General features: G+C 36.6%; 8 protein-coding genes across 12 annotated transcripts in view; 2 read left to right on the top strand and 6 right to left on the bottom strand.

Moving 5' to 3' along the window:
* The window catches only part of LOC133312047 (beta-galactosidase-like), a 3,915-nt gene extending 869 nt beyond the window's left edge, over positions 1-3,046 (bottom strand). The window contains exons 1-3 of one of the 4 annotated variants that reach the window (XR_009751634.1): positions 2,674-3,046; positions 1,143-1,239; positions 689-754 (exon numbers count right to left, since the gene is read on the bottom strand). Coding sequence is in view for 2 of the 4 variants with exons in the window: in XM_061513188.1 (XP_061369172.1) it covers positions 728-752 (25 nt within the window). In the remaining 2 variants the exon portion in view is untranslated. The remainder of the gene's footprint in view (positions 1-688; positions 755-1,142; positions 1,240-2,673) is intronic. The other 3 variants (XM_061513188.1, XM_061513196.1, XR_009751633.1) reach the window with 3 other exon arrangements.
* A 511-nt stretch (positions 3,047-3,557) lies between these two features.
* Positions 3,558-4,236, bottom strand: LOC133312023 (protein REDUCED CHLOROPLAST COVERAGE 3-like). Its single transcript, XM_061513159.1, has 4 exons — positions 4,167-4,236; positions 3,977-4,041; positions 3,760-3,852; positions 3,558-3,638 (listed from the first exon to the last, which is right to left on the bottom strand). The coding sequence occupies exons 1-4, from the start codon at positions 4,234-4,236 to the stop codon at positions 3,558-3,560; spliced, it is 309 nt and encodes a 102-aa protein (XP_061369143.1).
* Positions 4,237-16,144: 11,908 nt separating this feature from the next.
* On the bottom strand, positions 16,145-19,107 carry LOC133312104 (4-coumarate--CoA ligase-like 1). The gene is made up of 6 exons (XM_061513258.1): positions 18,662-19,107; positions 17,642-18,223; positions 17,244-17,436; positions 17,012-17,157; positions 16,510-16,577; positions 16,145-16,396 (listed from the first exon to the last, which is right to left on the bottom strand). The coding sequence occupies exons 1-6, from the start codon at positions 19,082-19,084 to the stop codon at positions 16,147-16,149; spliced, it is 1,662 nt and encodes a 553-aa protein (XP_061369242.1). The 5' UTR covers positions 19,085-19,107; the 3' UTR covers positions 16,145-16,146.
* A 2,442-nt stretch (positions 19,108-21,549) lies between these two features.
* LOC133312111 (gibberellin-regulated protein 14-like) lies at positions 21,550-22,287 on the bottom strand. The gene has a single exon (XM_061513267.1). It carries the CDS (start codon positions 22,216-22,218, stop codon positions 21,550-21,552), a length of 669 nt encoding a protein of 222 aa, XP_061369251.1. The 5' UTR covers positions 22,219-22,287.
* A 9,783-nt stretch (positions 22,288-32,070) lies between these two features.
* Positions 32,071-36,257, top strand: LOC133311976 (uncharacterized). Its single transcript, XM_061513119.1, has 2 exons — positions 32,071-34,588; positions 35,814-36,257. Exon 1 carries the CDS (start codon positions 32,272-32,274, stop codon positions 34,411-34,413), a length of 2,142 nt encoding a protein of 713 aa, XP_061369103.1. The 5' UTR covers positions 32,071-32,271; the 3' UTR covers positions 34,414-34,588; positions 35,814-36,257.
* A 1,816-nt stretch (positions 36,258-38,073) lies between these two features.
* LOC133312065 (uncharacterized) lies at positions 38,074-46,437 on the top strand. Its single transcript, XM_061513212.1, has 2 exons — positions 38,074-40,423; positions 45,987-46,437. The coding sequence occupies exon 1, from the start codon at positions 38,086-38,088 to the stop codon at positions 40,216-40,218; it is 2,133 nt and encodes a 710-aa protein (XP_061369196.1). The 5' UTR covers positions 38,074-38,085; the 3' UTR covers positions 40,219-40,423; positions 45,987-46,437.
* Positions 46,438-47,716: 1,279 nt separating this feature from the next.
* LOC133312095 (nuclear transcription factor Y subunit B-3-like) lies at positions 47,717-49,325 on the bottom strand. Its single transcript, XM_061513247.1, has one exon. The coding sequence runs from the start codon at positions 48,579-48,581 to the stop codon at positions 47,982-47,984; it is 600 nt and encodes a 199-aa protein (XP_061369231.1). The 5' UTR covers positions 48,582-49,325; the 3' UTR covers positions 47,717-47,981.
* Positions 49,326-51,416: 2,091 nt separating this feature from the next.
* LOC133312083 (DEK domain-containing chromatin-associated protein 3-like) lies at positions 51,417-61,230 on the bottom strand. Of its 2 annotated transcripts, none has more exons than XM_061513227.1 (12): positions 61,163-61,230; positions 59,299-60,324; positions 59,171-59,204; positions 58,470-58,549; positions 58,170-58,229; positions 57,871-57,981; positions 56,733-56,813; positions 56,492-56,575; positions 53,054-53,510; positions 52,678-52,787; positions 52,224-52,254; positions 51,417-51,881 (listed from the first exon to the last, which is right to left on the bottom strand). In XM_061513227.1, the coding sequence occupies exons 2-12, from the start codon at positions 60,235-60,237 to the stop codon at positions 51,718-51,720; spliced, it is 2,151 nt and encodes a 716-aa protein (XP_061369211.1). In that variant the 5' UTR covers positions 60,238-60,324; positions 61,163-61,230; the 3' UTR covers positions 51,417-51,717. The 2 variants fall into 2 exon arrangements, with proteins under 2 accessions (XP_061369211.1, XP_061369220.1); XM_061513236.1 differs by having other exon boundaries at positions 52,678-52,784.
* Between the last annotated feature and the right edge of the window lie 9,708 nt (positions 61,231-70,938).

The following is a 70,938-nucleotide window of genomic DNA, read 5'->3' as shown; positions in this document are numbered from 1 at the left end:
TAGTTATTCACTGAGATATAACAAAGTGATGCAATATTGACTAGGATTTTTGGTTAATGTAAAAGTATCAGAAGCAATGTTCAATTGTGCTATGTTTCACAGCAAACGGTAAGGTTGCACAAATCTTATAACTGGTTCTGAACCAGGGCTATCAACTACAGTTTAAAAGAAAGAGGAAGCACTGGATCAAAGTTACCTTCAAACTATCATCAAAGAGCAAGCTCTGCTGCATGTAGTGGTAAACGCAATTTATATAACTTTATTCACGTGATTTTTCTTAAATCATCTAACCTTCTAAGAAGTCACCAAGTGTTTCTAACTTTATTCACGAAATCCAGATACAAATATGCACAAACTTACCAACAGTGTACTAAAAAACTACCACTACAGTCATCACAGCCCACATTGCAGAGAGACCAAAATTCTCATGTAGTGGCTGATAATAGTAGAATAGTGACACATGCTACAATCAAGCTAAAATCAAGGAGTAGGCTTTCAGAATATCTTGTAGCTAGGATAAAATCAATAAACAAAAGGGTAGATTCTAAGTCACTTGCAGCCATAATTCAACTGAAAATACACAATAGTACTAACCAATCATAAAACCAACCATAGTAGCTTAACAAAATCATCAAAATAGAAACCGAAAGTACAACTAATTTTTGAAGCACAATTCAACTGAAAATACACAATAGTCAATCAATATTAAGGGCAACTGAGGTCGAACAGGTAGCATCTTGTTGGGAAACCATCTCTGCAAAAAAAAAAAAAAAAAATATGGGGATCAGGTGTTCAAGGTGTAGAGCACCATACAATTTTGATACCTTAATTAATTTTATTATCCAAAACAGCGCAGATTAAGCACTTACATTACGCAATCCAAATTAGACTATTAAGTAAGAAGATTACAGCAAGAGAAGCCTTAAACAGAATGATGAGCAAGAGAGCAGAAATTAATGAAAGAAATGCTTAAAATTACATAAAAGATTTCAGAGTGATTCGTTGCTCAGTACTCACTGACATAACATGCATGAAATTCGTTTAAAATCAGGATTAATACATGTTTCAGGTACATCAACAAACACAAAACAAACATCAAATTGTTCCGTTCCGAATTCAAAGCAAAAATAATGAGAATTTACCTCCTCTATTTGCAGAACTATAACTATCGCAAGTGAATGCCTTCTCTCCCCAAGGACAATTTGTAGGATTTGCTATTGGTGCAAAGGCAGAAGCTGACTAGAACAAGCATGTAAAGAAATACAACAGAAAAATAAGTTAGAATCCAAACAATAAATAAAGTTCTCTATTTGAGATCTGGAACTGAGTAACGTTTCTGTTAATAAAACAATAACCATTTACCCAAACGACCCACACAAAATAATTAAAATAAAATAAAATAGATCAGGATTTCTGAGATACAGATACCATAATTATTAATTTGTATGGCAGCTTCTTTAAGTAGGCAAAAAAGGATAATGCAGTTTGTATAAAATAAAAGCAAGCAGGATTTTTTCAAATAGGTCTGAATTTTAACATAAGCCTTAGAAACTCTGAAGGCACAAGTAGTAGAGGCAATATTTGAAACTGAAAAATGGAAGGGGGTTAGATGAATAAACGCCCCAATACCAATAATCGCTGAGGTTCACTACAGCAGCAAGCATGTTCATTACAAAATGTCAAAAACTATCCTATCAGTCTATCACCGCTTGAACCAGTAAAACTGCAGAAGCAACAACGAAACTAACAAGTTAGTTTTACATTACATCATGTAGCAGGTGAAGCTGGATTCTACTAACTATTTTCACCGAACTTCTAAAACACGAAGTCAATTTTGGATTAATAATTGTCATATTTCAAAAAAGTACAATAATCAAATCAAACAACAAATTAACACAACAAGTGGAAGCAAAATGAATTGACTCCACTTACGATTAAGTGCTAAATCTGGAGAAGTGATCAGAGCTGGTTTGTCATGATCCCCATAGACTATGACAGATACAGAACCACAGCCAGTCCGAATATGATGTTCCCGAAATAATAATCCAAAATAAGTGTAGGAGAAAAAAACACAAAAAGAACTCACAAATGTAGGACAAAGAAGCACAAAATTCAAATGTAGGACAAAGTGTAGGATATCCTTTGCTTTGTAGTACTCCATTTGAGTAATGGAAAACCATGTCAAACTTCTCCAAATTATTTATTACCTAACATGGCTACCCATGTGCCCTTGCCACTTTTTTGGACAACCCCAACTAACAAGAAAGTGCAACAGCATATTAATATAAGTTTCATAAAGATAAATGAAAAGGAAAAAAAATAAAATAAAATAAAAAATCGGATTCCAATCATTGTAAGTTTCATCTTGTTCCTTTGATAAGCTATAATAACGAGTTTCCACTGTTGGGCTAACCCCAAAATTTATGCAACCTTTGTGTAAGGTTAAGATACCACTTATAAATCCACATCATTAGAACTAGGAGAATACAACAGAAAGGAACATTCAGACCACAACTGATTCAGAAACTCTAAGGAATATCTGAATTATAAACAACATACCCTCATGCAACTTAAAACATTACAGAGTCCAACAAAATCACAAAATAAGGGGAAGAGAGTAAGACATAAAAACAAACATGATTTAACTGAAGAAGTTCTCAAAATAATTATTACCTACGGAACGTTTCTTCAAAAAATCACTGCCTCCTTCTATTCCTCAACTCAATCTCCGACCGTCGCTTTTCAAAACCGAACCCCTCTTCACTAGCCTAACTCGAAAAACCGAACCCCTCTTTCACAACACAAACATTTGAATTATTAATCGATGGTGAACTGAGTTCATGAGCTGAAGAGGAGAGAGGAGGAGGAGAAATGAAGAGTGAGACTGAAGAGAAATGATTTAGATGGTGAACTGTGAAATTAGGGTTCGATTGGGAACGATGAGCTATGAACAGTGAAGAAAAATATGATTCGATTAGGAACGATGGTCGATGAGTCGTGTCATGTAAACGGGTTGGTTTGGGTCGACCTGATTTAAAATCAGTTTTGAAATGGGTCTTAATTGGATTAATTTAAATAATAGAAGTGGTTCAATTTTCTCAACCAATTTAAAAAAACCGGTTATTTTTATTTAATGCGGGTCGGTTCCATAACTGGTTATAGTGCACCGGTTATGCACAAGCCTAATAAAAAAACATAAAAAAAACAAGTTTAACTAATTTATTCATTTATTTGCTACTTCAAATTTCTAAAGATACCAAATGATGAAACCCCATCACTACCCAGGACTAAAAACAAAATTTCATTATATATACACTCCCTTAGTTATTCAGTTAGACTTTTAAGTATAAACAAGGGCTTTACTTTTTTCAATGAATAATTTGCACTGCATCTACACCCCCCATAGGCCTATACGCTTATTGTCCTTTTTTCTAAAATATAATAATATAAAGTACATTGCAGTTGCGAAAATATACCTACAAATGGTAGATTCAACTAAATACACATGAAAACGTGACACAAATGGTAGTTGATGCTGGAAGATAAGTATGCAGGATTCACCTACCTTCAACCATTCTTAGAAGACATGGCTTTAGGGTAACAACTTCCACTCTGTCATTTAATCTCTGACCTTTGGCCTAAAGGAAGAAAAACATTGAAATCAGTTTGGGTAGCTGTAAGCGTAAAATAAAGAAAAGCTGCATAGGTTGGCATATATGAAATAAATTGATATCAAATAATTAATCAAAAAATGCAAACCTCATGAGACAAAGAATAATTTGTAAAATGGCATGTCTCTGCCTTCACAGCCAATAACCTTCTTACATCAAGTATCTTATCAGTAGAGGTACCCTTCAGGGAAATTCCAACAGAAACATAGTTAGTGATCTGAAACCACATTTTAGGAATGTGAAATACAAATATGTATGTACCTTCAAGACAATCAGTGATTCCAACAGTCACTGATTGTATGTACCTTCAAGACAATCAGTGAATCATACGGAGTGAACACAGTGATGTCTACAAGAGTCGGCGCTGATGCTAAAAACACATAAGAAATAAACGTAGGAGAAAAGGCATTTCAGTCATATTTTTTAGTGCAAAAAAGGGAAGACAAGTACATGAATATTTGATATTCTTTATCTGCAAGGAAAAAAAAAAGTGACCTTTCTCTTCCTTTTTCTTCTTCTCTGCCTTAGCTTTATTTGATTTCCTTTTCCCTGACCTTGGGGCCATTTCTTTTCCCTCTTGGCAGTACCACAGAACAAAAGGTAATTTTGGGCATAAAGTTTACAAAACCCACTTCAGAAAATCATCAACAATCCAAATCTTATTGCTGATAGAAGAACTAAAAGGATAAAGCATCATGTCATCACAAAACTATTACTAAACTCTTAATGAATAGCATCATGTCATAGGAAAATTTATAAAGCTAGAAAACAAAAAGACTAATCATGCAATAGGAAAATTTATAAAGAAAAGAAGATTTCAATTACCTATATGGAGAAAAACAAGTGTAAGTTAACTATGGTAGTGCTGATAAGGTAACCATTCGTACCCTGGCTTCTCTTCCTCACTCCTATTGTCAAGCTTCCTGCGTTATTGATGCAATACTCAACGAATATTGGTTTTTAACAAATCTTTCATTGGTGACATAGATAAGATATTTGACAGTACATAATCCGGCCAATGGCTAATTCGATACTCCATTTCTGTTAAAAAATAAAAATTTTAAAATTAGAATTGCATGGTATTGTATTGAAAAACTATGTCTTGCAATTAAAACCAGCAGAGGATAGTCACTTCTGAACCATGTTTCCTGCATTTCAGTTTGCCAGTGGGCAATACCAAGAATCTATAAACATTCCATTAGAGGGAGCATTTCCTAGCACAGTCAATGCTCTTAAGAGTTCTATCCTGAAGCCTGAAAATCAACTCATGCATCAAAGTGAAGTAATAAAATTGTTGTAATATCATGCAGTTAAGAACTCCATAGACCCCGTAAAAGCTTCAACCAAACTTCAGGATCCAAGTAACTTGTATTTCTCATTCCAATGTTTTCAAGGGCTATAAACAATTATTGACAGAGGCATGGCAAATAACAGACTGCATTCTGAAGGTGATTACAAACTAAGCAAAATCCCTTAAAACCCACCAAAAATAAATGCAGAAACAATTGAACAATAATTTAGGGAGTAATACAGTATTTTAAAGTTAGTCATCTCAGAGATACCAGAACAAATTGGTAGTAAATAAATTCAGAGATGAGTAGTAAATAATTGTTCCCACCATCGTCTGCAACAATAGCGCAGTGGACGACATGAGCCAGTACCCATTTGCCATCGTGGCATACTTCATTCCCGCCTTTCAAATTCTCAAATTTTCCGTGAATCAAGCAAGTTAAGAATTCAATAGTACAAGGAAACACAACGAATTAGTTAAATCAAGATGCTGAAATAAAAATCTAGCGAATGAAATCAGAATCGTAAAAATTAATATTCAACCAAAAAAAGTGGGTGCAAAAGAAAAAATCTAGAAATAAAATATCCATATTTTTGTACTTTAAAAATCCAGATTCGTATGAATAAAACCTAGGAGGATCAATATCGAGAAATAGAACCCAAACAAAACCCTAAAAAGAGATAAAAATGCAATGATGTGAGAGAGAAAGCATGAGACAAACCAACAATTAAGCCACCTCTTGACACCCATCACCACCGCGCGTGCTCCATCAGGTAGAGCCGTTAGAGCCGCGCCATTGTCGTCTTCAGTTTGAGTCTTGAAGCTTGAAGAGCGAAATAAGCAGAAAAAATGATCAGAGAAAATTATAAAATTTGGGATATGGAATTGAAATGTGAGAGATCGGAAAAGATAGAAGATGTGACTATGTACAGCTCAGGGTACATCGCTTGCAACAAGAGAACTTACCGGCGAGTATGTGTTAACTAAATAAAATATGATGAGCTATGAACGGTGAAGAAAAATATGATTCGATTAGGAACGATGGTCGATGAGTCGTGTCATCTAAACGGGTTGGTTTGGGTCGACCTGATTTAAAATTAGTTTTGAAATGGGTTTTAATTGGATCAATTTAAATAATAGAAGTGGTTCAATTTTCTGAACCAATTTAAAAAAACCGGTTATTTTTATTTAATGCGGGTCGGTTCCATAACCGGTTATGGTGCACCGGTTATTATGCACAAGCCTAATAAAAAAACATAAAAAAAACAAGTTTAACTAATTTATTCATTTATTTGCTACTTCAAATTTCTAAAGATACCAAATGATGAAACCCCATCACTACCCAGGACTAAAAACAAAATTTCATTATATATACACTCCCTTAGTTATTCAGTTAGACTTTTAAGTATAAACAAGGGCTTTACTTTTTTCAATGAATAATTTGCACTGCATCTACACCCCCCCCATAGACCTATACGCTTATTGTCCTTTTTTCTAAAATATAATAATATAAAGTACATTGCAATTGCGAAAATATACCTACAAATGGTAGATTCAACTAAATACACATGAAAACGTGACACAAATGGTAGTTGATGCTGGAAGATAAGTATGCAGGATTCACCTACCTTCAACCATTCGTAGAAGACATGGCTTTAGGGTAACAACTTCCACTCTGTCATTTAATCTCTGACCTTTGGCCTAAAGGAAGAAAAACATTGAAATCAGTTTGGGTAGCTGTAAGCGTAAAATAAAGAAAAGCTACATAGGTTGGCATATATGAAATAAATTGATATCAAATAATTAATCAAAAAATGCAAACCTCATGAGACAAAGAATAATTTGTAAAATGGCATGTCTCTGCCTTCACAGCCAATAACCTTCTTACATCAAGTATCTTATCAGTAGAGGTACCCTTCAGGGAAATTCCAACAGAAACATAGTTAGTGATCTGAAACCACATTTTAGGAATGTGAAATACAAATATGTATGTACCTTCAAGACAATCAGTGAATCATACGGAGTGAACACAGTGATGTCTACAAGAGTCGGCGCTGATGCTAAAAACACATAAGAAATAAACGTAGGAGAAAAGGCATTTCAGTCATATTTTTTACTGCAAAAAAGGGAAGACAAGTACATGAATATTTGATATTCTTTATTTGCAAGGGGAAAAAAAAGTGACCTTTCTCTTCCTTTTTCTTCTTCTCTGCCTTAGCTTTATTTGATTTCCCTTTCCCTGACCTTGGGGCCATTTCTTTTCCCTCTTGGCACTACCACAGAACAAAAGGTGATTTTGGGCATAAAGTTTACAAAACCCACTTCAGAAAATCATCAACAATCCAAATCTTATTGCTGATAGAAGAACTAAAAGGATAAAGCATCATGTCATCACAAAACTATTACTAAACTCTTAATGAATAGCATCATGTCATAGGAAAATTTATAAAGCTAGAAAACAAAAAGACTAATCATGAGATAGGAAAATTTATAAAGAAAAGAAGATTTCAATTACCTATATGGAGAAAAACAAGTGTAAGTTAACTATGGTAGTGCTGATAAGGTAACCATTCATACCCTGGCTTCTCTTCCTCACTCCTATTGTCAAGCACCCTGCGTTATTGATGCAATACTCAACGAATATTGGTTTTTAACAAATCTTTCATTGGTGACATAGATGAGATATTTGACAGTACATAATTCGGCCAATGGCTAATTCGATACTCCATTTCTGTTAAAAAATAAAAATTTTAAAATTAGAATTGCATGGTATTGTATTGAAAAACTATGTCTTGCAATTAAAACCAGCAGAGGATAGTCACTTATGAACCATGTTTCCTGCATTTCAGTTTTCCAGTGGGCATACCAAGAATCTATAAACATTCCATTAGAGGGAGCATTTCCTAGCACAGTCAATGCTCTTAAGAGTTCTATCCTGAAGCCTGAAAATCAACTCATGCATCAAAGTGAAGTAATAAAATTGTTGTAATATCATGCAGTTAAGAACTCCATAGACCCCGTAAAAGCTTCAACCAAACTTCAGGATCCAAGTAACTTGTATTTCTCATTCCAATGTTTTCAAGGGCTATAAACAATTATTGACAGAGGCATGGCAAATAACAGACTGCATTCTGAAGGTGATTACAAACTAAGCAAAATCCCTTAAAACCCACCAAAAATAAATGCAGAAACAATTGAACAATAATTTAGGGAGTAATACAGTATTTTAAAGTTAGTCATCTCAGAGATACCAGAACAAATTGGTCCTTTGAGATTATTCGAGGAAAGATCCCTGTAAAAAATAAAATAAAATAAAATAACAATGTACATAATAATAAACTCCTTATGAAAAGGGGAAGATAGAACAATAAGATCATGAAAGTAACGCTCTTGATTTATAAAAAATAAATAAAATGAACCTGCTAAAGAAATTTATTGGTTGATAAATGCAAGTGGCTGCATAACATAGTCATAATCTGAGTTCGATGTATTTGTGGCATCATTTTCAAAAGGATGGAATGACTTACAACTTAGAGATAAATTCAGAGCATAAGTAGTAAATAATTGTTCCCACCGTCGTCTGCAACAATAGCGCAGTGGACGACATGAGCCAGTACCCATTTGCCATCGTGGCATACTTCATTCCCGCCTTTCAAATTCTCAAATTTTCCGTGAATCAAGCAAGTTAAGAATTCAATAGCACAAGGAAACACAACGAATTAGTTAAATCAAGATGCTGAAATAAAAATCTAGCGAATGAAATCAGAATCGTAAAAATTAATATTCAACCAAAAAAAGTGGGAGCAAAAGAAAAAATCTAGAAATAAAATATCCATATTTTTGTACTTTAAAAATCCAGATTCGTATGAATAAAACCTAGGAGGATCAATATCGAGAAATAGAACCCAAACAAAACCCTAAAAAGAGATAAAAATGCAATGATGTGAGAGAGAAAGCATGAGACAAACCAACAATTAAGCCACCTCTTGACACCCATCACCACCGCGCGTGCTCCATCAGGTAGAGCCGTTAGAGCCGCGCCATTGTCGTCTTCAGTTTGCGTACTTTCGCGGAGTCTTGAAGCTTGAAGAGCGAAATAAGCAGAAAAAACGATCAGAGAAAATTTTAAAATTGGGGATATGGAATTGAAATGTGAGAGATCGGAAAAGATAGAAGATGTGACTATGTACAGCTCAGGGTACATCGCTTGCAACAAGAGGATGCTTAAGAAGGGAAAGATCACGTGACCATTCGACAGCATCTTTATTTTAAGCAGAAAAAGTAATAAGCATAAGAAGGGAAATTTCAGAAAATTCAGAAGGGCATGTCCAATGAAGATGGCTATAATTTCTCTTGGTCGTTGTCTCTCTTGAAGAAGACAAATATCCTTAGCTGTACATACAGAGCAGTAGTTCAGCTACTTCAACGTTTGACACAAGGAACAAATAAGAGCAGACAATTCTTCACACTAAAACACCCTTCCTCTTTTGGATACACGATGCAAAGGCTAAAAAACAAGATCAAAGGACGGTTGAGGAAGAGTGTAGCATGCTGAAAATGACTTTTCCCCCCACTGTTGAAGAAAAAACAAAGGAGTTTAATGCTCCCAAACAAAGTTATACCAAAGAGAGACAAGCATTTGAAACCTACAGAAAGCACCTTGAAGAACAAATACCAAAGAGGATGAGTCAATGCTATCTCTCTGCCCAAAGGAATAGCAGCATGCCTGACCACCAAAGGGATGGAGTAGAGGGGAATCAAACGTTAAGCAAACACAAAAAACTATGTTGATGAAGGGCTATATAAACAAGGGGGGCTATATAATCAAGTATAAGTGGGTATTGTGATCGTCCTAGTCCTAGTGTTAGTAGTGAGCAAATCTATACCACCGCAATTAAATGCTCTCCTTACTATCAGTATGCATCCAAATAGCCAAAAAAATGCGAAGCATCTTCCGGTTAGTGTTTCGAATGATAAATCTCCGTATCCAACTGTGGAGATAGATACCATGGTGAGATAGAAACTATCGACCCAATTCTTGTGCTCAAAATAATGCACTAGGACAAGAATTGGGTCGATAGTTTCTATCTCACCATGGTATCTATCTCCATAGTTGGATATGGAGATTTATCATTCGAAACACTAACGGGAAGATTTTTTTTGGCTATTTGGATGCATACTGATAGTAAGGAGAACATTTAATTACCTCGTTGGCGGTGGTATAGATTGGCTCACTACTACGACTAGGACGATCACAATACCAAGACAAGTATTGGAGGCATATGGACAAATCGATCTGGTATGATTTTCCTTTAACCTATGCTATTCATGTTTACTTTCTCTGCTGTCTATACACTATGTTTCCTCTGTGACAATCACAGGTACACAAAGCATGACAATATTTAAGGAAATATAAATACATTATAATACTTTTCCGACTGAGAAAGTAAACATGTATAGACAGCTGATATTTGTTCATAAATTTTAAGTTTTATCACAAAAACATTTTCCTTTTATTTCATGTTGATAACCTTTTCCTTTTATGTATGCAGTAAAGCTGAGTTTATCTTACAAATACTAAAGCAAAGGGGAAGTGTAACGGAGCAAAACATTCAAGAAATAAGCCAAATCTTCAATTCCTTAGACAGTCGCAATGGCAAACTCAGTTTAGAAGCTCTTGCTGCCTATCTTGCTGCCCAGCCAAGAGATGTCTAGTACAAGTATGTTAAGGTATCAACACACAGATGCAAGAGACAACCAAACGAATAATCTACGAAAGTTTTTCTTTATTATCAAACTCTCTTTTCTTGCTCTGTACTTTCTATGACGATTACATCTCCTTATATGGTAGCTTGCTAAAAATAACTTAAACACCTATTAAAAGCTATTAAACGCAATAAAACATAAACCGTAGAAAACTTACAGCCATTTAACAAATATCAAAACCAAACCCCCATAACACTTAACCAACATTAATTCCTAAACATAAAACTTCTAGAGACCCATTAATCTAAAAACCGTACATTTAAGTTTATCTAATAACACTCCTCCATAAACTTAAATGCTTCTTCCATCTTTCATCCCAAGCATCTTCTTGCAATTGTTGAGCAGCAACGTCGGCAGTGGCTTTGTGAAAATGTCCCCGACTTGCTCTTGACTGGTCACGTGTGTTAACTCCACATTTCCTTCCTTTACTTGATCCCGGATGAAGTGAAATCGGACGTCAATATGCTTGCTTCTCTCATGATTCACCGGGTTCTTGGCTAACTCTATAGCCGACTTGTTATCAACTCGAATCTCGGTTGGGCCGACTTGTTTTTCCTCCAACTTGCTTAGTAAATTCCTAAGTCATACTGCATGACAAACACACCAAGATGCTGCTACATATTCAGCTTCACAGGTAGACAAGGTTACAATGGGTTGCTTCTTCGAAATCCAAGTGAATGCCGTGTTGCCCATGAAAAACACATAACCAGCCGTGCTCTTTCGATCATCTACGTCTCCACACCAATCACTGTCAGAGTATCCAATCAACTTGTGTTTTGCTGAACTCGGGTAGTGTAACCCGTGTGAAATTGTACCTTGAACATACCTCAAAATTCTCTTTACCGCCTTCCAATGTGTGTATCTTGGCTCCTCCACGAACCGACTTACTATGCCGACACTCAACGAGATATCCGGCCTCGTGCATGTGAGATAGCGTAGGCTTCCCACCAAGCTTCTGTATTTGCTTGCATCAACTAGATCTCCACCATCATACTTTGAGAGTTTTGAACCGGGTTCCATAGGAGTTGAAACCGGCTTGCAATCTGCCATCTTAAATCTTTTGAGAATCTCCTTTGCATATGCCTCTTGAGAGACAAAGATACCCGAGTTGTCTTGTCTGACTTCCAGACCAAGAAAATATTTCATCAGACCAAGATCTGTCATTTCGAATTCTCTTGTCATTGTGCTCTTGAACTCTTGTATCATCTTGGCATTGTTTCCCATAAAAATGAGATCGTCAACATAAAGAGCTACAATTAACAAGTCTCCTCTATTTTTCTTAACATAAACAGCGTGTTCATATGGACATTGTTCAAGTCCATTCTCCTTGAAATATTTGTCAATACGAGCATTCCATGCCCGTGGTGCTTGCTTCAACCCGTAAAGTGCTTTCTTCAATCTCAGCACCTTCTTCTCTTCTCCTGCCTTCATGTAGCCCGGCGGTTGTTCCACATAGACTTCTTCTTCAAGAACACCATTCAGAAATGCCGACTTTACATCCATTTGATGTATTGGCCACCTGTATTGAGCAGCCTGTGAGATGAGTAGCCGAATTGTCTCCATCCTTGTAACAGGGGCAAACACCTCGTCATAGTCAATTCCAGCCTTCTTCTTATAACCTTTTGCAACTAGCCGAGCTTTATTTCGTTCTATCTCCCCTTTAGCATTCATCTTCTTCTTGAACACCCACTTCACTCCAATGGGCCGACTTCCGTTTGGTAGCTCGGCTAACTCCCATGTGTTATTTCGGTCAATGGCTTCTATCTCCTCATCCATGGCATCTTGCCATTTCTTATCTCGGATGGCTTCTTCAAAACTTATGTTTTCAGAGTCTGCAAGAAGACAAACAAAATGTACCTCACTTGTTGACTCATATATGTCCTGTATGCTCCGCATCCTGGGTTGTCGTACCTCGTCTTCATCATCAGAAACTTCAGGGCTTGCCGGGTTGATAATTTGTGTTGAGATTCTGCCTTCAAAATTCACCTCGGATGAATTGCTCCAGTCCCACTCATTTGCTTCATTAAACCTTACATCTCGGCTCACTACAACCTTCTCGTTGACGGGGTCAAACAGCTTATACCCCTTTGTTTTTCCATCATATCCCACCCACAAAAACATATTTCCTGCTTTTGTCCTCGAGCTTAGTTCTGAGCTGGTCTGGTACGTGTGCATAGGCCACACTACCAAATACTCTAAGATGTTCCACTGATGGCTTTTGACCGCTCCAAGCTTCTTGTGGTGTTTTGTCATCTAAACTCGAATGTGGACATCGGTTCTGCACATACACAGCACACTGCACAGCTTCCGCCCAAAACTCCTTCGGCATCTTCTTGTTTTTGAGCATTGACCGAACCATGTCAAGAATAGTTCGGTTCTTCCTTTCAGCCACACCGTTCTGTTGTGGTGAGTATGGTGCTGTTAGAAACCTCCTTATCCCCTGTTCCTCACAAAATGTCAGAAATTCTGTCGAGGTATATTCCCCACCTCGGTCAGAACGCACCGATTTGATATAGCTTCCTGTTGCCTTCTCAATCATCACCTTGAACTTTTTGAACACATCAAACACCTCGGACTTCTCCTTCAGAAAATAGACCCAAGTTTTCCGTGAGAAATCATCAATAAAAGAGAGAAAATACTTCTTACCGCTAAAAGAACCCGGATTGATGGGTCCACACAAGTCGGTATGTATTAATTCCAGAGGTTGCTTAGCCCGAAACCTTGCCGTCTTCTGAAACGTAGTCCTGGCATGCTTGCCAAGTACACAACTCTCACAAAATTTTCCTTCAAAGTTTATGTCAGGTAACCCGTCCACCATCTTCTTCTTTGCCAACTCGGTTAGACCACCATAATGTAGGTGACCAAACCGGAGATGCCACAGTGACGCCTTATCTTCTACCTCGGCTTGTAAACATTCAACCTGTACACATTTCAAATTCAGTTTATACATACGATTCTTACCCATTTGAACTCGGACTATCACCCGACCTCGCTCATCTTTCAAATACAATACCCGGTCTTTCATAATAACCGAGTAACCTTTCTCCATCAATTGACCCATGCTTAAAATATTGCTTTTTAGGTCGGGTACATAGTACACATCTCGAATTGAGCCAATTAACCCGTCCTTTTGTAAAAAACAGATCGTACCTCGGCCTTTTACCTCAACCTTCGAGGCATCCCCGAATGAAACATGTCCGGTTTCCACCTTTCTCATCTCCTTGAATAAGTGCTTATGTCCGCACATGTGGTTGCTCGCACCCGTGTCAAGATACCACTCCATGTCATCGTCTGACCTTCCTTCACTGTGTGTCATTAACAAGACACCATCCTTCATCTCGCCTTCTGTGGCTAGGTTAGATGTCTCCTCCACCCTTTTCTCTTCTCTGCATTCTCTTGCAAAATGTCCAACCTTGCCACAATTGTAACATTTGTCCGAGTTACAATCTTTTGAATAGTGACCATACTTGCCACACTTGTAGCATTCAATGTTTGAATAATGTGACCGACCTCCTCGACGACCCCGTCCTCTTCCACGCCAGTTCTGTTGACTTGATTGTCCTACCTCATCATTACAACCTTCTTGACTTCGGCCTCGGCCCCTACCACCACGGCTAGTACCTCGTCCACCGCGGCCACGTCCTCTACCTCGAAAGTTTTGAGAATAGAGAACCTTCTCATCTTTAATTGTTGCTTTGGTCTGAAGCGCTTGTTCAAGAGTCTCCTCCTTCTTCTTCTTTCTTTGTTCATGCGCTTCAAGAGAACCCGCCAACTCATCAATAGTGAGTGTAGACAGATCCTTGGACTCCTCTATCGCACAAACCACGTTTTCGAACTGGTCTGTCAAAGATCTCAGGATTTTCTCCACCACTCTGGTGTCAGGTATAACTTCTCCATTCCGTTTCAACTGGTTCACAACTCCCTGAACCCGGGCAACGAACCCGGATACTCCTTCCGTGTCCTTCATCTTTATTCCCTCCAACTCGGCACGAAGGGTTTGAAGCCGGACTTGTTTAACCCGGTCAGCTCCTCTATAGACATTTGCCAAGGTGTCCCAGGCTGCCTTTGAGGTCTCACAATTTGCTATCTTCTCGAACCCGGATTCGTCCACAGCTCGGAAGAGCATGAATAACGCCAGCTTGTCCTTTGCACGCGTCTCTTTCAACGTTTTAGTTTGAGCCGCCGAATAGCCTCCAGTGTCCTGTGGTTCTACAAAACCTGCTTGAACATTCTCCCAAGCGTCCTGGGATCCGAGAAGAGCCTTCATCTGGATGCACCAATTCTCGTAGTTCTCCTTCGTCAACTTAGGTAGTGCCATATCACTCCCCCTTTCCATAGCTCTGATACCAATTTGTTAAGGTATCAACACACAGATGCAAGAGACAACCAAACGAATAATCTACGAAAGTTTTTCTTTATTATCAAACTCTCTTTTCTTGCTCTGTACTTTCTATGACGATTACATCTCCTTATATGGTAGCTTGCTAAAAATAACTTAAACACCTATTAAAAGCTATTAAACGCAATAAAACATAAACCGTAGAAAACTTACAGCCATTTAACAAATATCAAAACCAAACCCCCATAACACTTAACCAACATTAATTCCTAAACATAAAACTTCTAGAGACCCATTAATCTAAAAACCGTACATTTAAGTTTATCTAATAACAAAGTACAGGAAAATGCATTTTCCTCTAGACGTTTTTATCTACTCTATCTACTGACCTTTTTTGTTTTCTGTTGTTTCCTCTGGAACCAAACCTATTGGGTGCTCAATTGATACAAACCATATTGCAGTTGAGCAGTAATAGTTATTAGGAGTTAGATAGCATTTCCTTTAGGCAGTTATTTATTTTAAATTGTATTTCTTTCAGTTATTTCCCACATTGAGCAGTTGTCTTCCACTTAGAGCAGTTAGGCAGTGGTAGTTATTATGTAATTTCTATTTAAGAAGTTTATGAGTTAATGGAAAGATGATCAGAATTGCCAAATCTCTGTTTTACGTTTTAGTTTTTCTAAGCTTATCCTTAGATTTTTTATCATAGCATCAAGGTGACCAAGAGGTCACAAGTTCAATCCTTAATCCGTTAGGTGAGATGGTCACTTAGCAATTTCGTTGCAGCAACAAAGTGAAGGGCATTTAAAAAGCTTACCTTGCAGCTTGAACAATAATTGGCGATATGGGGGTGAGTTTTGAACCAACAAGCAAGAAGAAGAATCACAAATCGAGCACACCAATAGAGACAAAAATAAAATTATTAAATTATTAAATTTTATTTTCAAATATAACTTTTAAAACGTAGTACAACAATAAGTCACACTTCAAATTAGTTATCACTTAACAACAATGCAACACTGATAAACTAAATGGAGACATATGAATGATCAAAGCAAAGTACAATATTTGCTAGTTATTTAGAAAGTGTTGGATTTTGTTATGGAATTTGTCTTCATCTTTTCCACCATCCTCTCTTTGATAACTCTTCTCATTATTTTTCCAGAAGGTGATTTTGGTATGGCTTCCACAAAGTGCACCACTCGCACTTTCTTGTAATGTGCAGCATTGGAGGCAACATAGTTCATAATATCCTCTTCACTCTCTCTTGCGCCTGGGCTCAAAACAACACTTGCGGCTGGGATTTCCCCTGCCTCTTCATCTGGCAATCTGAACAACCATTATAAAACAATAACATAAGATTGCAAGGACTATTAAAACTTAAAATCTTAATGTAAGTGTAAGATTAACATGAATAACAAAGATGATGATTGGTTACTTACGGCACAACAGCTGCATCTTCAACCGAGGAATGAGACAACAAAATAGCTTCTAACTCTGCAGGTGCAACCTGCACTCGTAAAAAAAAAAAAAAAACATAACTAGATTTGGCTTATACTTGGTTATCTGATACTATAAGCTCCATTGCTTTGTGCACTCAGTAGTTAGTAAGATATCCACACTATCATGACTAAAAAACTATAAGATACATTGTGACCAAGTCCTCAACCTTTATTTGAAAAATTATTAAAGCATGTATGTGTATATAATGTCCAAATTTATTCTTGATTTTCATTTTTCTTATGATTGTTTACTCTCTTTTTTGTTTTCTAAATAGATCACAATATATATTATGAATAAATTAAGCTCTCCCTTAAAAATAATTCTAAGTTGATTGTAAAAAAACATTTACCAAGTGCTTGCTATCATGTCTATGAATAATGTTGTATTCAAACCAAACCTTTCAAGCAATTTGTTTTTCCTGGTGCAACATTAAGAACTTACTTGGAAGCCTTTGTACTTAATCAACTCCTTGATACGATCAACAATAAAAACATTTTCTTCATCATCTATGAATCCAATGTCACCCGTGTGAAGCCATCCATTCTTGTCAATGGTCTGGGCAGTCTCATCCACCTGCTTATAGTAACCTGGAGAAGACAAAATTTTATTCATTCATGATGTAATTTTTCATAATTATACACATGATTTTTGCTGCAGATTGTGTCTCCATTACCTTGCATTACACATTGGCTTCTAACACATAGTTCCCCAGGTGTGTTCCTTGGGAGAGATCTACCAGTATCAGGATCAATAAACTTGACTTCCAAATTTGGGAGGACAAACCCCACTGAATTTTTATTTGGACTTCCCACTCCTTTTTGTGCATGGGTGAGTGTGATGCAACTGTGCTCAGTCAGTCCATAAGCCTGCCAAAAAAAAACTAGCACTTGAGAAACAAATACCATACCAAATGCACAATAATAATTCACCTTTCTCAGGATTTGCGACTCTCAGAATCGAACTCATTACACTTTGGGCAAGTAAAATGCACAGCATTATTTGTCACACAAGTTACACATTTTGTAAAAGATTTAAGTAAATTAGAAATACTATAGAAAGATTATGTGCAACCTCTTGGACAAGAACTCCAGGGAACTTGTGTTCAAAGGAAGAAAGAAGTTCTGGTGCAAGTGGTGCTGCTGCAGTCATAATGGCCTGAAGTTTAAGCTTGCTGAGATCAAATTCATCTACTATGGGATTTTTTACCAAGCTGAGAATGATTGGGGGCACAATTGGTGCAAACGTGACCTCGTGTGTGATCAAGGCATTGAGAAATGTTTTCAACTCAAACCTTCCCATCACCACAACTTTCCCTTTGTTCTTAAGAGTGGCACAACATATTCCAGTGATGCCATAAATGTGAAAGAAGGGAATTAAGCCTAGTGTGGTGACCTGACCCATCATTTCTGGCCCTACACCGAAGAGGGTAGAGCAAAGATTAGCAACTAGATTTCTGTGGGTAAGCATCACACCCTTTGACATTCCTGTGGTGCCTGATGAGAAAGGCATGGCACAAAGATCATTCTGCTGAATAGGTTCCTTTATCAAATCATCACCTGCCTTGTCTGCTGCTTCAAGCAGTTTGTTCCAATTCATAGCATCTCCAACAAGTTCATCATCCAGCACAATAATAGGTAGCTCTAGACCTTTCACCTGTGTTAATTTCAACTCAAGAAGTCTCAAATGCTATAGTTTACAATGCTTATTTAAGTCACCCAAAAAGCCAAGGAAAAGAAAGTGACCTTTTAACCCATTTAATGTGAAAAGCGAAACATTTTCCCCTATTAATTCAAAATTCAAATATTTTGTTAAATTAATATGGTGAAACATGTATAGGATGTGCGCGTTCAAGTCGCGCACAGAAAAAATATGCGACATATGCAAAAGCAAGTGTGGATCTGCCACATCGAAGGCACGCATTGCAAGTCACATGTCACCCCATGCACGACTTGAATGTGCAGAACCCATGTACGTCTTCCTACATTATTGTGGTGAAATATTTGAATTATGAATCAACAAGGGATATTTCCCTTTTCCATTCATCATGCACAAAAGGCCAAAGAAAATACAAGATCTATTTCAAGAAATTACCTTTTCATAGTTTATGCTATTTGTGACAACCAATTTGGCATCAGCAGACTCTGCCTGTTTCTTAATTTCTGATGCATGTGATGCTGGATTTGCCCCTGAAAACACCCCACCTGAAGCCATTATCCCCAAAGCAACAATTGCATACTCTGCTACATTTGGAAGTACAACAATCACAACATGCCCTTTTCTCAGACCAAGGGATCTTAAGGCCTTTGAAAACCTATGTGTGCCTCTCACCACCTCACTATAAGTGATCCTTTTTCCAGTCACGGCATCCACAAATGCAACCTTATCAGCATATAATTCGGCATTTTGGAGCACAAATTCTGGCAATGTTACATTGTCAGGAACTGGGACAGGTGAATATCGGCTACGAAAGATGTGTTCCTTTTCACCTGAGAGATTTTCCATGTAGGTTCCCATGTTTGGTGTGTGGATAAGCAATTGACAAGGCTGAACTCAACTCTTATGGGGTTGAAAATGTGAGATTATATGGATATTTCTACTCATACTTTTTGCATGGTATGAAGTTAGCCAAGTTGCAAGCGAAGTGACATTGCCAATTTGTCGTGCATGCACTTTGTGTTGGTGATAATTTGTTGAATCATGTCACTGACAAAGGCCAACTACAATATTTCTATAATCAACTGCGTTATTCTCATCCAATAATTCATCAGGTTCACACCTATCACCTATGAAAGTTTTCAAGTTTCAATCCTAAAACCATAATATAGAGATATTGGTAACACTCTGAACATCCTTTTGAGCAATAATCTATCTTCCGATTTCCAAATTATGCTAGCGTTCCTCTTAAAAGAATTTCGTGTCTCTATTTTGGTGAATGAGACAGTGCATGTTTCACCTAATGAACAAATAAACGTAGGTCAAACCTATTACGAAAAGTGACCATTGTGCCAAAATATCACGTGGCATATTTCGCTACACTGTGTAGCGAAATATGTTTGCAAGAAATTCGCTACACAGTGTAGCGAAATATGCTATGTCAGGCTGCACAGTCAGCAAAAAATGACATGTGTCAAGTAGACAGAAATTCGCTACACTGTGTAGCGAATTATGCTTGAATTCTGTCTGCTTGACACGTGTCATTTTTTATTGACTATGTAGCCTGACATAGCATATTTCGCTACACTGTGTAGCGAATTACTTGCAAAGCAAATATATTTCACTGCACAGTGTAGCGAAATATATGCCGCGTGACATTTTGACAAAATTTACTGTTGACGTGGCAGTCTGGTAATTTTTTTGCCAAGCGTGACAAAATGGTCACTCTTCCAAACCTATTAGCTATGGAGAGATATCGGTCACACTCATCCTTTTCAGTTTAAATTTCTATTGTAATCAGGATGGAATTTGATTGATTAATTTATATTGTAATTAGGATGGAATTTGATTGATTAATTTATATTGTAATTAGGATGGAATTTGATTGATAGGTTGTTTCTTATATAATAAACATTCCCTAATAAACTTCAACTAGCGAAGTGGAGTAAAGGAAATTTTCTTACTTTGCATATATACAAGAGACTATTTTCCTTATTCGAACACATAATTTTTTCATTACAAAAAAGTAACTTCATTATTATTTCAGGATCGCCCTCTTATATATTCTTCTTTTTAAGGTAATAAAATTTGGAAGCATGTATTTTTTCAAATTATGCTAGCGTTTCTTTTTTTTTTTCTTTTTTTGTGAAGATAATAGCGTTCCTTTCTCTAATCAAGAACTTGTGATTGGTTATGAATGCACTGATTTTGGAGTAGAATTTTTAATCCTATGTCCCTCCTTATAAGAACTTTTTACACTGTAACTCACAACCTGACTTTTAAAGTAATTATTGTGAGAATGAAATTGTTTTTTTAGTAGAAAAAATTCTTGGTGTTAGAGGGAATAGAGGCGAACGAAACTTTCTATTAAAATATTTGCATCCTAACATTTTAGAGAAATTAAGCTCAGAACCGTTACCATTTTCTTGTTCACAATTTGCGCTGATTCATTTAAAAACATTAATTATTGAAAAGGTTAGCCTACTCAGATTGTTGTTGCTTGTGAAATATCTTAATTTTTTGTTGCTGTGAACATAAAAGTGGCAAAGAGATGCTGTTTTATCATACGACCACAAATATTTTAACTATCAAAATTTTTCATTTTCTCTCTCTTTAAAATTATCTAATCATCATTAGATTAACATTAACATTTTCTCTTTCTTCAAATTTTTTTTAACATTATCCAACAATCATGTGATGGGTAGTAAATTAGTAGATAAATTTTTTGATAATTAAAATATGTTAACAGTGAAAGTTTTTAATAGTTAGAATATCCTCAATCTTATTATATTATCGAAACATCAATCAAAATCAGAAAACAAGAGAAATAGATTCTCAATTCTTCTAAAATTACAAATTTTTATTGAATGTTGAAATCTATACGAATCATATTGCAAAAAATAAATTAAAAAAAAATCATAAATGAATTACTTTTAAAATTTTAATAATTCCTAATAAGTTTTACATGGTAAATTATTATGCAAATAATTATTTTTGCAATTTCGAGTCAAAAATTACAATTAAGTAAAACCCTTTATAACTTGAACAAACAGAAAAAAAAAAAAAAAATTAATTTCGCTTTTACATGTAGCGACCCTTAAAAAGCTTGACCAACTTAATGAACATAATCCAAACAATCCAACCAAAAAAATTATTTATATAGAGCGACCCTGAAAAAATAACACAAAATAATGAATAGAATCCAACCAATCCAACTAAAAAAAATTGAAAAATAACTAAATTTTTATCCATCAATGAGGTAAATAAAACAAATAATTATTCAAAAAATGCCGACATATCACAAAAAATTACAAAATCCTTTCGCTTCAGATAGACAAAGCGACCCCAAGAGCGATGCCACACAAAATAACTGAAGCCCCGAAATTTGATCTTGAACCCGAATCATCTCCAACAGGCGGTGAAGACTCCGGCGAAGAACTCGCCGGTGCAGTTCCCGGAGGAGTACTGGTCGACGGAAGCGTCACCGGTGAATCTGCCGGAGTGGCTGAACTTGAAGGAATGCCTGCAGGAGCCTCTGGTGTAGGAGAAGTTGACGGACCCTCTGCTACCATCGGAGCCCCGACCGGACTACTCACCGGAGCCACCGTCGGCGATACCACTGGGGTCTTAGCCGTAGGCGGAGGACTCGCTGGGGATGGAACCGGTGGCGTAGACACATTATTTGATGGGCTGGAAGCCGGTGAAACTGAAGTCGGCGGCTGAACAGCCGGAGACTTCGCCGGAGGGGCGGACGCCGGCGTTGGGGCAGACCTAGATGGAGAAATTGCCGGAGTTTGTGAAGGCGGAGATAAAGTCGGAGACTTTGCAGGGGACGCCGCCGGAGAATGTGCCGGAGGAGTTGCCGAAGAAGGTGGGTTCGCCGGCGGCTGCGAAGCTGTTGATGTGGGTGAAGGAGCAGGAGCATTGTCTGCATTAATCAAAACTGAAGATGCGAAGAACAGAGCAAGCACGAAGAGTGGAAGGAATCTACTCATTTTCGGAGTTTCTGAGGATTCGGAAAGTACGAGGATGAATGAATATCCGGTAAGCGTGGAAGTTGGAAAGTTTGCACCAACAACGTTGGAAAGTGTTTGTGTTGTGGGAAAGTATGTTCGATGATTGTCCAATCGTTGCTTGGGGCCAAATATATAAAGATAAAAATTTGGGAGCGTGAGGAATCTAAAATGTGACCGTTGCGATGGTTCACTTGCTATAGCCAGTAAACTAGCCGTTGATAGGACCTGTTCTGTTTGTTTCGATTCCAGAGTTTGGATTAGATCCTTTTATGTTTTTCTGTTTCTTTGGCCTTTTGGGTTGGTGTGAAATATTTGTAATGTCATTATTATTTTTGGGAAGGATTCTGTCATATTCATGAGAAATTTTTGTACATATTTTTCTTTTCACATACATGTGCAGTTTAATTATTATTAATAAGGAAAGAAATACACACAAAAAATTTACATTACCACGTCATATGAAATGTTAATGTAAGAAAATACATTCCTCATTCTTTCTTTTTCTTTTTTTTTGGACTTCTTCTTTTGCGGTAACAATGTAACATTTACCACAGAAGTGTGCTTTCTCTCTCGAGTCGTGCCTGGTTGTTTTCCTAAGCACAAAGATGCTTAATAAAGAATAACGATTGGCCTATTTCTTTGCTACCGGAAATGAAAAGAAGATGGTATGTAATTTAAGCTATGAGAGAATACGGGAGGATAAAACGGTAATTCTAAAGGAAAAGGGAAGATAAAAATGTGATACTGGTATCTATTCAATAATTAACTCAAAATTGAGAACAAAATAATTCAATTTTGTACAGCCCAAAGAGAATAAGAGAAAGAAAATAGAGAATGAGATAAAAGTATTCAAAACTTGAAGAAGGAAAGAAAGCATTAATAAACCAATAACAACATTTGCTCTTGTGACAATACAAACCAACTCAGCTTACGTTTACATAGTGGAGTTGTTGGAAGTGTGAGAAATAAAAGTTTGGTAAGACAAGGTCGATGGGGTGGTGGTAGAAGAAGTGATATTAAGGTTGAATTAAGATAGAGTATAGGCATTTGGGAAATTGAGCGAAACCAAGGTAATCAAAGAGTACAATAATGATGATGATGATGATGATGGAGTGCCAAAGTTTGGGTAGCAACCTAAGAAATTGAATGAAATTGAGGAACACAGTATAATGATGGTGGTGGAGTGCAGGGGATTAAGCAACAACTAGAGTGAAGGCATTGGAAGTGTGAAAAGTGAGAGTTTTCTGACTGTTTCGGGCTTAACCCAATTATTCTTCTTGGGCTTATCCTTGAGCCCCATTTATGGTTTGGGCTTTTAAGTGAGTTCCCTCTTGCCGGCCGAATTTAACCAAGAGTGTGGATTGTGGGTTCAACCCCATAATCATCAACCTCTTATGCAACTACCTGCAACTTCCATGAGCATCTCTAGATAACCATTCTACTTCGCGATTCCCTCTATTAATCATTCATAATAGCTATTATAAATACACAAGTAGCACTAAATGAAGGACACATTACATTCAACCATCGATACTAAGACTACATAGAGTATTCATACAAGATCCATACCTTCATTCCTTAAACCTGGAGTGATACTTTATCCTCACCAGTTTATATACCACCTAAACAGATATCCAATTATCCTAGTTGGTGTTCACTCAGAACATCTGGCGCTGTCTGTGGGAATTGTAAAGTTCTAATCCCACCTTGAATCATGGCTAGCAACGGTAATCACCACCACCCACCCAAAAATGGACCACTTCATGCTGACGAGGAAGGAAATTCTTTTCGTTCTGTCACTAGGTGTAAGAACCCGAATCGTTAAATTAGGAATTTAAGTAATTAATTATGAGATAATTTCATAATTGACCCTAATGATTATAAGAAGACTTAAATAATTATAGTAAGTGTTAAATAACGTTGAAAGTCGTTTTTCTGACGAAAAGTGCAGATACCGGTTCTGCCTCACGGTATAAATGCGTACCGATGAAGTATCCCGAAAAATTATGAAAAATATGTTATGTCACTAGAATAATATATAGGACTAGCATAATAAGTTTCAGGTTAAAATCATGAGAACTGGTGTCAGAACTGATACTGGCTTTGTAAAAGCGCGTACCGGCAAAGTACTGCGAAAAATAATATAAAAATATGAAAAATCTTAGAAAAAATGACTAGGTTCTGAATCTTAAGTTTGAGATTAAAATGTTAAACGTAGCTATTAGCGCTAATACAGTGTGATTAAGACTTAAGTGGGCTATAAAAGGACCCTTGCACATGATCCTAGGTCAACCTCCCTCTCTTCTACGTGGGATTTTCTGAGTATTTTGTGCAGCCACCTTGTCACCTTCTCCTCTCCATTTTGGTGAACTAAGTGAGCACCTTTCTTCCTTTCCTCTTCACAAAAACACCATAGCTTATGGGAGTGAGTCTTATGAGGTTGTGGGTTGCCCATGGCTGAGTGGTAGCCTCTGTTTGGTGGTGTATAGATGTTGTCCACTTTGGTTGTGAGGGTGATAGCCATATTTTTTAGTTGTGGGAGCTTCAAGAAGCTACCTTTGGTGAGAAAGGACCTTGCTTGCTTGTCATTTTCGTGCTCCCTTTGTAGCAGACCCTAGGAGCTGAAGTGAGAGCTCCAAGAGCGCCTCCTTGTTCTGTTTTAAGATTGGGTAAGCTTCACCACCTTTGATCATGAGTTTTATTGGGTAAAAGTGGAGTCTTAGCATGTTTAATAAGTTGTTTAAGTAACTAATATGATCACTAAACCTAAAAGGGTTTAAAAATGCATGTTTGGACGTAGCAATGGGTTAAAAGTTGAACCTTTGAGTGATATCTTCGCGAAAATGCAGAACTGCATTCTGTCGCGAAATATCCGGATATGGCCCCGACAAATATTCAGATATTCTGAGAATTTCGGGACAGTGACTGTTCTGTCCATACATAACTGTATTTGGGGTTTGTGGACCCTAGATTGGTTAAGTTGAACCTCTGTAATAATTAACTAAGTCAGAATCTTAGTGATTAAGGGTTTACGGCTTTGTGAGAAGCCAAATGGCATGAAACGTACAAGGAAGGCTGTAACGCCCGGTCACTTGCAAGCATTAACGACTATCCCCACACACTAACACGAGACTTTTCAGCGTGCTTTGTCCTCACTCGCACACTTCCCGGGAAAACTTCCCAGGAGGTCACCCATCCCTGAATTGCTCCAATCAAGCACGCTTAACTGTGGAGTTCTTCCGATCCGGGCTACCGAAAAGTAGATGCATCTTGTTAGTATAGGTAGTACCAATTAATTCTTATAAGCTATCCTTAGCTCTGCTCTCCTATACCAGCACAATCTCTGGAATTCCTCTCTTTTCGGTGTTATTCGATTCATTCATGTACCCCTCCCGCTGATAGTGCGCTAGCTCTTCCACTAACCATACATTCAATTGTACGTTAGCTCTTCCACTAACCATACAATCGTCAGCACTCGGGATGTTACATGCCCACCAGCTTCCGCTTGGTTCATCCTCGAACCACCCTGTATTGGATGCGAGGCCCTGTTCTGATACCACTTGTAACGCCCGACCACTTGCAAGCATCAACGACTATCCCCACACACTAACACGAGACTTTTCAGCGTGCTTTGTCCTCACTCGCAGACTTCCCGGGAAAACTTCCCAGGAGGTCACAAATCCCTGAATTGCTCCAAGTCAAGCATGCTTAACTGTGAAGTTCTTCCGATCTGGGCTACCAAAAAGTAGATGCATCTTGTTAGTATAGGTAGTACCGATTAATTCTTATAAGTTATCATTAGCTGTGCTGTCCTATACTAGCACAATCTCTGGAATCCCTCTCTTTCTGGTGTTATTCGATTCATTCATGTACCTCTCCCACTGATAGTACGCTAGCTCTTCCACTAACCATACATTCAATTGTACGTTAGCTCTTCCACTAACCATACAATCGTCAGCACTCGGGATGTTATAAAGGCGTTGTCTTTGTGTCATATGCTTGTAGAGTATGAATATTGATATGATTATTGGTCCAAACAGATTGTGATTGTCTTGTGTGTGGACTTTGAGCTGGTGTGGACCTTGGATTGGATTGATTGCTTAGAGGTAAGCTTTCGTGTCCTCGGTTTAGCCATTGTTGGTTTCACCATACCCCATGGGGAGATGGTTTATATGCATGATGTGTTTCATGTATTGATTTATTGAAATGCTTTTGAGCTGTTAAGTGCAAATGCTCTATTATATGTATGTGATGTTTCGCCTAGACGGTAATCCTGAGTATGTAGCGTCATACAATATGGTGATCCTGTGGGCAGGTACGGCATGGGTGTGTACTATATGTGGTTGTAGACGTATGTAAATCCTGCATTTCTCTGGCCAGTAGAGTAGTTGACACACATGACATGATTATATGCTGCATTGCACTGATTTCGAAACTTATATTGTTAAACTGCTTTTAGAACTTATATTGCACATGTAAGTGAGCTTGGGGTGGAGAAATCCTTGAAGACCCCTTGTCTTACTGAGATTTCTGTTTAGAGATCTCACCCCACGTTTGGGGCTCATATTTCAGGTTCAGGTAACTCGGGGGTTGAGACCTCGGGCGGCAGGAGGCCGGAGCTGAGTTAGACATTGATGCTTACATGTTATGATTGGATGCTGACATGCTTTATGTTATTATTATGATTTTGTTGTTGAGACTCTGTTGGGCCTTGTTGCCTTATTTGGTGAGCATGAGGGTTGTTCATGCCACATTGATTGACTATGTCTTATTTTAGATTCGAGTTATATTAATGTATCAGGATTATGGTCCGGACTGCGTGTTGTAGTTCTGTGACTTAGATACTCACATATTTATATTATAAGGTTATTCAGTGTAGATAGTTGTTTTATTGCAATTACATACAAGCAATGTTTTATGAAAGATGATTAAGTAATCAACTTGGTTAATGTTAATGACGTCATAATTGAAAAGAAAAAGTTTATTCCGTATTTTAATTAAGCGTTGCTTAATACGATGACATGGTAACAAACCGGGTATACACGGGGTGTTACACTAGGAGTGGATCTGTCAACACCATTGGACGTACATTGCTCTAGTTGGTAGAAGATCAGCGATCGTTCTTTAGGAAACAGCATCACGATGGAAGAAGGAGGAGGATGCCTCGTTCTAAGGAGAGGCTGCAACGTATAAACACGCCTCTGCAGGGGAACCGAGCTAGAGCATCGCGATCCCCTACTCCAAGTTATATCCCTTTATCTCCACCTCAGAGACAAGATGGTACCCACTACAAAGAGAATCCAAGAACTTGCCAATATCATTCACGGGGATCTAGTAGTCAGTTAGAGGGACAAATTACCATAAGTAGATGTCATGACGCTTATAGGAGAAACCAAGAGTGAGTACATGCAAAATATACTTGTGAGTTAGAGCGAACGATTTATCATGAGGAGGAAATGAGGAACGATGGAAGGGTAAAAGGACCCCAAGAGCACGGGTATCATTTTGCCCGCCGGACAGAGAACTAGTACAATGAGCATGTGCATCATCATGCCCGTCAAATGAAGAACTAGTACTGTGAGTATAATAACCTACATGATTAAATGTCATTAATTGGGATTATATGAATAGTTAAAAGGGCAAAATAAGGATTTGAGTCAAAAAAGGAAAAACAACATCAGGTGCTGCTCGCTGGCTTTCTCGCTTCAGCAAGTAGCCTAGCGATCAAGCTCACTGCTTGCGGACATGCTCGCTTCAACGAGCATCCCGGCGAGCAGATGCGAAATGAGTGAAAGCACCACAAAATTTTCTCTCTCCTCATTTATCCCAAAATTAAACTGAAAATGGCTTTTTTGCTCTGGATTTTGGCCGAAAATTTCACCTTTATCCCCCTCCCCCTGGGTTAATGCTTTTTACCCCTTGAAGCTTGGAACCATCACACTCACATCATTCCACTTATCTTCTTCATTGAATCACCTTGAAACCACCAAGAATAAACCACCTTCCTCCCAAACACTTTCGATTTCCTCTTGGTGGGGGACAAAGGTAGGTGAATCTTCCATTGTTTTGGAGTTTGAAGCTTAGTATTCCTTTTCCGAAGAGTAGTATAAGGTGAGGGGACCCTTTTTCTTGAGTTATGTTGGATTTTATGAACTGTGGGTTAGGGCTTCTTGAGATTTTTGGGGAAATTTGAAAATGAGGCATTGATTTGATGATAGATGCTTCAATACATGTTGTTATGTATAAGTTTGTTGTTGATGATGATGATTATGAAGTGGAACCTCCATTGAGGTAGCTCTTGAATCTTCAAGAGAGAAGGTAAGCCTTTGAAGTTGTGGTTTTGGGTTGATTGATGTATATTGAAGTTGTTTATGTGTAGTTAATTTAGTATGTGCCTTGAAATAGGTGGTATTGTTGATTTTGGATGAGACACCATTGGTGGTTGCTTTGGAACAAGAGGAAAGCTTGAGGATTTAGCTCCAAAGAGATAAGCTCTTGGACCTTAGGGGCTTTGCCCCTTGATGTTCCACCACACTCTAGGAGGAGTTGTGGTTTGTATAACATGATTGTGTAGTGGTATTGAAATTGGGTGTTGTTGCTTGAGATTGAGAATATGTGTGCTATATGTGACTGCACTATTGAATAGATTCTCTGGCCAGTACAATTAATTGATACCAGCATTCCGAGGATGGCTTATGGACCTAAGGAATGGTGTGATTGGTGTTGATACACCTCTTGCATTGTTATATGCTTATTGCTTTGAGTTTTGATTGCAAAATATCATTTTGATGCCTGAATGTCATAGAAGTGAGCTCAGGGCTTAAGGAAGACCTTGAGATTATTGAGATTGTATCTCACCATGTGTGGGGATTATTTTTTAGGTATCCCGAGTGGCACAATTGATGTTTTCCTTGGCAAGAGGCCTGAATAGGGATATGATGTTTTAGTGGGGATTCTGCACCCTTTGACATGGGAGGATGCTAGGATTATATTTCGTGTTGGACTTTACATATGTGTATCTTATAGCATTTCATATTGGATCATGTATGTACATATATCAAAGTGGGAGAGACATTGATTTATATATTGATTTGGATGGATTAATGTATTTTGAGAACATCGTATTATGTACCCTTCATTTTGTAATAGCCTTTATGTATCTTTTGATTGGATGCAATGCAAGGGACTTGTGTAATATGAACATTTGTAATTTAATATTCCTTGATGTATGTTGAGATGTAAAAATAGTATGCTTGAGATGTAAGCAATATGATGCCAAGAAACTTGGAGTCTAAGAAATGGATTATATGTGATATATTGAGAAATGGTTACATCTATAGATATTGGAAATATGGTTGTTGATATATGGTTAATTTGGTACTCTAAAAATGAAGATGGTATGGACCAAAGTCCCAATTTAGAGCATGAAAATAAAAGGAACCATTTTTGTAAAACAGGGCATGCTCACTGACTTGCTGCTGAAGCGAGCAGTCCTGTAAGTAAGCCACTAATAAGGACAGTGGCTTCAGTTTGTGAAATTAATTGTTCACTGCCCTCCTTGCTTAACCGAGCAGCTCAGCGAAGAAGGGTATAGTTGATCAACGAGCAACGACAAGTTTTGATATTTAATTTTAATCACCTTGTAAGCTTATGGGAGCTACTTGGTGCATGATATAGAGCAAATGTAAAATGCTTTCGCATAATTTATGAGTTCTAATTATAGAATTGAATTATTGGAGTGCGGAACTTGTGTTCATTCAAATGAAATGAAACAAAGGAATTTATTTATAATGTTTATGTACTTATCTTTATTTTTGTATGTCTTTAATTACTCTGATTTTAATGAGATTAATATCATAAATAATGTTAACAAACCGATTCTAGAATGAGGTGTTATATTTTATGGTATCAGAGCTGTTTGTTTCCTTAGGGAAATTGCTTGATTGTGTGACTATATGATATGCTTATTGAGTGGTTTTAGTACTCATTTCTTTATGCAACATATGCAGAATTATGGTCACTACTCGAAACACTCTAGGGGCACCTAATGAACAACCTAATGAGTGGCCCAATGAACAACGAGATCCGCTTCTGGCTATTCTAGTTGGGATGCAACGAGAGTTTATGGAAGTGAATCAGCAAGCCAATTTAGAGATGATAAAGACTTTCATGAATGAGGAAAGGGCCATGAGGAATCAGGGCCAACCACCACCACCATTGTTACCAATCCTACTTACACCTCTTTACACTTAAGTGCATGAGGATATGCTAGTAATGGCGAGGGTAGAGGACTATCTCATGTTGAGAAGGTGATAGATATGGTGACCAATGAGAAGAGGTTGATTGTTTTCCTTAAGCGCTAACCATCATCCCTACAGATGATCGTATCACCATGGCACCATACCAGTATCCACTCTTCCCACCACAGTTTCAAGTAGGACCTGTAGTGCAAGGACCATTCGAAACCCCTTTCACATGGATCAGACATCTCGCCAAGGTATACAATTTGATGAAGGAATTTAAGGAGGTTCGAGTTGACCATATCAAAAGAAGTAAGCACATTCGAGCAGATGTCCTTTCGAAGTTAGAAAGTATTAAGTCCTTCGGCAATCTTAAGATGATGGTATGTCAGAATTCCAGGCTCCGAGTATAGTGTGCACAATTGAAAAAGGAACTTGGATGACCCAATTGCATCTTTTTTTGAAGAAAGGCCAGTTACCCGATGATAAGCAGGAAGCCAGAAAGTTTATATGGAAAACAACCTGGTTTGTCATCATAGAAGAGTAATTATACATACGAGGATTTAATTCACCATTACTGAAGTGTATAGCTCCTCCGGCCACCGAGTATATCTTCGAGGAGATCCATGAAGGAATAAATAGGCACCACCTTGGAGGGAAGTCGTTAGCTACGAAGGCAGGATACTATTGGCCCACTATGGGGAAGGACACCAAAAAACACGTACAGAAATGCAAACAATGTCAAAAAATTTCTGACATTTATAAGCCCCCCGAGAAGTTATTCATTATTTTCTCCCTCTGGCCATTTTACAAATGAGAGATGGATCTCTTAAGCCCATTACCGAAAGCAACAGGAGAAGTTAAATATCTTATCGTGGCAGTCAATTATTTTACCATGTGGATAAAGGCGGAGCTTATTGCCATTATCACAGCCTAAAAAGTACGTAAGTTCTTTTATCACAAGATTGTTTGCAAGTTTGGTATACCCGAAATAATCATCACAAATAATGGCAGCCAGTTTATAAATAACTCAAATTTGATAACAAAAGATATTCAAATTTTAAGACCAAGGTAGGAAGAATTAGATAAAAGAAGGGGTTCATTTTTTTGCGGTAAATGCAGATAAGTTATTTGCATTGAGCCCAAAATGGTGTCATTTTGGGCGAAAATCAAGATGTTTTTGTAATTTTAATTTATTTTAGGGTTGTAATAGTCTTTATAATTATAATTTTTTAATATTTCAACACCAAAACGACATCATTTTAAGAGTAAATGCGAATAACTTATGTGCATTAACTGCAGAAATATTTTTGAGATAAAAGAATTCAAAACTTTAAAAAGCAACAAAAGCATTAATAACATAAAAATACATGAATTAAAAAAATATATACAAAAACCAATATTGCCCATGACTAAATTGCCTTCAAATTCGAGCTGAAAAAATTGTTCCTACTTCCTATAACACCACCAACCTACTTAGCTTACTTTTATGCATAAAAGATTAGAAAATTTAAAATTTTAGAATAGTTTACTCTCAGCAGCAAAACAACATGACAAAAAGGATTAGATTAGTTGACAACTTGTTTCCACATTTAGGGTTTGTCTCTGTTTAACTCTTTCTCTTCTTCTACACACAACTCATGACCTCTGTTACTCTTCTATTTCCCTGGTAAGATCTCTCTCCCTTCTCTACGCTGCGTTTCAATCCTCAATGTTTCTTCTTCGATTTTGATCTCACCCTTCACTGCAAAACCTGAAAAAAAGAGAGTAGTATATTTTGGGAAATCCAAAAATGGATGAAGGTGAGGGAGGGTACGGTGAGAGTGGGGATCCCATGGATCAGTTCCACCGTAACGAAGCTATATCAGCTGTTGCCGACGATGGTTTTTTGGCTGAGGAAGACGATGATTACGAGGACCTTTACAACGATGTCAATGTCGGAGAAGGGTTTCTTCAATCGCTGCGCAAGAACGAGGATTCAGGGATTAGAAACGACGACGTTGACGACAAGAAGCTGCAGCCTGCTCCGGTGATGCAGGATGCTGGTGGAGTTTCTATACCGGGCGTCGGTGGTGGTGGAGCCAGTGAGGGTGTTGGTGGTGGTGGGGTTGTGGAATCGAGGGTTTCTGGTAGAGTTGATGGGTTTCAGAATCAGGGGTTTAGAGGGAGTAATCCTGTAAGTGGAGGTGGATCGGGGTCGTCGATGGGTGGTGGAGGCGGGATTAGGGTTGAATTAGGACAAGCATCTAAGAAATTGAGTGAGATTGAGGAGAAGGGTGGAAATGATACTGTTGGAGTGCAGGGGATTATTGGGCAACCACTGCTTGGTGGAGTTGTTGGGAGTGTCGGAAATGAGGGTTTAGTGAGACAAGGTGTTGGTGGTGGAGGTGGAGGAGGAGGGAATCTTAATAGGGCCGGTGGAAATGGGGTTGGGAACAGTGTGATTGCAGTTAGTAGTGTTAATACTGGAGGAGGTGGAGGTGGAACTGGTGTGGTTACAGGTGGTGGTGCTGGTGGTGGCCCTGCTGGGGGTACTATATTATTTGTGGGTGATTTGCATTGGTGGACTACTGATGCTGAGTTGGAAGCTGAACTTTGTAAATATGGGTCTGTGAAGGAGGTGAAGTTTTATGATGAGAAAGCTAGTGGGAAATCAAAAGGGTATTGCCAGGTTGAGTTTTATGAATCTTTTGCAGCAACTGCTTGTAAGGAAGGGATGAATGGTCATCTGTTTAATGGGAGGCCGTGTGTTGTTGCTTATGCATCCCCTTTTACTGTTAAGAAAATGGGAGAGGCTCAGATATCTAGGAATCAACAGATGACCCAATCTGGAGTTTCGCAGGGAAGGAGGGGGCCTGCTGATACAGGGGCTAAGCCTGGTGGTAGTAATATTGCGACGGGTGGTAACTACCAAGGTGGGGATGGAAATAGAGGTTATGGAAGAGGTAACTGGGGGAGAGGGAATAATCCTGGGATGGGGAATAGGGGGGCTGTTAATTCAATGAGGAATAGGGGCGGTGGGATGGGCGGTAGAGGTATAATGGGCAATGGTGGAAATGGATTTGGACAGGGTATTGGTGCTGCCCCGCCTTTGTTGCATCATCAGTCAATGATGAATCAGGGTTTTGACCCTGCATTTGGTGGTCCAATGGGTAGAATGGGCGGCTATGGAGGCTTTCCTGGTGGTCCGGCGCCTCCATTCTCTGGGATTTTGCCTTCATTTCCAGGTGTTGGTTTGCCTGGAGTTGCACCTCATGTTAATCCAGCCTTTTTTGGAAGAGGGATGCCTGTGAATGGTATGGGGATGATGCCTACATCAGGTATTGATGGTCCTAATATGGGAATGTGGTCTGATCCAAGTATGGGTGGATGGGGTGGTGAGGAGCATGGTGGTGGCAGGGCTGGAGAGTCAAGTTATGGGGAGGAAGCTGCATCAGATCATCAGTATGGTGAGGTGAGCCATGATAGAGCTGGGTGGCCTAATGCTATGAGGGATAAAGATAGAGGATCAGAAAGGGACTGGTCTGGTTCTTCTGAGCGAAGGTATAGGGATGATAGGGATCAAGGATATGAGAGAGATGCACCTAGAGAAAAAGATATGGGACGTGACCATGAATGGTCAGAAAGAAGGCCTCGCGATGAAAGAGAAATGGGTCGGGAACGAGACAGAGACCGTGAGCGTGATCGTGAGCGGTCTCGAGATCGTGACCGTGAAAGGGATCGGGACCGTGAGCGGGACAAGTACAAGGAAGATAGGGACAGATATGCAGAACATCATAGGTACAGAGATCGTGAGGCAGAGCCTGAGGATGAGTGGGATCAGGGACGGTCATCAAGGACTCACAACAAATCACGATTATCACAAGAGGAGGAACACCATTCTAGGCCAAAAGATGCTGATTATGGGAAGAGGAGGCGGCTTACCTCTGAGTAATACTTTCCATTGAGGAAGGAAAGAATTATAATTGAAAAATCAGGATTTGTCATGTTTGTTTGGATTTTCTGGTTGTGCTCCTCTGATCCAGAAGTTGTTGAGCAGCTGCTTTATTTCAATCACTTGTTCTGGTTGCTTCTTGTCAGGAGCATGGTTTTGTTCTCCTGTGAGAAAGGTTAGTTCATGACTTCAGTTCTTTGTCTTCTTGTGTTATGTATCTTTCTATCTTGGTTTGTTATATCTACTTGCCTTGCTTATTATGATTAATAACACTATAGCCAGCATATGAGAAACCTGTCAAAACCTAATTTACTGGTTTATTACGAAACAAGTATTAAATTTAATTGTAAATATTATGTTTAGAATATAAAATTTCCCTTCTTCCACTGCATAGTTAAAATTGCAGTCTAATATTTCTTTTGTTCATATCTCATCTTCTTTATTCTAGTTATCCTCCTTCCTTGAAATTCTGTTTGTTTCCTAACACAAAAATTCTGAATTTTTTTTTTTTTTTTATATTCAATAATATGCACAAGGCTTATGATCAAATTTCTCGTCTTTTCTTCATAGTTCTATTTTGCATGTATTCTCTGGTATGTGAGGCTTTATTGTTTTCCTACATCCCTCTGCTATTGATGCCATTGTTGACAGAGTGAGTGTGATTATTTTTCCTGATTTGTTTAAGGCCTTGCATGTTTCTCTTGTTAAGACCAGGTGACTGTGACTATAAATTTCTGGATGAAATGGGAATCTGTATGTCATCTGCTTAAAGCTTTGCAGTTGTCACTTGTCAAAAGTTCTCTTTTGTTAATTAAGCATAGTAAAGGAATTTATTATGTGGAGCCAACTGTGCATACAGTCATTCTGGTTATGTAGTTTCTACATGTGCATGCTGGTAACAAATTTGTCAGGCAATTCATTACAGTTGCTCCCTTTTCCCTTCCCCATTTGTTGATAGTGTAACTATTTAAACACAATACTCAAATATGTGGTAGATCTGCACTTATTAAAAAGTTGATCAAATCAACGTCCTACATTTGATAACAAGTTGGCCAGGCAATTCATTACAGTTGTTATATCTCCGATTTCCCCTTTTTATGATATTGTATTGTAACTGTGTGAACTTAATGCAATATTATGTGGTAGATATGCACTTATTGAACATATGATCATATCAAAGTCCTATATTCATGGTATCAGAAAATAAAAAAAGTGTAGTTTGCTCTTGGTGTTTATGTATTTGTTTTACTCCCTCAACCATAAATTTTCTGTTGTGCTGTTTAACTGAATTGAGATAGTATTCTTTTTCCTTTTATATGAATTAAACCTGCTATTGCTTCTTTTATATTAATACCTTCTGAATTGCAACTATTATTGTTATGGGCTTCTGTTTTACATAGGGACAATTGCTTTGAGAAAGGAAACTGTTCATTCAAACTCTGGGTTGCTTTGGGGATCAAGTGCCATCAATATTGGAGAGCTAAGTTATGACAATCCTCTTCTTACAATGAGAAGTAGAACATTCGCTATGAAGATATCGCTTTTGATTTGAATTTATGTTTTAAGCACACGATTAAACCAATGTTGTTGATGTAATGGGTTTACTTACTGAAGTCTGGAATGTGGCAGACTGTTTAGAACTTAATGTTTGAATGATGTACTAGGATTTAGCAGAGGATGTTGATAATGTGCCGTTTTTATTGGCTCGCTGTTGTATTGTTTTTTCCCACTTTTCTTTTTTGTTGTTTTCTTCTCCCTAACATTTTGTTAGTATAGCGGTTGAGCATGCAAATATTGTGTATGATGTAGAGAGCTAACCATTCAATTACTGTAATCATTCAAAGCTGGAGAATTGTATATCATGTTTTCTTGTATATATTGATATTTACTTTTCTGATAGAGGTGCAGTCTTTCTCCAGTTTTGTTTTATGGTCTTTTCTTGTTTAGAACTAGTCAAATGGAATCCAACTGTTCTTATTTTTTTTATTTTTTTTTCAAAAAAGAAAGTAGAATCGAACTGTTGAGAATTGGGGAGCTTTATGGTGTTGATGTCTCTGGTCACTTTTTTGTGCTATGTCTAAGAGTTCTTAATTTTTTGAGTATAGAGTAGGATGGCTAACTTCTTCACTCTTTACAGAATTTGCTTAATAAGAAAAGGAAAAAAAAAAACTTTTGTTTTTATTTGCTTCTGTTTCCTCACCTGTTTTTTAACTTCCAAAAATAGGGATTGAACTTGATCTATAATCCATTCAAATGAAATCATTGAAAGGATGCTCATACAGAGCTTGTATTATTTTATACTAATGGTATCATTGTGTGTTCCTGAGTATTGATCTCAATGCGTGGTAGTTTTCTTTGTTTGTGATTACCTTCAAGTATTAGCGTTGAATGAACTCTCTTGGGAGGCTACCTATTGAATAACAGCATTCGATTTGATTATACTTGCACGTGGAAATATTAGTAGTAATCCAGGATGATTAATTTTTAATTTTTGTTTTATTTATAATTGATACGTAGAACAAATGTATGTTCTCCAGGGTAATGGTGCTGCTCATTCTGTTGTTTTAAAAATTGTTTTTGTTAAATATCCTTAAATAAGAAAATGATTATTTATTTGAGATTCAACAAAATCCAATTCCCTAATATTTGCGAGTTGTGACCAATTGGCTGCATTACATTGAATTATTTTTGCTGAAAAAATAAATATGTTAAGGTGGCTGAGTGTATCCTCTCATGTGAAAAAGTGGTCATGTTATTTGATCATAACTATTCATTGATTCATTGATTATGAGATAAGAGATAAAAAATTGTATAATTTTTAAACGAGTAATTGTGATCAAATAACATGATCAGTTTTACACGTAAGAGAATCCACTCCTTGACAAAATTTGAACACTTCGGTTATTACAGTTCCTCGAATGCTGTGTGCTCGCTTGTAGTGGCTGCTCCGCATCATTTCATTATAGTAGATAATTAATGATTACATATGGTAATTAATTATGTCTGAAAAAATTATGATGATTAACAATTAAGTAATGATGCATTAATAATTTATTACTTAAGTATATTTTATTTGAGCACTAAATCTAATGCAAATATTTTCCGTAATGAAAGAGACGTTAATAGTACATCACGTGACCTATTGTAACCTAACGTGGGCATAAATCACAGTCCGAGAGCGTGACGCACCAGCAACAAGAGCTACTCCCTTGCTGTGAAAAATCCTAACTCACCTACTGTGAAAAATCAATCTATGATCTTACCAGTTGACTGGAAATGGTAATTATTTTGAGAATAAAGATAATTTTTTTTAATAAATTTCAATTGTATAAAAATCTTATCTATACAGTTCAGAATACATGAGAAGTAATTTTTTTTAATAAACAGTACTCTTTTCTTGTAAATTAATAAGAAACAAACACACCTTAACTTACATGCGGGTATTAATTACTAATTCAATAATGAAAAGGAGTAAAGAGCAAAATAAAAGAGAAAGAAAACCGTGCAATCTCAGCTTATACAGAGTTTGATTAGATTAGTTGTGAAATCTCTCTCTCTCTCTCTTCTTTACGCTGCGTTTTTATCTTCATATGCTTCTACTCCATTTTTATCTCACTGTTCTCTGCAAACCCTAATTTGAAGAGGGGAAGGTGGGGGGCAAGAAACCCGAGAATGGATGAAGGCGAGGGAGGGTACGGTGAGGGTGGGGATCCCATGGATCAGTTCCACCGTAACGAAGCTATATCCGCTGTTGCCGACGAGGGTTTCTTGGCCGAGGAAGACGACGATTACGAGGACCTTTACAACGATGTCAATGTTGGCGAAGGGTTCCTTCAATCTTTGCGCAAGAACGACGATTTAGGGCTTCGAAATGACGAAGTTGACGACAAGAAGCCGCAGCCAACTCAGGATCCCGGTGGGATTTCTATACCAGGTGTCGGTGGCAACAGTGGTGCCGGTGAGGGTAGTGGTACCGCCGGCGGGGTTGTAGAATCGAGGGTTCCTGGGAGAGTTGATGGGGTTCAGAATCAGGGGTTTAGAGGGGATGAGGTGGGTGTCAAAGTGGGGATTAGGGTTGAATTAGGGCATCAATCTGGGAAATTGAGTGAGATTGAGGAGCAGGGTGGAAATGATAATGTTGGAGTGCAGGGGACTGGGCAGCAACAGCATGGTGAAGTTATTGGGAGTGTTGGAAACGAGGGTTTGGTTAGGCAAGGTGGTGGTGGTGGAGGTGGAGGTGGAGGTGGAGGAGGGAATCTCAATAGGGCTGGTGGAAATGGGGTTGGGAACAGTGTAAATGCTGTTGGTAGTGTTAATACTGGAGGAGGTGGAGGTGGAGGTGGAATTGGTGTCGGTGCAGGTGTTGGTGCTGCTGTGGCTGCAGGTGGTGGTGCTGGTGGTGGCACTATATTATTTGTCGGTGATTTGCACTGGTGGACTACGGATGCTGAGCTGGAAGCTGAGCTTTGTAAGTACGGGACTGTGAAGGAGGTAAAGTTTTTTGATGAGAAAGCTAGTGGGAAATCGAAAGGGTACTGCCAGGTTGAGTTTTATGAACCTTCTGCTGCAACTGCTTGTAAGGAAGGGATGAATGGGCATCAGTTTAATGGGAGACCGTGTGTTGTTGCTTATGCATCCCCTTTTACTGTTAAGAAAATGGGAGAGGCTCAGATATCTAGGAATCAACAGGTTACCCAATCTGGAGTTTCCCAGGGAAGGAGGGGGCCTGCTGATGCAGGAGCTAAGCCTGGTGGTAGTAATGTTGCGACTGGTGGTAACTACCAAGGTGGGGATGGAAACAGAGGTTATGGAAGAGGTAGCTGGGGGCGAGGGAATAATCCTGGGATGGGGAATAGGGGGCCGGTTAATCCAATGAGGAATAGGGGCGGTGGGATGGGCGGTAGAGGTATTATGGGCAATGGTGGAAATGGATTTGGACAGGGTATTGGTGCTGCCCCGCCTTTGTTGCATCATCAGTCAATGATGAATCAGGGTTTTGACCCTGCATTTGGTGGTCCAATGGGTAGAATGGGCGGCTATGGAGGCTTTCCTGGGGGTCCGACACCTCCATTCTCTGGGATTTTGCCTTCATTTCCAGGTGTTGGTTTGCCTGGAGTTGCACCTCATGTTAATCCAGCCTTTTTTGGAAGAGGGATGCCTGTGAATGGTATGGGGATGATGCCAACATCAGGTATTGACGGTCCTAATATGGGAATGTGGTCGGATCCAAATATGGGTGGATGGGTTGGTGAAGAGCATGGTGGTGGCAAGGCTGGAGAGTCAAGTTATGGGGAGGAAGCTGCATCAGATCATCAGTATGGTGAGGTGAGCCATGATAGAGCTGGGTGGCCTAATGCTATGAGGGAAAAAGATAGAGGATCGGAAAGGGACTGGTCTGGTTCTTCGGAGCGAAGGTATAGGGATGATAGAGATCAAGGATATGAGAGAGAGGCACCTAGAGAAAAAGATATTGGCCATGACCATGAATGGTCAGAAAGAAGGCATCGAGATGATAGAGAAGTGGGCCGTGAACGATCTCGAGATCATGATCGTGAACGATCTCGTGACCGTGACCGCGAAAAGTCTCGGGATAGAGACCGTGAGCGTGACAGGTACAGGGAAGACAGGGACAGGTATGCAGATCATCATAGGCACAGAGACCGCGAAGCAGAGCACGAGGATGAGTGGGAGAGGGGAAGGTCTTCAAGGACTCACAGTAAATCACGATTATCACAAGAGGAGGAACGCCATTCAAGACCAAGAGATGCTGATTATGGGAAGAGGAGGCGGCTTACCTCGGAATAACTATATATGCTGCTTATTTGTTCTCTGAATACTTTCCATTGAGGAAGGAATGAACATTAACTGAGTAGTCAGGATTTGTCATGGTTGTTTGAATTCTCTCGTTGTTGCTCCTTTGGCCCAGAAGTTGATGAGCAGCTGTTTTATTTCAATCACTTGTTCTAGTTGCTTCTTGTTAGGAGCATGGTTTCTTTCTCCTGTGAAAAAGGTTAGTTTTAAGACTTCAATTCTTTTTCTGGTTATGTTATTGTTCTTGATTTGTGATACCTGCGTGCTGCCTTCTATGCTTATTCTAATGGATAATACTAAATGCTTCTGCTTTACTCTCTTGTGATGGTGAGCTGTTCCATTGATACAGAACTAATTCTTTGCTGAAACTTAATTTTAACCACAGATGACAACTAACTGTGAAGACTGCTGTTCACTGTTACTTAGAATTTTTAGCATGTAGATTTCTGTGGCCTTTAGAATATTATAACTTCTGACTTATGGGACAAATCAGCATGCTTGGGATCAAGTCTTCAAAATTTGGTAATATATAATTTAATCATAAAGCTCAACGGTTGGTGTTGTCATGACCTGGAGGTCATAGGTTCGACTCATGTAATCAATCTCTTGCAAATGTAAGACTGTCTACTGTAGACCCTTCACCCTTCCCTATCTCACCTCATAGGGGGGGCTTAATATCACTAGGCTGCCCTATTTATAATTAATCATAGGTGAACATAAAATTATAAGCTCAGGCTTCCTAGAAATAAACTATAGGATGCAAATGAGAAGCCTGTCAATATGTAATTTATGGTTCAATAAAAAATAATAGTTACTTTTGAGTATTATTATAATATCAGTTTTTTGGAGTCTCGTAGAAAAATTCATCAAATAAATGGGCAATTTTTTTAAGTAGGAGTTGCCCTGTGGGGAGAGAATTTAGGCGGAAGCTTTAAGTTATTCTGTCCCTCGAGAGTAGGTCTCTCTATCTTTTGCTTGGGTTCTTTGCCATCCACCGGAAGTTTCTGGGTGGACCACTGCCGTCCCATTCTTGAGTGAGCTGGAGCGCAGCCATCATATCCACTGAACTAGCTAGACTTTCACTTGGTTGCCTGGTATCTTTGAAACCTCTTTGCTTGCGGTGAGTGTAAAACATTCGATTTAAGTTGAAACAGAAAGAAAGAGTTCAGTGGCGTAATGAAAGAACTAGATGAAGAGAGGCCTCCGGTTTCAACATAAACTAATTATCTCATGATAGGCCAAAGCGTGGCCTTTTTTCTGTTTTCCTTTTGTTTTAGATGTTTTGTGGAGGTTTTATAGAGGGTTTTGGGGCAGGGGTGGTGGTCCCTTTTTCTCTTTTTCCATGGTTTTCTATGAGGTCATACTTTTTGTTTCCTTTGGGCTTTGTGGTCGAATCTTGGAGGATACCTTCTTCCATTGTCAAGTTAAAATTTCATTGTAGTATTTCTTTTGTTCATATGTGTAGTACTTTTGTACTTTAGTATTCTGTAATTATGCTTGCCTAAAATTCTGCTCCAGCTCAACCAAAAGCATTTGGATCTTTTTTACATTTCCATAGTTTGCACAAGGCTTATGATCAAGTTTCTCCTCCATTCTTCTTAGTATTGTATTGCATGTCATCCCAAGTATGAGGTAGTATTGCTTTCCTGCCTCCATCTGGTATTGATGTCATGGAGTGAATGTAATTAGCTTTCCTGATTTGTTAATGGCCAATTATGAGCCCGTTTGGATTGACTTTTAAAAAAAAGGACTTTTGATGGCTTTCTTTTTTTAGAATTTAATTTTTTTTTAAAGTTAGAGCTATTCTATGTTTGGATAGAATACATAAAATGTACTTTTAAATAAGTTAATAAGCTCTATTTATAACCCTATTTTATGTTTGGATGTTAAAATTAACAACCACTTTTTATATATAAAATTACTAAAAAAGATATGTGATGGTAGTGGGGTTGGGATAAAATTGATTTTTTAAAAAATTATTTGACTTTTGGCTGCTTTTTTTTTTTTTTTTTTTTTTTTTTAAATTCTGCTTTTTAAATGGTTGCTATCCAAAAGCATAAAATAGCTTAAAGGGATTTTTTAGCTGAAAAAAAGCCCATCCAAAGACCCACTATGTCATCTGGTTAAGACTAGGTGGCTGTTTGACTATGGATTTATGAATGAAATGGAAATCTGCATTTCTGCTAAACACTTGACAGTTTTGGTAAGCTTTTTTCTTTAACTAAGCAAACTAAAGGAGTTTATAATCTGGTGTCAGCTATGCGAATAGTCCATTCTGGTTACATAGCTACTATGTGCAAACTGGTAACAAGTTTGCCCGGCATTTCATTGCAGTTTTTTCCGCTCCCACTTCCCCTTCTGTTGATAGTGTAGATGTATAAACATTATGTTCTAATAAGGAGTAGATGGTAGATCTGCAATTTTTTAATCTATTGAGAATGGATGTATTTATCAGTGGTCCATATATTAAGAGCTTCATTTGTTTTTAGTGGAAGAAATTATTATGATTTTGTGGTATGCATATATTATATAAACACTCAAGCTTTAATTATCTGTAATTGCATAGCTTTCTGGAGTTGGTAAACCTGTTTTCCCTCAAATTTAAATTTCCCAAGAATATTGTGTATTACCTCCTACATGAAATATATTTTTGAATACTTTTGTTAAGGTATATGTTTGAGGAGGGAGGATATTCTTACTACCAAAATTTTCTACTACCAACTCACTACTTATCTCATCATCATTGGATCAAAGAGAGAGAATGCTCAAAAGTTTTTGAAAAAAGAGAAAATGTTGATCCAATGGTGATTAGATAGGTAGTGAGTTGATAGTAGAAAATTTTGGTAGTAAGAATATCCCTCCTCATGTTTGAGACATAGTTTTCGTAAGTTGATCCCTTAAGAAATGCATAAGCTATAATATGATCTTTGGACATGGATGTGAAAAAGGGTTAAGAAATATGGTTTTATATTTTAAAGTCACACTTGTGTAGAAACATTGGTGGATTATATGCTTAGGTTAGGGCCATTCTTGAATGATTTCCATGTTGAAATTATGGTGTTTAGGAAAGGAAGGTGGTCAAACTATCCCCTATTTATACAAGGAATTTGGTTAAGTACTAGACTTTTAATCCTATTTGAATAAGGGAACAAATATCTTACTAAAGATTAGATAAAATCCCTAATAATAAGATAACCCATTCTAATATATTATTCACTATGTTCTCCCTCTAAAACATATTGTAGATATTCTAATACTTCCCCTTAAGCTAAAGCTTACTAAGCTTTTAGCTTGTTACGAATGAATATTTAAAAAGAAAACAACATAAATATAAAGCGAGTTTCATAAAACATGGCTGTAAAAGCAACTCAGTGATGGTGGAGATGCTAGAGGGATGAAAGAAACTCTACAAGACGTTTGTAATGATCATAAGCGTGATGGAAATTTCTTAGCAAGCAATCAAGCACAAGAATTTTCAAACTTCTCCAAAATCATTTGGAAGCTTCCAATAACAAAAAAATTTAGGAGACCAAAAAAAAAACTTGAAAATTGAAACTATGGCTGGTATGAACACAGCAATGAAAATTATGATTGGGGTTGTTGTGAATGGCATTTGTGTTGGCACTCATATATGAGTCTTTGTTCAACTAGCCTCACCTTAGCAATTAGTCATTTCAGCTACTGCCCTCGTCAACCTGTGATGTCTTCCAACACCCTAATCCTATCAAATGTCTGACAAAGAGATATCGACGTGGCACAACAAAGGACTATACTTCCACTGTGACAAGAAGTTCGTTTGCGGGCATCAATGCAAAAGCTGCTTGTCCCTTTTATATTTGGAGGGTCTTTGCGACATGGAGGACAACTCATAGCCTATGACTATCAAACTGGATCCACCTAATCCATTCACAGGTTGCTCGCTATTCTGACCCAATGGGTTATCATGAGAGTTGATTCAATGGCAAGACCTTGCGCACAAGGACTTTAGTTGGGAAAGTGAGCCAACATTGGATATTACTCGACTTGAGGGCAAGTCTCCCGATGGGGAAAGGAATGTTACATCATAAAATAATTTATCTTATTTAGTTTAGTTTATCTCTCAATGGGGAAAGGAATATTACTCGACAAGAGGGCGAGCCTGGAATAGTGGTAAAACTATTCCTTTGTAACTAGGTCACGGGTTCAAACCGGAAAACAGCCTCTTTGCATTATTGCATATATGCAGGGGTAAGGCTGAGTACAAAGATTGTCTCACCCCACCCTCGCTAGTTGGGGTTTAACGTGGAGTGGTTTTTTTTTTTTAGTTTAGTTTATCTTAATCATAGTTCAGTTTATCTTATCAAAAGCTACATTTCAAATTAGTTATCTGTTATCTTTTGAGTAGTTTATCGTATCTGAAATTCTGTTACATTTCAAATTATATTACTTCTCTCAATCACTTCTTTCTCTCCCAGTCAATCTCTCATTCCTGCCTCTCTCTTCCTTCACCTTTGTCTTTCTTTGGCAATTCTGTCAACAAGAAATTCACTTAAAGAAATGGCAAACCAAGAAGAAAAATGCAAATCACATAATGGAAGCTGAAATGAAGGACAACATGGCATATTGACACTGAAACACACCCATATTGACCACTTTTATCTAAATTCTTCGATATAACAGCCATTTTGCTATCTGCTATCCTGCTATAGTATTTTTGGGGTCAGCCACTCCTTTCTGCAATCTGAGTTTGATAATTATGGATCCATGTAGCAGGGCCTGCCTTGTGGGAAAAGGCTTTGATTGTTGAAACAATGTACACCAAACTTGGGAGTCCAAAGTTATCTTTTTCTTGGAACTTGACAGAGGACAATTAATGGTTTTAGGTTACAGAGTACGGTACCACTTTGATACCATGTTGAAATTGTAAGGTTTAGGTAGGAATGGAGGAAAATAAAGAAAGGAAACTTCCAATTATATATTCTCTTAGATGGATATGGTGGACAATGATGTGATACAAAAGACAAGGCATTAACCCAAATTTTTACTAGGAATAAGATAAAGTACTAATGGAACAAATAACTTACTAAAGATAAAATCCCTGAGAATAAGATAGGTTTCTAACTAGATAAGATCCCTGAAAATGAAATAACACAATTATCCTAATCTTTTATGTATCATTTTCTCACTCAGATAAAAATATTTTGTAGATATACTAACATCAATATTTCCAAGCAATTCTGAAGTTATATCATAAGGATTCAAATCATAAATATAACTTCTTCTTTTTTGCCGGCTTGCTACACTTAACACTAACCCTCCTCCTTTATTGTATTTTATTCTTCTTTTGAATTTTTTATTGCTATATTTTTATTTCTAGTGTTATTTATATTTTTTTAAATTTTTTTCTTTTATCCTTTTTTTTCCCTTGATTTCTTCGTACTTTTCATTTGTATTCATATGTCAAAACCCCAACTATCAGCTAGTTTGGGATAAAGGTGATGTTGATGTTGAATTCTGAAGTTATATGCATTTCTATAGTGTAAAACTTCTTGTTTGCAGTCGTCCGAAGATAAATTGTGTTATTTGCTTCTGGGGGTAATATATATTCTCTTTCCAACTCCCTTTCTTACCCACAAAACTTATAAATTTTCCAGTGTGCTGTTTAACTGAATTGCGATAATAGTATTCTTTTTTCCTTTTATGTGAATTATACCTGCTATTTCTTCTTTAGGTTCATTCCTTCTTAATTGCAACTATTGTTGGTATGGGCTTCTGCTATGTAGGAACAATTGTTTTGAGAAAGCAAACTGTTCATTCAAACTCTGGGCTGCTTTGGGGACCAAATGCCTTCGATATTGGTGATTCAAGTCATGTCAATCATTTTCTTACGTTGAGAAGTGGAACTTCTGCTATGAAGTTATTAGCTTTTGATTTGCATTTATGTTTTTAGTTATTAGCACATGATTAAACCAACGATGTTGATGTAATGGGATTAACTTCCTGAAGTCTGAAATGTGGCAGACTGTTTAGAACTTACTGTTTGAATGATGTACTAGGATTTAGCAGAGGATGTTGGTAATGTGCCGTTTTTTATTGGCTCGCTGTTGTATCATTTTTTTTTCCCACTTTTGTTTTTTTGATGTTTTCTCCCTAACATTTTGTTAGTAGCGGTTGAGCATGCAAATATTGTGTACGAAGTAGAGAGCTAACCATTCAATCCCTGTAATTATTCAAATCTGGAGAATTGTATATCATGTTTTCTTGTATATATTGATATTTACTTTTCCAATAAAGGTCCAATCCATCTCCAGTTCTTTTCTTCTTTATAACTAGTCAAATGAAATCCAACAGTTGAAATTGGAGGGCTTCATTGTGTTGATGTCTGTTGTATCCCTATATTGTGTCTTGAATGCTTGGTCTTTTAATAGAGTATGCCTAACTTTTCCCTCTTCAAAGAAATGTTGGTTATTTTTTATAAATCCATTTATTATATTCATTTACTTCTTTTCCTTACCTTATTTTGGCTTCCAAAGTGAGGATTGAATTTACTCTAGAAACCATTGAAATGAGATCAGTTATTGCAATCCCTTATTTATTCTTCTCTCTTCAACTCTTCAAAATAGTTTATAAAGAAAATCCATTTGTTATTTTCGTTTATTTTTTTCCTCCTTTTTCTTTCAAAATATGGACCAAATTCGCTCTAGAAACCAATGAGAAGGGGTCGGTTCAAGCTTCTAGTTGCGATATCTGCTGTGTTTATGCTTCCTGTGTATGATGGTTTCTGTTGAAAAGCATGCTTATAGAGAGCTTATATTAGTTAATATGAAAATTTTGTTGTGTCGGAATCGTATCATTGTGTATTTGTATGAGTAATGAAATCAAATTACCTCAATACAAGCTAATTTGAGTGCCTTGACTAATTTGAAGTATTTTATAGTACCGTTCATATGTTCATAATGTTCTCCAGGATGGGGTTATCTATGACCTTACGGTTATTATTCTGTTTCCCGTGTTCCCAGTGAGATTGAATGTTCCCATTACTGGTTGACTGATTTTGTTATACATATTTTGCCTCTAACGCCATCTAGTCTTTTAAGGGAAGGGTTTAAATTTAAAAGATAACCTAGTGAATTCTGTTTAGATACATACACAAAGGTACATAAGAAAGGGCACTGAGGAAAAAATGAAAGAAGCCCTCAACATAAAGCCCAACGTCAAAGCGATGTATATATCCAATGCATCAGTCAATCCAATTTGCCGTGACCCCTAACCTCATTTATATGCAACAAGTTTCTTCATAGTGTTAGAAGTTCTTGGGCACTCGTTCTTCATATGCGTTCCTTAATTCCAGCTCTGAAAAATTCTACATTGGTGTTTTGTTCAAGATAATGTACCACCAAAGATGACTTTAGATGGCCACAAAAAAAAAATAAAAAAATACTGTCACTAGTAGTAAATTTTTTACCATTTCTCAGAAACTAAGAATTTAATTGGACTCCATAACCTGTAAATTAAAAATTAAAAAAAAAAAGACCGTTTGTGGCTCAAATAGTAAAGTTGTACAATACAAAGAAACACAATTTCTATGATACAACAGTCAAAAGTTACAGATTGTTGGGCTTAGGAGTGAATCTTACTTTTCTGAATGCCAGTCAATCGCTAATGATATCAGAATAAATTACAAATCCCCAAACTAGTCACTACTCACTACTCACTACTACAAATCTTGCATTTTTTATGATTATGAATAATAAATAAAACTCGGTCACACCATACACCTATCTGGGCCTACCTGCATTAGATCCAGGCCCATGATAACCAGGCCCATCCTTAACCATAAAAGCATCGCCACTACCACCAGTCATGTCCACTTGATGGAACCCACCAGAACCGTACACGTGTCCCTGATGCATCATGAACCCACCACCAGCACTACCATAACTACCACTCTCGAAAAGACTGTTGTTAGCATCAGGAGCAAGAGGCGCGTCCTTGTCACGCGCCACCATGGTCTTCTCCCCTTCCATCTCTCTGAAGCGCTGGAGGTAGACCTTGAGGGGATCGACGTAGTCCTCGAAGCCGAGCGTGGTCATCGCCCACAGAAGGTCGTCGCCGTTGATGGTCTTGCGCTTCTCCCGCTGGCACTTGTCGGAGGCCTCGCCGGTGACGAAGCTGATGAACTCCGACACGCACTCCTGCACCGTCTCCTTCGCGTCCTTCGAGATCTTTGCGTTCGCCGGCAGGGCCTTCTTCATGATCCTGCTCACGTTCGCTATCGGCAAGAATCGGTCCTGTTCCCGCAGCGACATCTCTCTGCTATGAGCATTCGCTCCGCCGGCGTTCTGCGCCCCGCCGGAATCGTTGTCCGAGTCCGCCATTGACGACCTTCCAATGGCTCGGTTCCGCGTGAAACTGAAGCGCTGTTTTGCAGAGAGAAACGACAAATTCCTCTGAATCTGAAAGTCAGTGCTAAAAAATATCACTTAACTGTAAAATTCAAATCAGAGTCCGCCATGGACGAGTCACGAACTCAACTCGAATAGGTTTGACTCGGTTCCGCGTGAAATTGAAGCACTGTTTGCAGCAGAAACTCCTCAGAATCTGCAATTCAGTGCTCGGTGCGATTTCCGTCGGATGTTCGGATTCTATTGGGAATTGTTGAGAATCCGAGTCCAACGCGGACGAGTCACGAACTCGACAGGAATCGGTTTGACTCGGAGATTCCGCGGGAAATTAAAACGCCGTCGAAAAAACTCCTCGTAATCTGAAATCACTGAATCGTGCAATTTTCTGCAGAACTAGAATTCGATGTCGTCGCAAGGTTTGGATTGGATATGGTCGCCGGCGGCGAGTGACGGTGATTCCGGCGTGGAGGGGATAGGTGAAACGGAACGGAAAGGACGGTTTGGGAGGTAATGAGCAGGGTCCGTTGGATCCGAAGGGTTAATAACGCTTTATCTTGTCCACGTGGCGTTTTGTGAACCGTTGTTAGTCGATAAGTGTAGGTTTGTACGGACGCGTTTGGAGCCTTTGATTGGTGAGTGCTCCATGATCTGGACCGTTGCTTTGGTATCTGGCACGTGCTCGGGTCTGAGTTGGACTCTCTCCTATTTCTTTCAAAATATAAACATGTGTACTGGTTGACTGCATTTAAATCTCTTATAAATTAAATAAACAATTTTTAGCTTTTTCTTAATGTTTTTTTCCAAAAAAATACCTGCATTTCTCATTTTTCTTTTCACGCTGTTATTGAATAATTATTTTTTCAAATCCATCCTTATATATTAACTTACCTTTATATACTCACAAACAAGACTCATGTAATTATCTTGACTATTCTTTCACAACTATTGATTGGTTGAATTCATAATTTTAAAATAAAAAGAACTTAAGAGGGACTCAAACTTTCATTGCTTGCCAAACAATGTTGGCAATTAATTGAGAATCTTACCCTTCATGGTGGCCTTGATTTTGACATGAAAGCTTCTCTTTGTACCACTCCTTTGATGAATGGAGGGTTTGCTTTAATTGGAAAAAAAAAAGGTTGATTTGAAGTATTGGTCGTACTTGGATACCAATGCCTTGTTCTTGTAAGATCCAATATAGTACATGCATTTAGCCTAGTACACCTGTATTCATTTCTTTGATTTTATTATCGTTGGTTTTATTTTTTATTATATTTTTATAGGATTTAATGTTTCTTATGTGACTGAAGATAAAATTATCTTCAATAAGCCTAAAAAAATATTATTTTGGAGTTGAAAAATTATAAAATTATAATGATAAAAATTAATATAACCTTAAAATAAATTAAAATTATAAAAATATCTTTTATTCAATCTCAAAATGACATTATTTTGAATTCATTGGAGATAGATTATCTCCATTGATTGAAGATACATTAAACCCATATTTATATCATGATTGTGACACTTATTTTTAATGTGAAAGAAATATAAAATGTATAACAAACATTTTTCTTTTGAAATATTCAATGTTCACAATCAACTATTTAAAAACTATGCTAATGTCTGAAATATTCCACGTTCCAAAAAAATATAATATAAAATTATTAATGTAATATCTATTTAACCGTTTAAGCTATTAGATTGAATTGGTTATTTTAACTAAGTTGTAACAGGGTTGATTGAATAAATAAGGTTTTTGCCCTTAATTATACCAACCTCGTACATTAAACTGAATCAACAATTGGTCGACAGCTTGAATAAACAATGAAGAAAATCTCCCAAAGAGCTCAAAAAGATATTAATTAATTAATTAATAATTGGGGCCTTCGAGTGTTTAAATTGGTGGCATTAGTTACAGTCAGTGGTCACATGCATAATGACTTTGCATGTAAGCAACTTGAATGGTGCCAAAAACAACACTATTAAACATTATTAGGGCTGCCAAGTGGGTCACCGACCTATGGACTTTGTTTTAATTTCTAATGCTCTCTTCTTCACTCTCTTTAGTTTTCTAAAAGCAACTTTTTTGGCTGTATCAAACACGAGTCTAATGACTTGTTTGAACAAGAAAAAAAATCTGATAACTTTAACCTATATACTCTTTCAAAGTAACTCAGACTGAGTGCACGTTTGTTAAAACTTGGAATCATGTTTGCAAGTAAAAAATTGGTTTGCATGGTACACGAGCGGTTTGATTACAATTTTGGATGGGGTTTGATTTTTTTTTTTTAACAAAAACCCCCTAAAATTTTGATCTAAATCTAGATAGTGCTTCTTTAGATGTCTATAATTAGACTTTCTTGGTGCTCCACTAGTCTCAGTGGAGAAGGGTTCTAACTAGGAGGAACCTTTTTGACTTGCTCCACTTACATTATTCCTTGAGTATGTTCTTCACAATTTACAGTTCCTTTTCAAAAGACCTTGGGTACCATTTAGGTATGCTAAGGGAAAGGCATAACTTACAAAATCTAGGGATAACATTGAAATTGTAACAGCATCGAAGATGGAATAATTAGTGCCACCACAAGACACAAACATGGGGATCAACGCTCCTGCACTGCATGTATTGCAGCTACACTACACTGCTGTGAACGAGTCACCTTGTGACACCAGATTACAAATGGTGTTGCATGGCCTTGACATAAATGATACAACAACAAAATATATAGAGATAAAAAAAAATGATCAATCAACATCAGTACATGTTATCAATATGCACAAAAAGGTGACAATTTCATAGGTCCAAATATTTTATTAAACAAGACAGACTGTTGAAAAACTACTAGTATTGGTCAGTAATATTCAAGGATAGTAAAACCCTACAAATTCTGTTGATGTGTACACAAGAAAGCTGCATACAGGCACAGCCAACCAAAAGCCTGCACAAAATTTTGACAAATCCTAGTATGTTCTGTTCAGACTGGATGGATGCTATGAATAAGTTACAGCAACTTTTACTCAGCAAAATGTACATACAAAGCATAACAACAAGGGTTAAAGTATACATTGCTAAACCTATCTCCAAGCAGTCATGTCTAATCCTCAGTCAGGCTACAACCTCCTGGCCAGTAGATGGGGTCTCGTCTTTCTCAGCATCCTCTTCTCCATCTTCTTCTTCATCTGCTTCATCAGCTAGTTTTGTCAACTCTTCCTGAATCATGATCTTTATAGATGCCTTTCTTGGGTTGAGATCCATATCATATTGTTTAGCTGAAAAATAATGAGCAATTTTGTTAGGCACCTAATTTTATTTCAAGTCATGTTCTTATTTTCATTTTCATGAATTGCAAAATTCCTTCATTTCCAATGTTCATATTTGTGTAAATGATGAGACCATAAAGCAATCTATAGATCATGAAAATTAAATATCCTAGATCATTCAAGGGAAAGAGCTACGGTGAAATATGTCATTCAAGTCCAAGGATAACATCAATGACTGGAAAATTCAAAGAACTTGCTCTTAAAAGGCATAGAAGTTGCACCATCTCTCATGGTTTAAATTGAAAAAAGTATAGCGATTAGTAATGGAGGGGGAAAAAGAATAGTAAATACCGAGTTGTTTCAGAATGTCAGTAAATGTGGCCTGCAAAAGAGAAAAAGACTTTCAATTTTGGAAAACAAAAAATATTCAGAAGATACTAGATACAATACACAAGTTCTATCATCCATATTACTAATTTAAAGAGAGTTCATCACCAACTAAAGCATCAATTACCCACATGTTACTGAGTCATGCTCAATCCATACATAAATTGGTGGAAAGGTAAATAAATATCTTAATTTGGTTGTTCTATTAATTCTGACATAGAAAAGGCCAAGATATCTTAACCTAAGAGTTTTTTATGGAGCTGTCAAGGAGGATTTTGACAGTACGTCACTTAAGAAAGATATATTATGAAATAGAATGATAAGCTTAGAAATAGTTTAGCAATGCCTTATCTATGTATCAAATATTAAAAATTAACTAACCGTTGAATTACATAAATTTTTAATTCCAACATCTTACCGTATTGAAGTCAACTTCTTTGAGAATTTCACATATTGAATCACGCAGTTGATCATCACTGGGGCTCAATTTCTCTTTCTTCTTGCCCTTTCCTTTAGCAACCTTTTCTGCTAAATACAACAGAGAGATGTCTTATAAAGTACATGGAATGAAGCTGATTATACGTAAAACACTATCAGTTTTTCAATTAAAAGCATTTACATTTAAGCTAATGGAAAAGGAAAAATATAATGTTGACTAACAAGTAACCACATCTGAATGCTTGATTTAAGCTAAAAAGTATTGTTTTTCACTAGACCGGAACAAGGAAGTATTAAAATCAGAAGTTTTTTCATCGAAATAATGACAGCAGGGAAGGAGAGCTCAGGATATCTACCAGTTTTCTCTTTGGAGGTAGACTTAGTTGGAGTTAACTTCTGTTTTCCTCCTTTTTCGTTCTTCTTCTTCCTTGAAAAGACCTTAGGACTTCCATCACTATAATCATCAACCTTTGGGCCGGCAGATGATGATTTCTTCTGTGTTCTCTTTGGTGGTGAGCGAGATTTATTTGTGACTGTAATTTTCTCATTTTTACCTTTTGCAGCATATTCTTTCTTTGTGGATGATGTTTTAGAAGTTTTTTTCATTTTTTTCATATCTTCAGATTCACTCTCAGATTCACTTTTAGCTTCACTCTCAGATTTCTCTGGCATTTCATCCTCCGATTTGTCAGGAACACCATTTTCATTTTCCTCCTCATGTTCTTCATCTTTCTCTTCCTCCTCTGACTCATCTTCTGTGTCAGTTGTACTCTTTCTCTCCACTACAGAAGAATCTTCATTTTTCTTTCGACTCTGAAAATTATTTGCCAAAAAGTTGAGAAGACCCAAATAACTGAGGAGAAGCTCCAGTAAAAACAAACTAAAGCTACACAAATGCCTTAAGTTGATATTATATTTTGAATAATATGGGATTAGATTGACATGAAATGTGATACCAATTTATTAATATTTATATCAAGTACCAGTACTACTACTACAAGCCCAGACCAACGAAACTATTTTCTTTTGTGGGGGTACAATGGTCACACAAATTTGAACCTAAGACCTTATGCAAACTACTCAAGCCTCTTACCACTAGCCCACTCCGTGTCTTAGCCCAATATGACGACTAACCTAACAAGACTCCTAACATAATAAGAATTCTAATATTAATAGCTTCTAGGGTAATAGTCGTATAAGCTAATTACAGTCCAGTATTCATTTACTACCTGCGGAAAAGCTATGATCTGCTCATCATCAAAATTAACAAATTATATCAAAGATAAGAAAATTAATAACGTACCACTAATATGCAAACAAATTGATAAAAAAGCATTATAACTAAATTATGTAACTATACTCAATTGGTATCATGGGAAGAGAATAACTAGTCATTAACTTGCAAAAGAACAACCCATGGTAACGAGTTGCAGGAATTAACTTTTGTTGAAATTGTAGGGTATTTAGGTATAGAAAGAAGGAAAAGAGAAAATAGAGAATGAATAATCTAAAAATGATATTGATTTAATGTGGTATGATGATGATATAAAAGACAAGGCTAACCCTTTTTCATAGGAATAGAAGACTCCTAATTACAATTAACTAATAAAAGAAAACATAAAAGTATAAAGAAATGTCTAAACTATTCCTAAGATAAAATCATGATATTAAGAGATATCCTCTATATATTCTAACCCTCCCCCTCAAGTTAAAGCTTACGAAGCTTCAAGCATGTAATGAAAAACCCATTAAAAAGGAAAAATAACCAAACAATATATTTTGGGCTCCACAAAACATGGCTGGAAAGGCAACTCAGGAATGCTAGAGGCGTCAAATAGATTATCATTATTAAAAAGACAAATCAACAAGATGGTTCAGAATCATCAACATGAAAAGTTGGTTGGAATGTTTGCTTCGCCAGAATGATTAAAAACCCACTTCCCGTTAAACCCTAACTAGCAAGGGTAGGAATGAGAGCAATCCTTGTACTTGTCAATTGAAATTTCCTAGCAAATAATTATGCACAACGAGAACTAAAACCTCTACAAGCTCATCAAGAAGAGCATTAGGAAGCTTCAAACATTGGAAAATTTTGAAAATGGAAACAGTGCAAAAGTGTCTAGGTTTAGAGACAATAGGTCCAGACTGCCCCAGAGAATACCGAGGTTAGATAGTGTCCGCGAGAAAGGTAGGGGGCTTGACCACATTTGGGAGTTGGGACAAACGTTGAGGCAAGATCGAGTCTGGGACAAAGGTTAGGATTAGACCATGATTGGGACAAAGCCCTAGGACCAGACAGCTTCTAGGACCAAGGCCCGGCCAGAGGCCAGAACACTTCCAACTTTCTTCCACTCAATGCTATGCCAGCACTGGAAAAGAGCCAATTAGAAGAGTGAGAGTTTGCGATGGCCATAGAAGATTTGAGTAATGGGAAGATGGCCATAGAAGATTTGTGTAATGGGAAGATTAACAAATGACTTTGTTGAATAGGAGAAATTAGTCATTTATTAAGCCAGTTTTTTGTTAAAACAAAGGATGCGTAAATTAGGAGACAAAAGAACTCAAAGGGTAGTGACGTTGAGCAACAAGACTACAACTACCGATGATGAGAATGAGACGACAAACCACCAGAACAAAACGAGAAGCCAAGAGATTGGCATCAGCAACATTACAAACAACAGCATGGAAAGTAACATGTGAACAGTGCATCTAAAAAAATTGATATAAGGTGGGTCTGAACAACCTGCTGCCTAAACAGTTTCGGTTAGAGGTGAAGCCAAATCTAGATAGAGTACATTGAGGCAATTCAAATGACACAAACAGAAACTGAAATAGTGGCTGGACGTGCCCTTACCGACTGAAGAATAGAACAACGGTTTGACATGCTGTGGCAGTGCATGGAAGCTTTGGTAGCGGTGTGGCTTGGTGGGTTGAATGGTTGGAGGCTGTTGAAGACGATGGCAAGGACAACTGGTGGAGTTGACAATCAGAAAACGACAGATCTACACTAATAGCAGTTTGACGAGCTGAGGAGAGCGAAAGAGAAACGTATATCTGAGTGCATGTTAAGGTAATTTAGCCTGAGAATTTGGGAGAGAACCAATTTGAAAGCGAAAAAATATGGTAGGGTCGCTGGTAAGAGATCTTACCAAAAAAGTCATCGAACGGTAGCACAACAATGGACTGACAAAGAGAAGGTTGCCAAACCAAAAAGACTACATGGCAGAGGGGCGAGCCAATCTAAGGATTCCAAAGAAGATGGTGGAAGTGGCAAGTAGAACAGCCCTAAACAAAGATGAACCAAAGAGTGTGCCAGAAGGGGGAAAGAGGGGGGGGGGGGTAATCATGGAAATAAAGTGGAGCTCTGTATTATAGGAAACTTGACTACAAAATAGTAATGGGACAAGTCACAAAGAATGGTATCACTCTGATACCATGTTGAAATTACAGGGATTTAGGTAAAGAAAGATGGAAAAGAGAAAATAGAGACTGGATAAATTGAAATTGACATTGATTTAATGTGATATGGTGATAATACAAAAGACAAAGCACTAACCCTTAGTTATACTAATAGAAGACTCATATGTCATATCATAATTAAATAAGGAAACAAATTATGAAATGTACAAAAAAAATAAAGTAAAAAATTTAAAACTATTCTTAAGATATCACTGAGGTACTCAAACTATTCCAAAATATACTTATGATATTATGAGATAGCAACACATTATAGTGCATTGCTTAAATCACATTTCACACTGCACATTCCTGCAGTTAAGGGAATGAGATACTACCTTAGCAGAACGTCTTGAAGTTGTTGTCCCAGATCTTGATGAACCTCGTTTTGCAACACGCTTGCGCTTGTTTCCCTTACTTGGCTGATATGAAGAAAAACATAAATAACATGAATATATTGCACCAGAAACATAGTTCCCTTGGTAAAAGGAAATTACCATAACATCGTTTCCTTGGTAAAAGGAAATTACCATAACATCATGAGGTGGAAAATTTTAAAAACTAGAAAATAAAGTATACCTTCTCTTTTTCTGCAAGTAGCACATCTGTGGTTGCATGAGGGGAAACCAAAAAGTCTATCAGCTTAGCAACAATTTCTTCCTGCATACGTGGAAGTTTATTAGCAACAATAGATCAATATCAATCAAAAGGCTTCCCTTTACTGGCATCAACATATATGAAGTGCATTATGATTATTATCAACAGCAGTGAAGATTGTCTTGAGGCATGCACATACTAAAGCAGGAACATGTAGGATTACCATTCTCATGTTCACAAGACATAAAGTAAAAAGGTTCAGATTTTGAAAAGGAATTAAGAGCCTGTTTGGCATGCCTTTTTTTTAAGCTAAAAACTATGTTTAATCCAAAGTTAAAAGTAAGCTTAAAAAATCAAGCTAAAAGATCTTTGGTGATTATGTAAAAAATTTAGTTTAAAAGTTATATTAAAGCTCAAGCTAAAAATAAGTTGTTTGGTAAAGTAACTTCTAGCTTTTTCTAAAAAGTTGATATACATCTTAAAAAACCCACCTGAGCTTCTAGCTTTTTTATATGTTCATTAAAGGAGAAAAGCTTTGTTTATGATTTTAGAGCCATTACAAAAATATGTTTGGCTAAACTTCTAAGGAGAAAAAAAGCTAAAACAAATACCCGTCAAAAGGGTACTAAATAATTTTCACAAAAAGGTTTTTGGCATAAAAACCACACTGACAGGAACCAGAAATTTTGGTATATCGAAATAGGGATAAATCCCAAGTACAATGTATCAAATAACTCAAAATAAGATAAAATAATGACAAAATACAGCAGAACCTCGCATTTAGACACACCTGATCTCTCCCAATTTTTGACCACTCAATATTCTGCTTAATGACCTTCTGTTCACTCCTATTTATAACAGATTCTACACAAATACAGAATCAATCACACTTAACTATGGAATCATCACCCATAATTATAGAATCAATCACCCATTAATCAACCTCGTAATTACAGAATCACCCATGATTGATACCTATAATTAATATCAAATCCACCCACAATAAAATCCTTTCTTTTGTTCTGCACACTCAGCATGGTGAAAATTAGTATATTCCTATCTGTAAATTTATTAAGATTTCATCCACAACAAATGCATCAACAATGCTAAACCAACAAACCTTCCTTGCAGTTGCCTTGGCAAGTGTTATGTCAAGCACATCGCAGAATTCCAGTAACTTCTCTTTATTACACTTGTCAAACTTTTCTTTTACTTTAATCATTTGCTTTTCCTGCAGTAACAATATTTGGATTTTAGAAGCTTTGGCAGACGAGGACTTCAAGCAGAAAAGCAAGAAGTCGGTAAAAGAAATGATAACAAACAAATCAACGAAACCCAACAATTGTTACAAATGACATAGTTGCATGCGACGAGTATTGATTCATTTTATTTTTTACTTTATTTGAGGTAATAAATTACCTCATTGTCATGCCACACAAAACCAGAAAACCTTGATATATTACTTTTGATCTGAACTGCCTGCAAAAGAGTAAAAAAGGAGTCACAAGGAAGCATAATAACACAAGTGTGAATTGTCAATTCTACAATCCCAAACATCCCGGGCAAGTTCAAGTGTTTAACTTTTTTAACAATCTGGCTCGCTATCCTATATCCTGAACTATAGAAGTGGCATAATACAAAAAAATAAAGAAACTCAATATGGGTAGTCTAAAACAATTGAAACTGGAAAACACAGATAGTTAATGACGTAGGACATACCTTCCCTCTCCGTCCAAAGAGGATTGTATGGAGCAATTTGAAAGTATCATCAATCTTCCTTCGAGATAATTTAAATGCCACTAAAGAAGAAAATGCAAGAGTCATAAAGTTAATTAGATTTATGAAGAAGCCGAAACATGCGTCCAGAGCATAACATATCGAAATAAATAAATAAAAAAGGACACAGGCATAAAGCATTTTATACGAGGAATCATACAGTTAGTTAACGAGACAATTAAATCAGCGCAAACTAATGGACTTTCCAATATCATAATCATGGTAACGGCTTATATAATAAGCCAGAATCATCAACTTGTGACAAACAGCAGGGTGTGAACGGGTTGATATTTGGGGAAAAGATACACATATAGCCTTGGCTCACATAATCATTGAAGGGTCATGATACAGCTATAATTTCAAAATCTTCAATAGACCATCTCTACAAAAGCCACATTCGTAAACATAATATGAAAATTACAGAAATAATATTTATCTGACCAAGTATTTCTTGCGTGATATTCTTTTACTTTCAATTCTTACACCTTTACATCAAGATTTTGTCATAAACCCAGGAAGAGTGTGGAATGCTTGTGCAAGGACATTATTATGCTCTAGATTAAATTCTGCAGGCTACAGTATATATAGAAGAGAACTAATAAAACATTATTGATGAAGAATTCAAACAAAGGAAAGCAGCATACCATTGGGTATATCTTTTAAAGGTGTACCACGACCCTGCAATTTGAAGGGGAAACTTTAAACAAATTAAGTTATAATAAAATGCATAATTAAGGCTAAATATTTCAAATGGGAAACTAAAAATGAATACCTTTTCAATGTGAAATTCTTTGGTCGCATCTTTCTCGATTGATGCTACCAACCTCTCAACTGATTTCCTTTCTCGTACAGGACGATCAATAATAGGAGTCCTAGGCTCAATCTCCTTCACTAACTTCCTTTTCTCTTTCACTTTCTCCCCATTGATCTTCCCTCTTCCACGTTTCTTTGATCCTTTCTCATCCTTACTATCTCCTACCTTCTCTTCTTTTGACTTAGCAATATTATTCTCATCCTCCTCCATCTCTGCTTCAATTTTCTCCTTTTCATTGTTCTCCTCCCCCTCTTTAATGCTACCCTCTACTTCCATAGCAGCAACTTCCGATTTCTCGGCTTCTTCTTTTTCATTTTCTTCTTTATCAGCCATAGTTTCCTTAACCTCAGCACCTTCATCCATTTTCTTATTCTCAGATCCATCATCTTTCTCATCCTCTTCTACTTCTTTCACACTATCAACTTCCATATTCTCCTTTACTTCTTCCACACCATCAACTTCCTCATCCTCCTTTACTTCTTCCACCTCATCACCTTTCTTATCCTCTTTTATATCTTCCACCCCATCATCTTTCTTATCCGCTTTTACTTCTTTCACCCCATCATCTGTCTTATCCTCTTTTACTACTTCAACCCCATCATCTTTCTTGTCCTCTTTGACTTCTTCTACCCCATCATCTTTCTTATCCTCATTGACTTCTTCCACAAAACCAACTCCCTTATCCTGTTCTACCTCTTCCACACCGTCAGATTTCTTATCTTCTTTAATTTCCTTTACATTATTTTCTTTCAACTCTTTGACTCCATTATTCTCCAAGACTTTTCTTCCATCATTTTCCAAGACCTTCTTCTCAATAACTTCATCCAAAGTTTTCTCCGGCAAGATCTCGCCATTTGAATCACTCTTAGAAACCTCATTCACTGATTCTTGACCCATACTGATATTATTTACAGTAAATATACAAAATTACTCCTTCATAAGCACTCTCTCCACTACACTATTAAATAGGACAACTGAAGCTACCTGGAGATAAAAAAAATCATGGTGTATAACTACGTCAAACAGCAATGTGCAAAGAAAGGAGGGGAAAACATTAAAAAGAAAGAAAGAAAGAAAGAAAGAAACTTGTTAAGATTCCATAACCAGCAGTATTTTTAACCCTAGCATCACATGTAAAAATATTCCTTTTGGCTATAATGGAAGGACATATCAATCAGGCAACAATTTTAAAATCGAACCACAGTGAGCCAAATTATATCTTTCGGTTATTGCACCAAAAATAATAATAATAATAAAAAGTAACTGAATTTATTTATCCCATGACAATCAATTGCAATAAAAGCATGAAAATTGACCCGCATCACGAAACCAACAAAGAAATGCAGTTGATAAGGGGGGAAAAAAAGTCAACATGATAAACAGCACTATCCAGCTAAAAAGGAGGAATAATTAAACAGAAAAAATAAATTTCAACTGTGAATATTCATTTTGCATTAGTTCCAGAGAAAATCAAAAACTTCCAGCACACCCATGTAAAGGGTAACCCTATTCATGCAACTCCAAACAAAATTCTCAACATCACAGCACAGCCATGGACAGAAACTAACAAAAAAAATATAAGAATTTTTCTTAATTACACCCTGGGACAACCTTCAATGTCAAACTTAATCCACAGAATCAAATTAGAGTAAAGAAAGTCCCAATTATTTTGTTTTTTGTTTTCTCTTTCAATTCAAAGCCCTAAAAATTCCTCACCTCAATCACCCCACCCCAGACAACAATTGACTCCAGAAAATATAAAGATGCAAACTTTTCAACATAAAACGATGCGTAGAGGAGAAATCAAAGAGTAGAAACTCACAGATTCAGAGCTTAATCTTTGCGGGTATCATTCTCCTCCTTCCACTGACAGTAACTTAGTGACTTTGGGATTATTTAAGATAATTTATAGTTCGGACTTCAAATGCGGATTTTAAATACAGTTAAATTGCCACGTAAGACATGTTGGTCGTTGAAATTCGGATCTGACGGCTCAGATGGGATTTTCGTGGGGTACGTGCAAAATCAACGGTAGTGATTTGAAATTCCTTTGTGTCGTGCATGTCAAGCCGTGATTTAGAATTAGATTTTTTTTTTTTTGATACATTAGAATTAAATTTTATTATTTTTCAGTGAGTTAAAAATAATGTAATAAAAATCTCTATGTAAAAGTACAACTCCTCATTTATAAATAATTTTTGGTGCAGAAGTTAGTTGTGGTATTAAACATTTGTTTTGTATAGTCCTGATTTAATATTACTATTTTGAAAAAACGACATTTTCTTAGTAAAATAAAGACTTTGTTAACATGTCATTTACACATGTTGAAATAATAAAAATAAACTATTTTATTTTACTAACATTATTTAGTATGATAATTAGGCTTTTACCTTTTTGTCCCTCATTAATTAATTAATAATCATTTTGCCCCTTATTGTAAACCATCTACCAATTTGTCCCTCTTTAATCGATTAACTTGAATATTTAATTGATTAAATGGTTGACTCGAGATTTAATCGATTAAATCTCCCAATTTAATCGATTAAAGATTTAACATGCACCCTTAGCCGTCGTTGGAGAAGTCTGATTTAATCAATTAAGAGGGAGATTTAATCGATTAAATCTTCAAGTCAATCATTTTTTCCAGTTTTGACCATTTAATCGATTAAATCTTCAATTTAATCGATTAAAGAGGGACATATTGGTAGATAATTTTGAATAAAGGGCAAAATAATTATTAATTAATTAATGAAAGACAAAAGTGTCAAAAAGCCATGACAATTATATATCATACTAAATATGTGACAGTGATCAATGAATAAAGTATGTGATATCCAATTTGTTATGTAAAATATGTGATAGTGATGAATGAATAAAGTATGTCATATCCAAAGAACCTTTTTTGTTATGTAAAATATGTGACAGTGATGAATGAATAAACTATATATATCCAAAGAACTCAGTTTGAAAGGTTTAGACCGATTGGGTCGACTTGGGTATCAATGATTTAGTAGATATTTCAGTTTGAGCGATCATTTAGATCAGTTCTACAGTTAGTCAGCTCGATTTAAACCAGTTGACCCGACGATTTAATGACCTGGTTTAGACTAGTTGACCTTCTCTTTTTTGGTAAAACTTTTTTTTTTAGTTGCTAAGAATTCTTGAATTAAATCATGCTCATATTTTGGGGTAAATATGATTAGAAGGTAAGGTGAAAATAACAAGGTATTTTTGATTAGTATAGTCCTTTTGTGTAATTTAGTTGCATCTTAAAATGATCTCAAGAAGTTAAGTTAGAATAAACACTAATGGTCTCATTTCAACGTTGGACAATTTCTCCTTAGTGTATATTTCATGTCTATCATTTGTTATTATGATTTAGTTTATCTGTGTTATGTGAAGGCATTAAAGGTGCATTTAGCTTACATTGCAATTTTAATCCAATATTAAGGTATGATCTAGAGTTAGAATTATATAATATTTGTCATCATTGAGAACCAATTTATAGTTTGAAGCCCATTGATAATTTTCTTATAGGATTCGTTTTTTTTGCCGTCACTGCAAATATGTTATTTGCAATAAGTCCAATACGACGTTGTTTGAGGCAGAAATCATGGTGTTTTTATAATTTTAATTTATTTCAGGATTATTGAACCAATGACTCAATAACTCTGTACTTCGACCAAGTCAATAATCAGACAAAGTTTTAAAACACTGCTATTTATAATACTCTTTGTTGTAAAAATTCAACAAAAATGCAAGTATTATCTCTCTTTGTTTCTTCCTTGGTTTGACAGTTTCGTCTATGGGCATGTCTTAAGTTGGGTAGCATATTTTTCAGGTCACCTTTTATTGTTCTTTGTCTATTCGTTTTCATGCAAGACATCCTTTACGGTACTTTAATTCCAATTTGTAACGATGATTTTTATTATAGTTTCTATATAAAAAAAAATTAATTTGATCCTTATAAAAGAAATAAAAATTACCAAATCATTCCTTATCGTCTACCACCGTGATAACATTATAATCTACAGTCATAACTCATACGTGGTTAACAAATTACGACTTGTGTTGGGGAAATTACCAAATGCTTGTGACAAAATTGCCAGATGCTTGCTTGTGTTTGGCTTACGGTTTTTATACCTGATGCTAATTTTTAATTTCGTCCCTGAAAAAAGAAAACCTAAAAATCCCAATACATGAAATCATTCTTAACCCATTTTCTTTAGTCTATAATCAATATTAATAACTAATTAATCATTAATGAAAAATTTATGTATGAATATATTAATAAGTATTTAGTTTATAATCAATTTTCATATATAGATTTATCAATTAATTGATTACATTTTTTATGTAAATCAATTAATGATTTACAGAACATTTTTATTAATGGATATACACAACTCCACTCATGCTTCACAAAAAAATACGAAAATTGATATAAATCCATTACACTAAATATCTATTAATATATTATTACAAAATTTCCATTAATAATTAATTAATTATAAATATTGATGGATAATTATTACCTTCATAATTAATAATTATATTAATATATTAATTATGTAGTATTTCAAGTAAATGAAAGTGAGAGAATAATTTTTTTATAATAAAGAGAATGAAAAATTTCTTTTCATTATTTTTAATGGAAATGGGCCAATCAAATTGCATCACAAGATGCACAATTTTTATTGGTCTTTATTTTTCATATTTAAAAAATAAAAATAATAAATAAATTATTGTTGCTAGGACGGTTGCGACGACCATCCCCATTAATAAAATAATTCTCATTGATCCTATTTGGTTAACTTTTGGCTGGGTCAAACGAGAACTTGTTAAAAATCACATTCCATAATGTACCAAAAAAAAATAAAAAAAAAAATCACATTCCATATATGATCAATAACAACATGAAATATGGAGTTTAGACTTTAGAGTCACCTATTTCTTTTTAATTTTTTTTTTTAATAAATGACATGTATTCTCCACGGGCAATCCTATTCGAACCGATGAGTTTTTTTTTCCACTTCTTCCTTTTCGATTTGTAATTCATTCTTCTTCGGATCTCTGACTTTTTCTTTTGCAGTAATTTGAACTTTTATATTTGATTTTTATTCAATGCTCTGCATGTAAAGTGCATTTCCACACAATTCTCGTTTGAAAACTGTGAAAAAGGTAAGGGATTTACATCTATCATTTAATATGACCACAACAATTTTTCTACACACACAATATTTTGTGGGACCCACATGTTTTAAAGAAGAAAAAAAAACTACCGCACGCAAAACAAATCTCTATAACATACCAGAATCATTTTTCCTACCACATAACTCTTATAAAACCTAAAAGATAAATACACAAATCATTTTATCTCGTATTTGAAAAAAATTTGAAAGCCATGTTGATTTGTGAAAACTCTTGCTCGTTTTTCGATTCGATTTTTAGATATATAGCTCTTTTTTATATTTTATTGATATTTTTCGAAAGCTAGGTTAAGTTCACATCGAGGTGTTAAACGAATCAGGAGCCTTCGACTCGGCTAGTAGAGGTCTGAGCTTACATGTCTAAATTTGGTTGTTGACACTTAAACTTGTATGAAAGCTCGTTTAATAAAAAGGCTTCAGGCTCCAATTTAAAAGCTCGGCCTTAGAATCTCTCAGGCAGACCTAGTATATTATTTTTTATACTACTTGTAATAGCTCTCTCTTTCTCCTCAATTCATTTCACTAATTTTATTGGTTAAACAGACTTTTTGAATGATTTTGTTCTATATTATGTTGTTTGGATATATATTGAATTTATGAATATTTATGGAATTAGTTGTTGATTGTATATTCTATTTAGATAAATTTTTCTTGTTTTTTTTTAAACAGGCTAAATCAGACTTTTATCTTTTTGTAAATAAGTCAGGCCACAAGCCGATAATTATATTTATAACAGGTAACAAATTTGATCATGCTAACATATTTAAATACAAACTTAATCTTTTAAGATCAAAACTCAACTCGACTCGTTGATACCCCTACGGACCAGTATGGTTTTTACTGAGGCGCGTAGTTTGTTAGGTCAATTTTGAGTTGCCAGCTAATGCATAAATTTAGGAAAAGGGGATTTGAATCCGTTGAAAAATGTTTTGGTCTCTTGTGTCTAAAGCAAAATAGTTTCAATTTGGAGTTTTGGACTGGAGCAAGACTTACATGATTACACATGGTATACAACAGTTATGTATCTTTTTAATTTTTAATCAAGTCAAAATGTTAAATTCTTTTCTTTGTTTTTCAACAGAAATAGAAAATCTGAATTCAAAAAAAAATATTTTCAGTATTGGAACTATTAAAAGAAATGTCTTCTCTATTATCTCGTGTGCACCCGATATATTAACATATATATGACATTAAGCGCAATAAGTTTAAATAATTAAACGCAAAAACTTACCAGATAATTCACAATTAGTTTTAATATGAATTCATGAATAACTTTTTTTTTTTTATGTATTGCAATTCCTAATATCAACCTTTTTTTTTTTTGTTAAACAATATCAACCTTTTTATTACTCGATATCATAACTTCTTTTGTCATTTTTCCATGGCACCACAATTCCATTGGTGTGTATTTAAGCCTTCTATATTTACTTCATTCATTCTCTATGAGCATTACAAGCATTTCATCAAGAAACGCCCTGTTTCATACTTTCCTCGTCACACAAGGTATCATGTCAAGGGATACATACATGCATAAATAATATTGCCTAACAATACATTGCATAGGCTATAACATACATATCCTATCTCAAAATAATGTCCATAACATTGCTTACATGATTACATCATTTAAACAAAAGAATGTAATTAGGTAAGTAACATCGACCTAAACATACATCACTAAAAAAATGCATAGACTATCAAGCATGGCATAGACATCTCATATGCTTTCTGAAAGAATGTCATATAATATACATATCAAAAGTCAATCTACTATCATGTCATCAATGGCGTACTAACAATCAAGTCTCATGTTAAATGCATTATCTCTATCTTGGTCTTTTGCCATGTGATGTCTGTAACACCCCGTGTATACCCGGTTTGTTATCATGTCATCGTATTAAGCTACGCTTAATAAAAAATTGCAAAATAACTTTTTCTTTTCAATTATGACGTCATTACCAATTACCAACTTGATTACTTAATCATTTTCAAAACATCGCCTGTATGTAAATTGCAATAAAATAACTAACTGAAATACCTCATTGCATATATAACCAATGTGTCTCTAGTCACGGAACTACAACACGTAGACCGGACAACATCCTGGTAGTTTATACAACTCAACTACAAACATACTAACATCAATGTAGCATGGACAATCCCCATGCTCACCAAATAAGGCAACAAAGCCCAACAGAGTCTCAGCTCAAACAACAATGGCCATAAAATGTAAAACAAATCAGCATCCATGCATATCATCATAAAAGCAGATAGACAACAGTCAACTCAGCTCCGGCCTCCTGTCGCCCGAGGTTTCAACCCCCAAGTTACCTGAACCTGAAAATGTGCCCCAAACGTGGGGTGAGATCTCTAAACAGAAATCTCAGTAAGGCAAGGGGTCCTCAAGGATTTCTCCACCCCAAACTCACTTACATGTACAATATAAGTTCTAAAAGAAATATACAATATCAGTTCCAAAATCAGTGCAATGCAATAGATAATCATGTCATGTGTGTCAATACTATTCTACTGGCCAGAGAAATGCAGGATTTATATACGTCTATTATCCACATTAGTGCAAGACGCCACTTGCACCCACCCACAGGATCACCGTATTGTATGACGCCACATACTCAGGCTTACCGTCTAAGTGGAACAACACATACATATTATAAGGCCCTTGCACTTAACAGCTCACAAGCATTTAAATTATCAAAGCATGAAAACACATCATGCATATAAACCATTCCCCTATGGGGTATGGTGGAACCAACAATGGCTAAACCGAGGACACGAAAGCTTACCTTTAAGCAATCAATCCAATCCATGGTCCACACCCGCTCAAAGTCCACAAACAGCACAATCACAATCTGTTTGGACCAACAATCATATTAACAATAATATTCTAAAAGCATATGACATAAAGAACACACTTTCCTTTTACGTTTCGTGTCTTTAGGCTTCTAACAAAGCCTTAAGCCCTTAATCACTTTGATTCTGACTTAGATTAATTACTACAGAAGTCCACATTAACCAATCATGGGTCCACAAACCCAAAATGTCATTCTGTATGAACAATACAACTACTGCCTTGAAATTCCCAGAATATCCGGATATATGTCGGGGACATATCCGGATATCCATATCCGGATATCACAAGTCCCATATCCGGATATCAATATCCGGATATTTCGTGACAGAATGCAGTTTCTGTATTTCGCGAGATATCACTCCAAAGGTTCAACTTTTAACCCATTAAAACGTCCAAGCATGCATTTTTATTCACTTTGAGGTTCATTTACAGGTTGGTTACTTGTTGAACTCATTACATGTCAAGACACAACCTTTAAACAAGAAAAACTCATGATCAAGGTTCAACAACTTACCCAAGACTTCAAAATAGAAAAGGAATGCTCTTGGAGCTCACCAATCAGCTCCAAAGATTCTGAGTTTGAAGCTGCACGAAAATGGCACACCACAATGGTTCTTTCTCTTCAAAGGTCGCACCTTGAAGCTCAAAATGACATGACCAAGGCTCCCACAACCCAACTCACTAACTCAGCCCCCACACCTCACCAACACAGAGGCTATAACTCAGAAATGACACACCTTTAAACCACCAAATGCTAACACACCCCAAGATATGGTGTTTTGTGAAGAAACAATGATCAAAGGTGATCACTTTGGAGTTTCTATGGAGAAGGAGGTCAAGAAATGGTGAAGAAGAGACTCAGCAGCCAAGAGTCCAGAATTCTCACATAGAAAGAGCTCACAAATGACCTAGGATCATGTGCCACTTAGCAATTATAGTTATTTAAGTTTTAAGCACACTGTATTAACACTAATAGCTACGCTTAGCATTTTAATCCCAAACTTAAGATTCTGAACCTAGCCATTTTTCTAAGATTTGTCATATTTTTACTTTATTTTTCGCAGTACTTTTCCGCTACGCGCTTTTACTTAACCAGTATCAGTTCTGACACCAGTTCTTATTATTTTGACTTCAAACTTGAAGTCACAGTCCTATATATTATTCTAAGAATATTCATGCACTTATTATAATTTTCTGGGATATTTCATCGGTAGCATTTATACCGTGAGCAGAACCGGTATTTGCACTTTTCGTCAGAAAAGCGACTTTCAGCATTATTAATTACTTTCTATAATTATTTAAGCCTTCTCATAATTATAAAGGTCAATTATGAAATTATCTCATAATTATTTAATTAAATTTCTTAATTAACGGTGAAGGTTCTTACAATGCCTCAACACCATCAGTCTGTTTACCTGAAATATATCCCCAAACGGGATGAGATTAACCATCTCAGTAAACTAGGAGTCCTTGAAAGATTCCTCCATCCCTAAATTCACTTAAGGTATATATATATATATATATATCTATATATATATATATATATATATATATATATATATATATATATATATATATATATATATATAGAGGTAGGATCATTTGACACCGGTGTCAAATTTGAAGTTTGACACCTTATTAGATCAAAAAAGATGAACGACTCTGATTTGTAAGCATGTGACACCATTGATCTTTTTGAATCTAACGGTTCTCAGATGAGATGTCAAATTTAAAATTTGACACCGGTGTCAAAGGATCCTACCTCATATATATATATATATATATATATATATATATATATATGGGAAATTATACTCTAATGTTACATGAGATTCATCTCTCATGTTACACTCACATAAAAAGATGTGTCTTTCTTTTTCTTCTTTTTTCTTTTTTCAAAAATTGGTGGACCCCACTTTATTTATCTCACAACAGAAGATAACTTCTCTCATATTATATGAGAGAAGTAAAGCTCTCTATATATATATATATATAGACAAAATGATTTCTGCAGCTGCTGTACCTACAGCAAGCAAGGATCCACGTCCGAATCCTAGGATACGGCAACGAATCCTGACTTTTTTTTTTTTTAAAAGCCGTGGGGTCCACTTTTCTGTGTCAGCTGTAGATAACACTATCTACGGCTGATGCAGAAATGTTAAGCCCATATATATATATATATATATATATAACAGCAAAAATCATCATAAAGCATCATCACATGTATATCATGCATGTATGCAAAATAAATTCTACTGGCCAGAGAACCTAAAATGTATGAATTACACAAGAAATCATCATTTTGCAACATACTAATACAAGGAACCATCATCTTGCATTATGCATAGGGAACCATCATCCCATGCTACACACAAGGAACCATTATCTTGTGTGGCACACAAGCACACATACATAGAAATGCATTATATCATAAAACCATTTTCTAATAAACGTCACATACTATACATATAAACCACCCTCCCTCGGAATTTGGTGGAACAGAAAGGGGATTAACCCTAAGGACCGAAATATTACCTCTAGTAGCTTCCGACAAAAATCGGCTTCAAGCCCAAGTAGAGTCCATAACTTGAATATTACCACTATTCAGTCTCTACTAATAACACCTATTTCAAAGGTGAAAGTATGAGTAATACATACATCATACAACAAGCATTAAGCAACAATCATCATCTCTACAATGATACAAGGAGGAAACTTACCTTATCCTCAACCAATCAAGAACCAATGTCAAGCTCCATTCCTCGATCTGGTTCTTGCCCTCACTCCACTAGTCTACTTGGTTCCACTCTACAACCAAAAGCAACATATAATTAAGTGGAGACTTAAATTCATAATAGGGTGACTCTAATTAATGCCATTAAGCCCTTTTAACAATATTGGGTCGATTCTGCCTGAAAAAATATTATTTCTCTCAAAAACAGGGTAATATCCAGATATTCCTCGGGGGCATATCCAGATATCATATTTGGATATCGATATCCGAATATTTCGTGTCATTATGCAAAATCAGTAACCAACATGAAATGGGCTCCATTTTATACCAATATACAACCAAATACCACTCCCTCAACACCCTAGCATACATTTCTACATATGAGTTCACACTTCAACCTTCCTTTTATCAAAACCTTAATTTTCCTTAACCTAGATCATGGTATTTTCATAGAACAAGAGGAAATGTTTATGTCTCCTTACCTAGAAGCTTCAACACAAGTAGTTGATGGTAATCCAAGCTCCCTACAACAGATAACTCCTCCTCCTTGCCCAAATCTTAAAATGATCACACAAAGTGGGTTTCTCTTTTTCTCACAAACAACTCACTGTGTCAAGCGTGACAGGGACATTGATTACATTGCCATTTTTTTTTAATAAAAAATTGTTGGTATGTTATGGGGGGCAAATTTTTTTTACCAAAATGACACTGTGTCAAGCCCGCTATCAATGGTAGTGGATTTCAAATGCCATATGGCAAGAAACCTTAGGCTACCAAACTCA

This window comes from Gastrolobium bilobum, unplaced genomic scaffold (assembly GCF_033153095.1).
Source record: "Gastrolobium bilobum isolate Gb01-03AN ecotype WA unplaced genomic scaffold, APGP_CSIRO_Gbil_v1 utg12501, whole genome shotgun sequence".
Classification (NCBI taxonomy): Eukaryota; Viridiplantae; Streptophyta; class Magnoliopsida; order Fabales; family Fabaceae; genus Gastrolobium; species Gastrolobium bilobum.
The sequence above is the reverse complement of the archived record's forward strand: the minus strand, read 5'-3'. Positions and strand labels throughout refer to the sequence as shown.

Excerpts from the sequence above, each read along its gene's own strand:
- LOC133312023 (XM_061513159.1), bottom strand. The coding sequence starts at position 4,236 with ATGGCCCCAAGGTCAGGGAAAAGGAAATCAAATAAAGCTAAGGCAGAG. Across the intron at positions 4,042-4,166 it reads GAAGAAAAAGGAAGAGAAAG|CATCAGCGCCGACTCTTGTA; the intron begins GTCACTTTTTTT and ends ATGTGTTTTTAG. Across the intron at positions 3,853-3,976 it reads ATTCACTGATTGTCTTGAAG|GGTACCTCTACTGATAAGAT; the intron begins GTACATACAATC and ends ATTTCCCTGAAG.
- LOC133312104 (XM_061513258.1), bottom strand. The coding sequence starts at position 19,084 with ATGGGAACCTACATGGAAAATCTCTCAGGTGAAAAGGAACACATCTTT. Across the intron at positions 17,158-17,243 it reads AAGCCAATGTGTAATGCAAG|GTTACTATAAGCAGGTGGAT; the intron begins GTAATGGAGACA and ends TGTCTTCTCCAG. Across the intron at positions 16,397-16,509 it reads GAAGATGCAGCTGTTGTGCC|ATTGCCAGATGAAGAGGCAG; the intron begins GTAAGTAACCAA and ends ATGGTTGTTCAG.
- LOC133312111 (XM_061513267.1), bottom strand. The coding sequence starts at position 22,218 with ATGAGTAGATTCCTTCCACTCTTCGTGCTTGCTCTGTTCTTCGCATCT.
- LOC133311976 (XM_061513119.1), top strand. The coding sequence starts at position 32,272 with ATGGATGAAGGTGAGGGAGGGTACGGTGAGAGTGGGGATCCCATGGAT.
- LOC133312065 (XM_061513212.1), top strand. The coding sequence starts at position 38,086 with ATGGATGAAGGCGAGGGAGGGTACGGTGAGGGTGGGGATCCCATGGAT.
- LOC133312095 (XM_061513247.1), bottom strand. The coding sequence starts at position 48,581 with ATGGCGGACTCGGACAACGATTCCGGCGGGGCGCAGAACGCCGGCGGA.
- LOC133312083 (XM_061513227.1), bottom strand. The coding sequence starts at position 60,237 with ATGGGTCAAGAATCAGTGAATGAGGTTTCTAAGAGTGATTCAAATGGC. Across the intron at positions 59,205-59,298 it reads AAGAATTTCACATTGAAAAG|GGTCGTGGTACACCTTTAAA; the intron begins GTATTCATTTTT and ends TTCAAATTGCAG. Across the intron at positions 58,230-58,469 it reads TCTTTGGACGGAGAGGGAAG|GCAGTTCAGATCAAAAGTAA; the intron begins GTATGTCCTACG and ends ACTCTTTTGCAG.